The following is a 72,089-nucleotide window of genomic DNA, read 5'->3' as shown; positions in this document are numbered from 1 at the left end:
CGATTACTCACATTGAATGCTTTTGGATGCGTTGGTTGACAGCCTTTGGATGTCCAGTTAGGATTCCAGTTGTTTCCTTCTTGTGGGTTCATTGAGAAGCGTGGCTGGTCCCATGGCTTTTCCATGCGGTTGGTGTGGTAGCTGTCATTGGCCTGGGGGTCACGTTCTCTGTGCACCTTGCGAAGGACTGTGGTGTTGTCCTGCCACTGGGTGTCTTCCAGTGCATAGCTTGTGTCTTGGCTGAAGGAGTTTGACACTGTGGATGTTTTCAAACCTTTCTTTGAGGACATCTTTTGTTTGATGTAGGCTTTGTGCGTCAGGTCACGTAGCTGTTGAATTGTCATTGTGTCTGCGCTGGCCATGACATGAAGATGATGACTCAATCCGGGATGCAGGTTCCTCAGAAAAAGGGTTTTGAAATTCACATCCTCTTCATGTTCAGGTGAGTTATGTGCACCAAAGAAAGCTTGTCGAAAACGGTGGTAGTAGGCTTGGGGAGTCTCATGTCGACCTTGTTTGGTTTCCAAGGCGATTAACACACCGTGTTCCGACTCTGGGCCTGTGAATTCCTTAATCAGTGTCTCACATAGCAGCTGGAAGTTTGACTTGACATGAGCAGGTTGTCGGTCTAGGAAGCTTCGTACCTCTGGACCGGATGTGGATCGGAGGAGGTATAACCTGTCTCTGTCAGTCACATGTGGTCTCACCTCTAGGTGGAAGTTGATATCTCGGATGTAGGCTTCAATGTCTTGGCCCTCCGTGGAGTTCGGGTTGAACTGAGTGATATTCTTAACCAGCTGGTTGAGATCTTTAAAGGTCATCCCCTGTGCAGGTTTGGAGTCTGCCTGGATGAGCTCTCGTTGTTTGTTGGCAGTGAACGGTTCTGTGGTGAAGGCCTGTGACGTTTTGGGTTGTGGCCATTCACTTCTTTCCCTGTATGCCAGTTCTTGGATGGAGGACTCTGTTCTGCTCAGCAGTGGTGATGCTGAGGGAGGTCTCTCCCTTCTTGGCTCTGGTTTCTGTTGGAAAATGTGCTGGAGTTCATCTCTGACCGCGTAGAGCTCGTCGTTGGCGTCATCTCGCTGTTGGGTCAGATGGTCAATGTCAGCACTGCACCTTTCCAGGTGGTCTTTCAGAGCATTAATTTCAGAGTTCTTGTCTTTAATGTCAGCTTTGGCTTTCTCTAGCTGATGTTCAGCAGCCTGGAGTTGGTTTACCAGGTGCATCTGGACAGTCTTTAATTCTTGTTTGTCACGTTCAGTGACTGCAAGGGCTTCTTGGAGCTTGTCAACTTGTTTCTTTGTTTCTTGCTCCTCTTCGTCAGGCACTTGAGCTTTCGCTTTGAGCTGGTCTGTGCAGCGTTGAGTGTGCATCAGCTCTCTCAGGAACTCAGTGGTCTGACGCTTGAAGTCATCCTTGACTTTCACTTCCAGCTTGTCTATGCGGCTCTGGGCACGTGTCAGCTCCTCCTGAAGGTGGGGGAGGTGCTTGTCGCTTAGTGTCAGCTGGGCTGTGAAGGCATTGCTTAGGGAACAGATGATCTTGGTTAGTTCCACGTGGTTGTGGTTCTGATTCTGGCTTGAATCATGTGTCAGGAGTCTTCTCAGAATTATGATTATTATTAAAAATAATAACAGTTCAATTGTCTTTGGTGTGAGGCAGTCTGTAATGCCTCTGAGCATGGCGTCCACGTCAGTGGGGTTTGTTGTCCGCGACATGTTGGCACGCTGGGGTGAAGAGACTGACACAGATCTGTGTGGGGTGTAAGCCTATGTGGTTGAACAGCTAAGTGTCGTTTAAGTGACTGTACAACAAATAGTGAAGTGTTGTAATGTCTAAGTGTTGGTAGAAACTTCGTCACTCAACTGAGTGAGGGAAAAAAAGAGAAAAAGGTTAAAACAAATCTCAATTGAAAGGATTTTTGTTTTTTCAATGGGAGAAATATTTTTATAAATATTTTCTATCAATGAAAAGCTGGTTTAAACTCGTGCTGTGAGGACTATGTCACTCACTGAGTAAGGGAAAAAGAGAGAGAGGTTAAAACCAATTTCAATATAACAAGAAAGAAAATTCTTAAGTAGGAGAAATTTTTTTTTTTTTTTTTTTTTTTAAATGCTTCCTATCGGTGAGAATCCGTTTCCGGAAAGGTAAACAATATTATTGTTTATGTTTACAAGGAAAAATAATACAATAATAATGCTGATACCTTTTTTCTAAGTTTGACAGGATTGACACACCTTCAGTTTGGACCGCTTACAGCTCTGCTGGGATGCTTTGAAGGCGACGGTTGCTCAACACTTGTCTCTGTTAATTGATCTTGGATAAGATGTCAAATTGTAAATTGCGTTTACAGATGCAGGGAGAGTATGGAGAACAGAGAGGGTTTGATTGAAAATCAAATACCTAATGACTGTTTTCTTTGGGAAGATTATCTTTCTTTCTTTAGACTCGATTTATGGTTCTTCCAGGTGTGTTCCCTACAAATGTGAAGAATGGGAAAGCAGGACAGAACAGGAAGGATGTAAGAAGGAAAGGAGGGAAGGAGATTGGATCCACAAATGGCTCTGGAGCCTTTGTCGAACTAAAAGTATAGAATTGATAGTTGCCAACAACTAAACATTCAAAAATAAAACTTTGTAAGAGAGGGTTCTCTCTGATTTATTTGAAACTTGTAGTGAGATGCCAATGTCTCCTATTGAGGCTCAGGTGTTTCACTCCCAAGCTAGGAATCAAAAGAAAGGAAAAGGTAATAAAGATGAAAGAAAGTAATAATGTGATGGACAAAATAAGAAAAAGGGGAATTAAATACAGAGGTAAATAAGTAAAATAGAATGGTTAAGGTTATAACCACAACTGGAAAAGGAGGATATACCGCAATAATAAATGAGCAAGCATGAGTCTAACAATATTTGTAATAGGGAAATGTTGGTTGAATAAGTTTACTTAACTTCCAAAGTTTAAGACTTATTCACCTGAAGTGATTAAATCTAAAAGAGAAATTTAGAAATTATGAGAATTATGAAATTAGATTTATTAAAAATAAATCTAGAAATCGTTAGAAATTACCTGTTTAGAAAAATAAAACTTCAATCTTGATTTAATATTTCCCTTTTTTTAAATCAAATTAGAATTTGGCAATTAATAATCATAAACCAGTATTTCCTTTTCAAGTAAAATGCAGGCAAATGAAATTAATAATTGTGAACCGAAATTTCCTTTTCACAGAAAAATATGGGTAAAGTATGAGACAGGTAAAATAGGAAAGAAGAAAAACCAACAGGTGTAACAGTCGAGGTGTTTAAATGGTTAAATCACTTTAACGTTGTTCAAACAGACACGGTATTTAACCACTGATGTTAATATTAATGATAACCGTAAATAATGCTTAAGGCTTTAGCATAGGTTAGGCCTCAATGGTAAACAACTACTTAGCTTAGCTTTAGCTTAGCTAGCCTAGCCACCAAAGGGTTCGTTGGGGTCAGAGTTCTCCCGGAAGCGTTGGTTAAGACTTCCGTGTCACGATTGTAACTATGGCGACAAAACAAACGCTAGTGGGCGAACTGTGAATTGCAGTTTGTAAACAAATAAGCAGTTACATGAAATGTCGGCACATTTCAGCAATGTTTGGAGAATATGCACGTACAGTCGTATTACGTGAAATGACGGCGCATTTCAAACTGTGCACTAAAGGACACCACTCGTAGCTGTTTTACGACGTGGGGCTTCACTCAGTTTTTCCTTTTTTTTTTTTAGAGTGAGTTTTAACTTTAAAGGAAGCAACAGCAGCTTTGCGCTGTATAATAGATGGAATAACGATCTCAGCGGATCGTCTCTGTGCAATGTTATCTGAGCACACAAAAACAACAGGGTTTTTTTTTTTAACTGTTGGTTGAGTTTCAACGTCAAGCTTTACTTGAACACAACTTTAAATAATTCCTATTCAACTATACTCGGACATACGCAGTGTTTACACGAGAATTAATTGAACAGACACATAAGCTTATAGTTTATCACTGGGATTGCCGTGGGACACGCACAGACAACCTGAGAAACAAAGACTAATCTGTGAGGAGAATATTCGTCCCAGTGGAACACGCACTGAGTCGGACAAATATAAGGTTATACTTATGATGTTTATCACGCATCGCCGTGGAACACGCACGGTGAATCAGATAAATAACGTTAGAACCACGCTCATCGCTCTATGAGGAGGATATTCATTCTAATATGGTTATTTTAATTACTGCAGTTTTAATTTCATTCAGCTCTCTGACTGATACAAACACACATAATAACGTTATAGCTATTTGAAAGACTCTGGAACACGCAGATGTCTTAAGCTATAATTAAAGTATTTCAGAATCGAGGGACACGCTCAATTGTTACCTTATCGTTGCGTGGGATCTTATATCTTGGGTTATTTTACTGCAGTTTGAATAAAATAACAAATAAAAAGAATAAAATGGGGAGGCAGACTAGACTAGAGTAACAGCTCAAGCACAGACATTCATTCAAACAGAGCGCGCGGCGCGCGCTGCATACGTCATACACACAGACTCGGAGGTTCGGATCTCTCCGCATAGGCTACTATGAAAATATAATTACTTTGTATATGCTTACAATTTTAGGTTAAACTTCCCGCATCATTCTCCACCAATATAATGTAGGATATTTGTAATTTGTAGTGATTACAATTTAGCTCAAAGGAATTATTAATTAATTTATAGGGAATTCAAAAGAGTCACTTATTACAACCGAGCAAATGACTCGTTCGCGGTTCATTTGAACTGGCTGTAACTATCAACTCTGCAACGGATATAAATATCCGAACTATAGTGAAACACTATATAGTTAGCAAGGTAACTTAGATCAGAAGTTTAAGACATTAAATTTGTAAGCAAAATAACACAAGTAATATTTCTCTTTAGAATACAAACAAGACTTTATTGATTATTCTAACACATAACTAATATCTAACACAGACACACACATTCATACGCGTTGCAGAAAGAAAGAGAGTAAGGAAAGATTAAGTTTTTAAGAGTGAGTTTAAGAGTGAGATGATGTAATCCCAAGTTTCTATGCACTTATAAAACACAACCTGAATGAACCATCAATCATTAGTTTAACCCTTTTATCGTTTCCTAGGTTATTAAATCAGTATCAAATACACCAGTTCAGTTTAAGAGTCTGGAGGCAGTACTTGCTTGTCTTTGCTTTTGGGGATTCCCTTTTGTTGCGTGTAAAGGGTTTTCCCGGTCCGTTCGTTGGCTGGTCTCCGCGTGCCTGATGTCTGGGTCATGTGGTCAGCCACGTGGCGTGCTGGCGGAATGAAAGTCTTTGTTTGAAGCTGGCTTTGCAGAAGAAACGTGGCTCGAAATCTTGTCGCAAAACTTAACTTAGAACCGAGACTCACAACGGAAAAGAAAGGAAACTAAGAAAAGAAAGGAAATTGAGAAGAGTAGATGATGGCTTGAATGAAGCTGTTTAACCCATGTTCTTCAGATCTTGATTTGGGTTATTTCGTCTGCGCGTTTTACATGGTTACTTGTCGGTCTTAGATCTTCATCTCCCGCTGCATTTTTGGTTCTGCACTAAAAACTCTAAACTTTGTTCTGGTGTTAAGATTTTAAACTCAAATGTCCGCCCAGCCTCCTGGATCAGTTCTAACCAATTAGACACTGTCTTTGTTTAGGAGGTGGCGTTCTCTTCACTTCTTATCATAAATCAAGCTTATCTGTGCTCTCCTTACTCTCTAAGCTCTAGCAAAGAGTACAGAGGCCACAGCTAAGACATTATTACTATTATAAGAATCCGAAACATTTTCCACAGATTTCAATCAAGCCATCCTTTGAATTAAGAACATACGATAATATTGATATGAAACACAACACATTTTCATTCAAACATCTAACAATAATAACAATTACATGAATTGTATGGCATCTAAGCATATCAGATACACCCATCTATTGTCGGAACAATATAGAATCATGTCGTTGCATGATGCTTGATCTATAAGTCCATTGAAAATTGTTCTTGAATGATTTTATGTATGTTATAGGTAAAATCTCAGTTCTGTGGTTTGAAACGATTTTACACCCTGAGGTCTATCAGAGGTCCTTAAGGAGGGGTCTGGAATGTTGTGGGCTCGAGCAGCTTCTGCTGTTATCTTGATCGGGCTGAATTGTGCTATCTCTGAGCCAATCATTCTTTTCCAAGCTATCTTACATTGACCAGTTCTTTTTTTTTTAGTTGGGCTCATCTTCTTTGAAGCTTGCATGGCCATAAAGTTCTTAGCTGGGGGTTTTCGTTGGTCAGCGGAGACTGGCTGGCTGGAGCCTTCTTTTATGGCTCTGGGGTTGGTGATTTGGTGTCTGGAATGTTCAGTTCTGTGAGAAATTATGTTTGAACAATTCACCTGGAAGATTCATTTGTGTTTGTTTCGCACTCAATCCTACAGAGATAAGCGTATAATTTAAGGTAACAGAGATTGTTTCGGCTTTACAGCAGAGTTAAGTTATTTCCATCTAAAGTTAGTTTTAATTGATTTGCTTCCGTCGCAATGATCATTTGTTATTAAATGAGGGGCCGCTAAGACGACACCATTCCCTCTACACAGACTTTAAACGCGAACCTGTGAGAAACACTGATGGCGTTCACATGAGCATTTAGAATGGGTTCTATAGTTATGTGCGTTTGAATATACGCAGGTTTGGAATTCCCTACAAGCCAAGCCTAAACAAAGTACTTGTCTTTCCTTATAAATTTTGATAAGGAATTTTATTTTATTTGTTGCTTTGGGGTAGGACCGCGAGACGAATTTTCCCGACAACGCCTTATCTGTAGAGTGGTAGTGGGATCCTCCATAGGGAGAGACTAGTTGGCACTTCAGCACTGCGTTGTCATTGGTCCAGGCGAAGGTCCTTCGTCAGATCTGGATACGGCCTGGATCCGGCAGGCTGCGGGAAGACCTCGGGATAAACACAGACACTAAAATTAGCGTAGATGCCATTCTTCTCATGATGTAACGAGTACATCAGGATTTTTGGGAAGTGTTCCCGGTTCCGGCTGACCTACTATATGCAGCCTAACATTAAATTATAGAAGTCTATAATGTATTATGTGAAAGCTAGGTCAAAGAGATGTGTCTTTAATCTGGCTTTGAACTGACAGAGTGTGTCTGCTTCCCGGACAATGGTAGGAAGACTGTTCCAGAGTTTTGGTGCTAAATAGGAAAAGGATCTACCGCCAGCAGTCGATTTTGATATTCTAGGTATTATCAACTGGCCGGAATTTTGAGATCGTAATAGACGTGACGGACTATAATGCGTTAAGAGCTCGCTCAAGTACTGCGGAGCTAAACCATTCAGTGCTTTGTAAGTAATCAGCAATATTTTAAAATTGATGCGATGTTTAATAGGGAGCCAATGCAGTTTTGACAGAACTGGGCTAATATGGTCATACTTCCTGGTTCTGGTAAGAACTCGAGCTGCTGCATTTTGAACCAGCTGTAGTTTGTTTATTAAGCGTGCAGGGCAACCACCCAGTAGAGCATTACAATAATCTAGCCTTGAGGTCATGAACGCATGAACCAATTGTTCCGCATTTGTCAATGAGAGCATATGGCGTAATTTAGATATATTTTTAAGATGGAAAAATGCAGTTTTACAGATACTAGACACGTGACTTTCAAATGAAAGATTGGTATCAAAGAGCACACCCAGGTTCCTAACCGACGACGAAGACTTAACAGAGCAGCCATCAAGTGTTAGACAGTATTCTAGATTATTACGTGAGGAAGTTTTTTGTCCAATAATTAGAAACTCTGTTTTTTCAGAATTTAGAAGTAGGAAATTACAAGTCATCCAATTTTTTATATCCGCTATGCATTCCGTTAATTTTGTGAATTGATAAGTTTCGTTAGGTTTTGAAGAAATATAGAGCTGAGTATCATCGGCATAACAGTGAAAGCTAATGCCATGTTTCCTAATGATATCTCCTAAGGGTAGCATGTACAGAGTGAACAGCAGCGGTCCTAGTACTGAGCCTTGTGGTACGCCATACTGAACTTGTGATCGATGAGACATCTCATCATTTACTGCTACAAATTGATAACGGTCAGATAAGTATGATTTAAACCATGCTAGTGCATTTCCCGTAATGCCAACATAATGTTCTAATCTATTTAAAAGAACGTTGTGGTCGATGGTGTCAAATGCAGCACTAAGATCGAGTAACACTAATAGCGAGATACAACCACGATCGGATGATAAGAGCAAATCATTTGTGACTCTAACAAGAGCTGTCTCGGTACTATGGTACGGTCTAAATCCTGACTGGAAATCCTCGCAGATATAATTTCTTTCAAGAAAGGAACACAGTTGTGAGGATACTGCCTTTTCTAATATCTTTGACAGAAAAGGTAGATTCGAGATCGGCCTGTAATTGACTAATTCTGAAGGATCAAGTTTTAGTAAACTCTGTGTACACAAACAATGTTCTCAATGCTAGAGTTCATGTGTAGAGCCCCTGGTGATACTTCCAGCACAGTTTCATGTTGTGTCGAGCCTTCTTAGTGTTTTAAAAATAGTGATTTTTGATGCTATCATAGAAGTGCCCCAGTCACTCCCATTCAAAAGGCAATTAACCTAAAACGAAAATACGGTCAAACTTAAAAGTGGCGTTTCCATTCTAATTATGCTTTTACATGAAAGTTTGCCTCGGGTAGATTAACAAAAAGAGCCTAGGTTGCAGTTTGGCGAGAGTTACCCTTTAAGTATAAGAATAAAAGACCTGAGAGCAAAACCACCTGATCTGAGGATGTTTGTTAAAGGATGTTCTGATGTCAAGGAGCGCATTCAAATTCTCATTTTGATGTTTTTAGCCAGGAAAAAAAAAACTAAACTAAACACTAAAGCATAAATTCATGATACACTTTCCTCTTAAAGGGGTGGTTCAGAATTTTGGACATCGGACCTCATTTACAAGTTAGCCTGTGTGTTATTCATCAGTGGAGACAGTTTTCAAAAATTTACACCCAGTCCTTACAGTTGCATAGTTCGCCGGTGCTAGGCTAGCGCGAGTCAACGGTATCTGCTAGCCTTAAAAACAGTTTTACCCACTCCACAGTACACCAAAAGCAAATAAATTATAACGGCAGACTATCGATGTAAATGTCTGTTGAGAGAATAATGTTAGAAATCAAACTATTAGGACTGGAAATGTAACTGGAAGGACTGGGTGAACATTTTTGAAAACTGTCTCCACTGATAAATAACACACAGGCTAACTTGTAAATGAGGTCCGATGTCCAAAATCCTGAACCACCCCTTTAAAAGCCCAGAGAACATCATGAATGCTCATTTTAAAAGTTTATTTAATGTTATTGTTTTGTGGGTTTATTCTGACAACTAGATCTTTAAGAACTAGAAACATACTATATGCATATTTACCTTCTAAAATAATTAACCTGTATTAGAAATGTGCTTTTATTGTAATAGGTCTATCAGTTGACTAAGTTTGGTTAAGTGATCTGTTGAGCGTAATAATAAGTTGTATGCCACATATGATCTTTCTGTAAATTCTGGGATCGTGGCAACTTTAATTGCTTGCATGCAAGTTAATCGAAAAAAGCGCTGGTTTGTTATAGACTCATTTTAAGTTATTAAGCTAATAATGGAGTGGTAAAAAAAATAACCATGAATTAAAATGCAATATTCGTTTTTTAATGTTTGTAAAGTATCTTCAGGTTTAAGTTAGATGTTTCTTTAGGCCATTATGAACGTTCAGTGAGTATTTGTGAGTGCAGACAAGATCGCATTGTGAGTCCACTCTTCATCTGGATGTTTCTTTTAATCAATATTTTCATGCTGTTTAAGCAAATGGATGTTATTGTCTCTGTATAATTATAATTATTATTATATAATTGTATAATTAAAGGCACACTATGTAATTTTTCGCCACTAGAGGTCGTTTATTCAAAACAAAGGCGTAGTTTGATGACGCCTTGATTTGGCAGAATCATGGGACTCGCTGTCTTCACCTCTGCAACCGGTGGAGAATACGATGGACTCGGGCAGAAATCATATTCATGGATGACCGGTAATGTATTAAAGATTTATTAACGTTATGAAAGCCGCTGGAGCAGAACGAGGCCGCTGGAGCGATTGCTAATGAGACACAAGCGCGACACACGGCTTGAGAACAGTGGAGCTTTTATTATGCCACATCCGCTTCCGCTTCTGCTTCTTCCGGTCATGTGTATGTGGGGTAACAGCTCTGTTTTATCATATTAGATACATTTGAGTGTGATGAAAGTTGTTAAATATATGGTTTTCTGAGCGCGCACACACAGAAAGCTGGATGTCAGACGGCGCGTCCCGTGAGTGTCAAGTCTTATTGTGCTTAAACTGTCAAATACACACCACATAAACACAGTCGGTTATATCTGTGAACGTAAACAGCAGGGAAAGAAATCACATGTTTGATGTTATATTAGATCTGTGTATTAAAGTGATAGCAGCATAATATACATACCTACAGCCAAATATGCTGTTAATATGAATCAAACAACTAAATAAAAACACAAATTCAATAATACATTTCTTACTTGAATGCTGTTGTTAAATGCTCTGGCGATGAGATAAACATGGCGGACTGTGTTCAGCTCACTGTGGGCGGGTCTATGCTAATGAGCTGAGTCCGTCAGCAGTCGTGGGCGGGGCTTAAGCATTTGTGACTCACATATTCTAGAATCTGCAAACGGCTTGTTCTGAGACTCTGCTCATGATTTATGGGGATTAAAGAAAGAGGAGTGGGTGGATTTATACCATTATAGAGTGGCTGTGTACACACACTGCCGACACACATTTATGTTTAAACATCATGTAAATGTGAATTTTGCACAACCCTTTAAAAATGTAAAAGTATTGGTTGAGGACCACTGATTTAGAAACAGCATTTCTTGTTATGATGATGATAACACATAGTTATGTATATACGTATTTATATATGGTTCTTTACGGTTCTTCGTGAAGCCAGTTGTGTGACAGTGACTGCATCATGAAAGCATGATGGAATGAAATCAAACACTGTGGCTCTTGTTTAATGTAAGCTGCTCTCAGAGATGTTGCATTTTTAGCACTGGTTAAACAAGAGCCGTTTTGCATGGACACCAAAGTTTTGACACAGAATATTGAAAAATGCCGTCTAAAACTCCATGTGCCCTTCACTAACATTTGAATGATGTTTGTCTGTAGTTGAAATCATTGAAACTCATTTTTCCCGTTTTGGTTCTTAATTCTCTCAATTTTACAACTGTACAGTTACGTCAATAATATGTAAATAGGTCAACTACAGTACACATTCAGTCATTTGGTACAGTGAGAACATTTACTGCATTGGCAGCAAACTCTGTTCTAGGCTCCAGCACGAAACCTCATGGTCGTGTCATATCTTCATCACACATGCTGAAAATACACTTGAGAAATTCTATTACAAACATTATGTCTGTTCCATAATGTAAGAGGATTTAAATGCAATGTTTCTGTACCATCTTTAATTCAGCAACAAGGCTGATTTGAAACATTTGGCATTGTTAGCAATGACTGAAAAGAACAATGTGGAAAGAAAACATGTACACCTGGAATATATAATTTCATGATCCCGAACAAACAGGAACCAGTTGGACCTGTCAGGTTGGGGAATCCCAGATGAACCATTAAAATAAAGGCTTCAAAGGGGTTTTCACAGCGATGACATCGAAGAACCATTTTCTGTGAACAGTTATTAAAAGAACATTTTTTTCTTTGATTGAAGAATATCTAAAGGACCGTCTATTACTATAAAGAAACATTTGTGCAATGCAAAGTTTTAATGGATGTCAAAGTTTCTTAATGGAACAACGGCAAATAAGAACCTTTGTTTTTAACGAAAAACAAGTATGGCTACTTCAAGTTCATTTTATGAAGTATACTTAAGCAATGTTCAAGTATATTTTAAGTCTACTTTATGTAGTAAGTATATTAATATCAATGTACTGGACTTGTAAGTATACTATTTCAATATTGCTTGGGACTAAATTTGCCCACATTTTAGCAGTTAAAAGTGTTTAATGGCTACTCAATCAAAAGAGTAAACAACTACAAGCCAAGTATAGTACTTAGAATACTTAATTATACTTTTAAGTATGCCAAATATACTTACGCTTTTCTGTCAGTACAAGTCAAGCATACTTAAGTGCAATTTTAATATATTTCTGAGAAGTAGCCTACATAAAGTGGCCAATATTTCTGAGAAGTGCATATAAAGTACACAAAGTATACTTTCTTATTTTTAGTTTAAATTAAGTATACTAATAGCACACTTATTTTTCATAAGGAAGTGTAGGACTTCTAAAGCTTGTCAAAAATAATAATAATAATCATAATACCAAATTGCAAATTGACAACCACAAACATTAGTAAATCACCTTGCATGATTCATTTAAACACTCCTCCCATAAATTTTGCGTCTGAAAGGAAAACTCCTACAAATGCAATAAGGTCAGCCGCAAAAATAGTCATGGCTGTGTCTTTGGTAAATCCAGACAGTATTTGTTTTAATGCTGAAAAGAGGGTTTGCACTGCCACAAGCTGTTAAAATCTGGCCACACTATTATAGCAGTTATAGCACAGAGTTTATAGGTGCTATAGCCTATTACAGATTTCAATAATAAGAAGCTTTTGAGACACGCTTCTTTATACTCTTCTTCATGGAGAGCTCATGACTTTCATCTTGGTAAAATTATTTAATTCTTAATTGATTTCCTGGTTCACCTTTATATAATTTATCTCTTCTAGTACGATAGTTTACAACCATTTACAACCAGAAATAAAGTCAGAATTGCGAGATATAAACTCAAAATTGTGAGACATAAACTTGGAATTGGGAGAATTAAAGTCAGAATCTTGAGATATAAACTCAAAATTCTGAAATATAAACTCAAAATTGTCCGAAAAAAGTCAGAATTGTGAGATATAAACTTGGAATTGTGAGAAATAAAGTTAGAATTGAGAGATATAAACTCAAAATTGTAAGGAAAAAAAGTCAGAATTATGGGATATTTATAGGCTAACTATTGGTTGTGTTTGAAAAGATGAAGACAACCTAGTGATAAATTACAACCATTTGTAATGGATGTTGGTGGCATCTTGTTATACATCATCTTGCACTCAAAACTTTAGCACATTTCAGTAGCTGATGTGTGAGGAGTTCAGATTGATCGAACAGGTTTGTGAAGTTTTCTTTTTTTTTTTAAAAAGTCAGAAATTTTGAGATATTAACTTGGAATTGGCAGAAATAAAATTAGAATTGTGAGATATAAACTCAAAACTGACAAAAAAGTACAAATTGTGAGGTATAAAATTAAAATTGTGAGATAAACTTGGAATTGTGAGAAATAAAGTTAGAATTGTGAGATATAAACTCAAATTTGAGAGATATAAGTGGTATATTTATAACTATACAGTTAGTGTGTTTGAATAGATGAAGACCTAGTGATAAATTATTATTGCCATTTTTTTTATAAAGCATCTTAGTATATAGTATATAAAATATACAATGTATACAAAGATGCAATCTTTTCTGCATACAAAATGATTTTGTTTAATTTATTCCTAATAATCACACATTATATTCTGTACAAGTGACATGTAGAAATGCATGAAGGGAATTGTTATGTTTTATTAAATTATTTCAAAGATTTTTTAAAAAGTCAGAGGTCTTTAATTTCCCCTTTGAAAGTTTACGGACTAGGAAACCTAGGGTCACTTTTTGTAATTGAATGGCAAAGAAGATGAGAATTAATCCCAACAAATCGTGAGTAATGAAGGCCTGTTGAGGAACTATCCATCCAAGTTGATTTGCTTGTTGATTGTATTTGATTAATTTTGTTATTTCAGCAGACATGTAACAAATCAAACTGTACAAATTGTCCCTTGTGCTGCTGCTTTGACAATACAATCAAATCTTTTTACACAATATATTGGATTTTTGTTGTGTTAAAATATATTGCAATATAAACATATCTATTCAAGGAACTCGCAACAATAACAAATTGCTGTGTGTGGTGTATTAAATAACAAAATTAAACTACAATTATACAAAGAAAACAGAACATATTTCCAAGCAACTCAATTGAATACATGAACAAAGAGGTGGGGGTGAAAACATTTGAACAGGATGTAGATGTGTAAATTTTGTTTAAAGATAATATTTTTTCATTTAGTACTGCCCTTCAGAAGCTACAGAACATACTTAATTGTTTTCCAGAAGACAAAACAAGTACAATTTACCCTGATCATCCTGTTCAAAAATTTTCAATAGTTGTGTTTGAGTCCCTCAATTGTCCTCAGTGTGAAAAGTTAGATCTCAAAATCATACAGTCACTGCTGGAAAGGGTTCAAATATGCAAAAGATGCTGGAAAACCAAGTAATTTGTGGGACCTTGAGGATTTATTTTTTATTTTTTGGAAGAACATTGGACAGTTTAACTGTTCAGGACAAACAAGGGACTCAAGAACATCCATCATAAAACAAAAAAAGTCATGGATCATCCAGGTAACGACACACAGTATTAAGAATCAAGCATATGCAAACTTTTGAACAGGGTAATTTTCATCAATTTAAAAATCTTTTATATAAAATATCTTATTCAGGACTGTACTAAATAAAAAAAAGCATTTTTTTTTGCCAAAATAACTTGCGAGATGTTTGATATTCCATCATGTAAGCAAAGTCAACAGTGATTACAAGGTGTTTGATTTAATTTCTTTGACATGTTCATGGTCTAGATGACTAGTCAGTTCTTGGGCTATGGTTAGCCGTCTATTACATTTTCACTATTTTTGCCTTGTTTTAGCCTAGGCTGTGTTTGGATGGCTATTAGACGTCTTTTAAACGCATGTATGTTTGAAATGAAATCATTTAGGCCTTCTTTTAGACATACAGTACATACAATATAATGTGCATGATGCATAATGTAGATGCTTAAATGAATTCAACTCTCTTAGTGTATTCTCAATGTATCTGTAGCTTTAACAGACTTCATGCTGACCAAATGAACTTCAGTATTCAGTATCTTGTGTTTTCATCAAAGAAATTAAAGCATCAGACAAAAATGATAGTTAAAGCTACACTATCTAACTTTTTTTGATAATAAATAACAAAATGTCATTAACACTTTAGCTTTGAACGTTCAGTGAGTTTAAAGGCACACGACGGGGCAGATTAGCTGCATCTCATCCAGCGAACACGCTTGCTGAGTGGATATCCAGAATCAGCAGAGAGTTGTTCATTCACGCGCCAGTACCTGTCGTCCTTGAAGAAATACATCTTCCCGTTGGTCCATGTGAAAGCTGCATCGGGATTTGATGGGATGCCAGTAAACAGACGGGAAATGGGTTTGGGATAAATGCTGAGGTCATTATAAACCATCTCATCCCACTGCCAATAGCCTGAGCCCTGAAAAAAAAAATTTTAATTTGGGAAATCAAATTTTGACATACAGTATAAGAAATCAATGTACTATGAAACATACTGTAAGTTTTAGAAATCAAAATTTTACGAATGAATACATATATAATATAATATAATACTGTATAATATAATATATGCGCATCAAGAGCACGTATCGACCGCAATGGGAAACCTAAAATGACAAATAGGACACCCTACTCAAGGGCGTAGATTTGGTTTGAACATTGGGGGGGGGGTTGAAGTTTGGGTCTGCATATTTTTCATGTGATCATGGTATAAATATTGGGGGGGGTTGTAATGCATAGATTTAAATATTGGGGGGGTTATCTCCCCCCAACCCCCCCACAAATTACGCCCCTGACCCTACTTATAGACAAATAGAAAAATGACCCCATGATTTACTCACCCTCAAGTCATCCTAGGTGTATACTGTATGACTTTCTTCTTTCAGAAGAGTTATATTAAAAAATGTCCTGGCTCTTCCCAGCTTTATAATGGCAGTGATCGGCTGTTTATGTTTTGAAGTCCATCAAAGTGCATCCATCCATGATAAAAGTGCTCCACACGGGTCTGGTGGGTTAATAAAGGCCTTCTGAAGTGAAGCGATGCGTTTGTGTAAGAAAAATATCCATATTTAAAACTTTATCCAACTAAAATAACTAGCTTCCGGCAGACGATTTGTCTTACTCAAACGCATCGCTTCACTTCAGAAGGCCTTTATTAACCCCCATGAGCCTTGTGGATTTACTTTTATCATGGATGGATGCTTTTTTTATGGACTTCAAAACAAAAACAACCATTCACTGCCATAATAAAGCTTGGAAGAGCAAGGACATTTTCTAATATAACTCCGATTGTGTTCGTCTAAAAAGAATAATGTCATTTACACCTAGGATGACTCGAGGGTGAGTAAATCATGGGGTAAATTAAATTTTTGGGTGAACTATCCTTTTAACGGACACGTGCATGCAGCGGCCATTGTAAGTCCACAAGAACGCAAGTGCACATGAAGTGTGCCATTTGGGACAGGGCCCAACTATAAAGTCTTTGATAATACTAGCTATATACGGTATACAGTAGTGCATCTTGGCTGACCACTGGTGATCAGATCACCCAAAACGCATCTTAATACCAGATGGAAACAGGGCTTCTTGTTCAATTTTTGGGATACTGTAAATGATTTGCGGGTGTCAGGGAGCTGCTATTAATATGCGGGACGGGAGACTCCCGGAAGTTCTGGGAATGTCTGCTTAACTGCCATGAGCAATATAGGGAAGGATATAGGCTTTATGTCACATGAACAAATAGAAAAAGAGGTCTCATTGTTTGCGCTTGTCAGAGAACGGCAGTAAGAACAGTATGACGGCGATATCTATGGACTTTTAAGGTTATCAGCTAGCCTAGTTTTATTTTTGCTCTTTTATTCAATATAAAAATATCTAAATATTAGTGAGAAGAAGAAAAATATAAAACTTTTAGATGTCAATCTGCATATGCGATGGACATCGGTTATGCTCATCTTTATAACAGCTCTATATTTAAAGCTGCAGTCCGTAGTTTTTCCTCTTTGTCGCCATCTCTGTTCGCAATCTGCAATTGCAGTTATTCGCGGAATTATCAACTTTCCGTGGGTTGTGCCTTGGCACGGCACAGTGCGGATGAATCCAATGTTTTGAGGAGAATGTGCGGCTGTCAGTCGTCGCCGGTGTGGATACTGTCATTTGGGATCACAGATTCAACTTTTTGGAAGAATGACCAACATAAGAATTTTCACCGGAAGATGTCGTCTGAACAAGTAAGTAACATCCACTTTTGTTCTGCCCAACTAAGGGGAAAAAAGCATTGCAGTAAATCGCGCTAATTAAATCTAACGATCGCTTATCATATCACGTCAAACCGTGCAAATTATACTTTGTTCTCAAATTGTTAATGTTAACAACATCAGCATTGCGTGACTACATTTAATGTCCTTCCGATATTTATCCTTGTTTTCACATGGGCCCGGTTGCAGTCTGTTTTTTTCTGTAGCCACTCCGAAGTCCGAAGTCTTTTGCATTTTACAAAAGAAAATGCAGGGTGAATCTCCAGTTGTCACTGGTGATTGTCGTTTGAACCTTTCTGGATCCGCCATCAAATTGATAAGTTTATATCAAGTGCAGTGAGAAAAGGCTATAAATCTCCACCTCCAACATCCTCACACGCAATATAGCCTAACAGCCTTTTTTAACCCAAAAAAGTTACGGACTGCAGCTTTAATGAAGCACATTTAAAAGACCTGAACCGGAAGCGATGCAAGCAACCTGTTTTACAGAATCCGGAAGTTTGTTGCACATAACCCCCGTTTGCTAAGAAATATTGGTGAAGGAGTAAATGATTTGAGACACAGCATAAGTTCAGTTCATGCAAGGTGGTGATTTCAGGTGTGTAAATAAGACAAGACAAAATGGTGTCCTCATGAATGGAGCTGAGCTAAACAGAAAACATCTATCAACAAAAAGAGTTTGTTTATATAGATAGAGCTTTTTGAGGACTTATGAATTCATCATGATTTGTTTTCTGTTAAGCATAGGTTGTGTATAATAATGTTAAAATCTCACTATACCTTAAAGAAGAAAATTTTCTTGTTCTTCTCATAGTACAATGCAGCGTTGATGTTGGCAGGGATTCTTTTTAGTGGTTTGGGGTATCGATAGTCAAGGCGGTAATTTGTGAACCTCCAGACTTTTTCACCTGAGACAGAGAGGTGGGTAGAAGAAAATACTTCAGTTAAGTACTGACATAAATTATCCAATGAACATGTGTATGAAAGCTGCAGTTGTGCATCAGATCAGGCAAGATGTTTTAAAGGAATATCAGAGCCCGTCTACGGAGAGCCTGCCCACTCCCTATTAAGTCCTATTGTACCGAATTTTGGTTGTAGTACCACCAGAGTTCCACTGGGGGCGATCGCCATGAGTGCAAAATGAATGGGAGTCAATGGGGCTAGACAGCTAAATTTGTCTCTTTCACCCGATCGCCGTTGAGTAATCTCAGGTTTTATTGTAGATTTTGCAAGTTCAACATGGATTTTAGGTTGAAAGTTGAATGAACGAGTACTTATGTCGTTTTGATTTCTTACAGGTTGAGTTGTTGTTGCCCATAACACGCTAGCATTCTGCTAATTGACATTTTGAAAGACTTTTTAAAGCAAATAAGTGACTCTAAAAAATCTAACACCCAGCAATGTGTAATTTCTTTGCATCTCCTTTCGAATACAACATTCAAATTACTAGACAAAAAATTATATCCTGAGAAAAGTGGATTTTGAGGGGTATACCGCCATTGACCTCCATTCATTCTGCACTCGTCCTGTGAGCGCCCTCATATGGAATCAGAGTGGAACTGCAACCAGTTCAGAAGCCGGAAGTGTAGTGAGAGTGAAACTTCTCGCCAAATTAGACATTCTCTGGGAATATTCAGTTTGGTACAATTTAAGCTCAATCAACAGCACTTGTGGCCTAATGTTACTGGGTTTACCACACAAATCATTTGACCAATTACTTGACCCTCCACTTCCCCTCCAAAAAAGTAGTGATGCGTTCATTAACCATTCACAGTCCAGTTTTTTTTTTTCTCCATGAATTTTTGCTCACACCAAACTTTTTTTTATTTTTTATTTATTTTTTAATTTTGTATTTATTTTATTGCACTTGATTTGCCCAAGAGCCATCCGTTACATTACTTAAAGACTTTTTTAACTGTAAGAAGGGAAGGTTGGTAAATGGCAAGACATTTTCATGTTTCAACCTATGACATAAAACACATCAGTAATACCCCACTCGTGATTATTTAAGCTTTTACGTGTTTTGAAAAATGCGTTTGTTAACAAGTGTTTAAACGGGACTACAGAGATTGCTGAACAGATAAACTCATCTACTCACTAGTCGCTTTCAAAGCCTCATAGTGTTTATCATCGTGCTCTTGCCAGTTATTCCAACTCAAACTTTCTGACTTGTAGATGTTAGAATAAAGAGTGAGTGAGTGAGTTGTGGGAAGCTTTGTGATGGTGATGAAGGATTCCAAATTTAAGAATCTATTTCAAATATGCTTCCTTACATAACATCACGGTAAAGAATATTGTATTTAGCGTTTAAGGGTAAGATAATGATTCTGCTCAGCAAAGTTGCCATTCCTGTTTTCTCCTTATTGTCTTTAATGGCTCTTGGAGTCCCAGTTTCACTCAGACTGATGGGATTAGCACACGAATGATTCGTCTATGCAATTTGCAATGCAATAGACTGTTATGCTGATTGAATTAGGATTGGCCAGACCCTCAGTCTAGGGTGTGTTACCTAAACCTGTATACTCATTTACATGCTTTGTTTGAATTTGTCTCCACCTTCAAAAGTCCCTCCTCCTAAAAAGCCTATAAGACACCATGAACAATTATGTACTTCAGACTGTTTGGAAGAACTGCAGCAACGTCCTCAATAAAGAATAACTTCTTGAACGTGATCCCAAACGTCTCCTGGTTTTGCTGAAAAAGTTTACAACAAAGACATTAAAGTCATGCGACCGTGGTGCAGCCTTTTACTTCTGGCAGGTTTTTATTGTTTTTTGGGTTTTTTTTTTTTAGCTTTTACTTCTGGCGATTGTTTTTATGCTTTAAAATTCATTAAACTTGTTCATTTGTGAAGATACACACCATATTACTAATCTGGTAGAACTATTCCTTTGACCACTTTATTAATAATCTTACAGATCTGTCTCAACTCTACAGCATACCAACTTGACACTGCAACAGTAAGCATGGTTTCTGTCCTCTCTAGCGCCCTGGTTTCTGTGTCTCCTCTATGGCTAAAGAGGCATCATGATATAACTAGCACACTCTCAAGAGGGCAACCAAGAACATGGAGCACAGGTGGAGGAATACTAAACTACAGTTCCCTTTCGAGAACGTTCACTTCGTATTGCGTAGCTATACGCAGTGGGAAAACTCCTTTTCTCTAGAATATTGAAGCCTTTAATTTAAAACGCAGTGCTGCTGCACAGCCAGCACAATGCAGAGCTGTCTAGCATGCTGATTGGCTGGGCTGCGGGAGCTGCGGGAACCTATGGCGAAGCGGTGAGGAAGCGCGATCCTATCAGGACGCTTCCTGAGTCGTGCGCACCGAAGCGCGCCACAATGGGCGTGGCTGCTGACTATATACAGTACCAGTCAAAAGTTTGGAAACATTACTATTTTTAATGTTTTTGAAAGAAGTCTCTTATGCTCATCAAGCCTGCAGTTTAAAAAAAAACAAACAAAAAAACAGTAATATTATGAAATATTATTACAATTTTAAATAATGGTTCTCTTTTTTAATATATTTTAAAATGTAATTTATTTTTGTGATGCAAAGCTGAATTTTCATCAGCAAGTACTCCAGTCTTTGGTGTCATATGATCCTTCAGAAATCATTCTAATATGATGTTTCCAAACTTTTGACTGGTACTGTAAACTGCCCATTTCGCCATAGGAATCAGATTTAATCTCCTTCAGCGATCGACACGTCTTCGCTGACTTCTCCTTGAAGCCTTCGCCGTCGACGAGCCCCAGCAGCGGAACGAGCGACTCTGCTTTGCAGTGCAGCGGACGGCGGCCTTCCTGCTTACAGCAACTTGGCGCCGATCTTCTGATTCGCCGTTTTCCTGCGGCTATCCGACGAACGCATATCCTTTTACGAGCTATCTCAAGTGCTTGCTGCGGCAGCACTTTAAAGAGCAAATTTCCTACGTGACGTTGTTTCAAATGTCACGCGCCGACTGCGTGGCATGCAGGGCCTCCTGCGAGAGTTTGCCACTTTCCTCTCTGCACTCACGGCTAGATCTCTTTATGCCGGAGAGCAACACCGTCCCTCGCGGTGAAAATCTCTGCACACTGATCTTGCCCTGCGCGTCACGAAGACCACTGCCCAGGCTATAGGTAGAAGCATGGCCAGCTTAGTTGTGTTAGAGCACCATCTCTGGCTCAACCTGACTGAGATCAAGGATGCAGACAGTGCTGCCATCTTGGACTCCCCGATCTCGAGCGCTGGTCTCTTCGGCCCTGCGGTGAAGGGATTCTCTGAGCGTTTCACAGAGGGTCAGAAGTCGTCGCAGGCCATGCAACACTTCCTGCCAAAGCACTCCAGTTCGACGTCATGTCACCCAAAGAAAGCGTTGACCCCACAGCCAGCTAAAACAACGCCGCCAGCATGTCAGCCCTGCCCAGCGGCTGAGACCAACCGGCGCCCACAGCCTGCTAAGCACTTCCCATTCCCGGATCATCAGGGCCCCGACCCAAGATTGTGTTGGACCCTGAGCCTCGGAAGCCCTCCTAGTCTACAGACAGGAGGGAAAAGGAAGGGGTTAAGTGCCACCGCGGCCGGACTTGCTGAATTTAATTATTGTACCAAAAATCTCCAAACGCAAGACCATAGAATATAATCTGGGTTTTGATGGATACACTGTTGTTTCTCGGCTACAACACTATCAAATACTGAAGAACGCAACATCTAGCAAACTGAGAAAGATGAACTGAAACAGGACTATATATACAAGAGATAACGAGCAACTAAACAAGACGCAGGTGAACATAATCAGAAACAATGTACACTAGTAGAAACAGTGGCTGCATCCGAAATCACGTAAGTTATTACTTCACGACCGCTAAACAAATATGTACTATATAGTATGAATGTGAGTAGTATGAATGTAATCTGGACGTACTATATTCACCATGTTGTCATTATCATGTAATATGGCCTCATGGGATAGTAAAGTGTCCATCTTATGCACACTTCAGAATGCACTCTTTTATTAGTACTGTGAATTCAGACATACTTCATTTGTCACATACTGTTTTTTGCCAAGTATATAGTAGGGAAGTATGTGATTTTGGATGCAGCCAGGAACAAAACACAGGATAAGAAAACGGAAACAATGTAAACAAAATGTAAACTAAGAATCTATGATACATCAAAAATACTAATCCTTAGACACAACAGAAACAGAACACAAAAACACAGAGCACACACAAACTGGTACTGTACATACTTTTAGTATTTAGCTCCTAAACTCTAAAATAGCCTTGCTAGCAGTGTTTGGGGAGCAGACATTTCTGTTAGTTTAACTCTAAAGACCCAACTTTTTAACCAAGCATACACATAACTCATTCCCTTAATCCCTTTACACAAATCCTGGATTATTGTGCAAATTATTGCACTGCTTTAGAGCAGCAGAATAATAAAAGTGGAGTCTATGTTTACACTGCCTGTCTGTTTCACTGTCTCATCCCCAGGTTACCAGATTTAATCTGATCCAGTCTGTACCCAGGACAGATGTTTTCTTTATGACCAGCTCTGACCACAACACAATCCTCTTCAACTTCAGCACAAACCCCAACAAACTGGTCAAACTACATTATCAATAGTATTTATCATTTAAAGCTAAATACCATCCATTTTTAATTATACCATAGCTTGAAATCAACTACCACATTATGATAGTCAACCCCCTGACCTCCATTGAGCTAGGTTTCTCCCAAGGTTGTTATTTTTCTCCACTACTACTCCATAAAAGATGACTTTTTGAAGTTCATAAAGTTTTTTTTTTTGTTCAAAATTAAAAATCAGTCAATACATCATCAATCCTTTTTCCAAAAATGTTTTTCTCTTACCCTGATTCACTATGGTAAGCCTATTATAAATGTTTATATTTTAGACCTAGCAGGATGGTTTTCAAGGAAAATTGTGTACTTGCGTCACTCGTCCGTGTGTGTCTCGTCATATCCATAAATAGAGAAAAGTTGCTCCGGCTACTTTGATGCGTGTCTGGTGTGGAAGTGGCAGAGGTTAGTTGTCACCACGAGCAAAAAGTGTTGGCATGGAGCCGCTAAATCTCCAAACTCAGAGGAATCGCCCATTAAAAAAAAAAAACAAGTAATAAAAACTCAGTGAGTGTTTTAGCGCAATTTTCTCACCTCATGGGATCACAACACTAAGAGATAGTAAATCTTTTCCTGGATTTTTTTTGTGCGTTCCCGAGATTAGACCTTCCTTAACATAATGCCGAAAACCCGAAGTCTCTAGGTGGTCTGGTTGAGGAGTAGATAGAAGTGCAAGATTGGTGCGCACAGACGCACAGAACAGAAATCATGAGTTAACAAGCGCAATTTCGTCCGGTGGAAAATTGCGCTAAAAACGCATAAAGGTGTCACAGTTATGTTCTGTTAGTTTAATTTTCATGGACTTTTAGTTTGGTTCTCTTCAGTCACCTGTTTTCTTTGTTCTAGTTTCCCGCCAACAATCAGTTTCCACGGACAATCATTAATCATCACAGCTGTTTGTCATTATGTTTATCACCATTGTGTATTTAAGTTCCTTACTTCCTTTCCCTCATTGTCTGGTATTGTTTGTGCATAGCACACTGTTTCATATTGTTTGCTCTTTCTATGAATTACCTGCATTTGAGTTCTTTAATAAACTTTGTTTTATTTGATACTTTTTCGTCTTCATCGGACTAGACGTGACAAGAGGAGAGAGTCTGCAGGCAAAAAGAGAACGCGACAGAGCTCGTAATAAAACGAGAATCAACATTGGCTTCGCTTTAGGTGATGGAGAGAACTGAGGGATTTGAAATGTTGTAAAATGGCGTTTTTATTACTCAACAGGTGAGTGATGTATTTTATTGAACAAATAAATTGTCATATGTAGCTCTCTAACAGAGCTGATTGTAAAGCATCTAGATTTTATTATGGTTGTTGTAGCGCTGTGCTGGAATTTATTTTCAAGGAAGAACTGTGTCTATTAATGGGTAAAGTTATATCTCTTAAGCTTACTAGTTAATGTTTTATGAACAGTAGGATAAAAATATTCATCCGCACAGTCACATAGAGCCAAAGCACAAACCAGAAAAACCAAAACAATGTTCTTCTGCAAAATGCATGCAGTTTTGTTTTTAACCTCTAGAGAGCCAAAAGTTACAAAACAAAAAGTACGTTTTACAATAAAATACTATTTTAGTTTTTGCACTTCAAAATTTCATGTGTTTCATGTATCACTTGCCATTTCTTTGTAATTGTTTGCAAAATTTACTAGCAATTTCTGAGGGAAAATTGTTTCTATACCAATTTTTTTTTTTTCAGTGTATCACCTGATAGAGTTTTGGTTCCTTGCCATTGTTGCCTTTAGTTACTATAAAGCACTACTGTATATAAATAAAATCAAGTTGACAAGTTTTAATTGTAAGGTGGGACTACAGCTGCCATATTGGGAATTCCCATTTCTCCCATTGGACTTTTGTGAGTAAAAAGCTCCTTCTGTATTACATTCATTATTATGGCTCCAATACAATTCCAACAATTTTCAATAAAACATTTTAAAAAGCATATAAAACACCACTTTAATGTAGAATGATCTACCTTTAAAGAAGTATGTCTTGTTGGTTCTTGGGGAATATACAGCTGCATTCAGGTTTCCTGGCAGCCCCTTCCATAGCAGACTTATTTTGACTGGAGAGTTATGGCCCATATCTGTTACCGTCCACACATAATCCCCACTAAACGCATACGTCTTGCGCCAGGGACCTAAGACAAATAATTACTGTTTTAAAACATTTTCTATAACATGTTTCATTATATAATTAGTTTTTGAACTACTGCATTTGATAAACTTGAATGAACTGAGGTCATGTGTACTGTTAAACGGCACGGTTTTCTCACCCAGCATTATAGCATCAAGTTTAGCACTGCATGGATCTGGCACATCCCTCCTGGGGAATGGGGCCATGGTAGTGGGATATGTTTTGTCATAGATATCATCAGCAGTAGTTGTACTGGAGATCTTTTTACCTGAATTCATGAGAGTAATTAGCAAAGACAGTTATATCCATCGGCAAACATTCATTTATTTATTAATTCACTTGATTATCTCACCATATATGGCTTGGATTCCTCTGATATCATCAATGTGCAGTCTAAAATTAGCTTGGTAACCAGTGTAGTGCGCTGCCATAAGAGCACCACTGTACTGAGAATGACCCAAGCCAAGAGCATGGCCGATCTCATGAGCCGCAACGATGCGCAGATTAGAACCATAATACTTCCCTTCAGTCCAGAATTCATCTTCATCAAAGTGAACTATTCCTGATGGAGGGGCTTCAGCATGGGCAAGAACATGGCCTAACAAAAGATTATTACGTAACACTTTAGAATAATGGTCCGTAATGCAGGATACTTCAGCCACTATTAACTAATATTGAATACAATTTAATCTAAATAAAAAAAAATAAAAAAAATAATTCATTAAAACTAAATCCATAAAATTACCCCATAATGGGTTTGAAAGCTTCTATATATTATGAAGCGCCTGACAGAAGCCTTTAAGATTCTATATAGAATGTTTTCTTTGTGACCAGATGGTGTCTAACATTAGATCTCATTGAATTGTAAAACGCCATGACAGGAGTAAAATATATAAAACACTATTTAATTGTATCATGTTCCATTATGTTTTGTAATATATCATTTTTAATATTATATTAATAATACGATTCATTTGGTGAGATTTACTTACCAGGACCATCAAAAGGTGAAGGACAGCCATCTCTCTTGTGAAATGAGATTCTGATATCAGCAAGCCCAGAGTTGACCTCTTTAAAGCTGAGTGGGGTGACCTCACTCCAGTAGTTAAAGGCTGAGCGTATGGCTGTCTGTGTTGCGCTTTTCCCCATATCTGGTGTGTGGCTGTAAATCCGATATGTCAAGTCTTTCTTTTGCCAAAATCCTACGAAATAAGAAAGACAAACCAAAAACAGCTGTTTTCTCCATGTAAAGGGCAAAGTTGATTACTTTGGTTATGCCTATACCATTCAATTCTATCCTTTACTGCATCAATTGTAAATGACCATATTAAATTGTTTATTATTGTTTTTCACGTTTGAGCTTCTGCAAGAACCAATGAGGTTTGTTTGGTTGAGCTGGTTCGCTGATCAATGTAATGTGAATAAAAGCCTAAATTAAGTCTTATAATAACTGGCCCACATTGCATCCAGAATTAAATTTAAGGTGTTGACACTGGCTTTCAGGACTGTCACTGGAAATGCACAACTCATTCTTACAACTGTACAATCTGTTGTAACTTAGGTGAGTATAACGTTTAAGTCATGTGTTATGAATCATCGTACTCTTCAAAGTTATAAACACAAATAGGCAAGTATAATAATAATGTGAAATGTTGTTTTGTGTAATCATGATACAAGATGATACAACATATTATAAGGCATTGTGCATGCATCGCAATTAAGATGACCTTTTCTTATGAATAGAAAGGGTTCATAGAAAATGTTGATTTAGTAATAAAGGAGGTTGACTGTATTATTAAACAATCTGGAAGTATAGGCACCCACCACCAAATCGCCTGTATTTGAAAGACTTTTGGTTGAAGGGGTCCTCAACGCCACAGCGCGGCTGCCTCATTTTAAGAAGAGTAGCTCTGTCGAGGCTTCCAGTGACTGACAGCCCTGACACCCTCTGAAAGAGACTTTCACAAAGACGACACGACAGAGATTACAATGTGAGTGTGCTCCACAAGAATTTTATAAAATTAGGATGAAGTCGCTAGTAAACTGTAGTAAAATCAAGTATTTGAGCATGCATATTTAAAAAAAAAAAAAAAAAAAAAATATATATATATATATATATATATATATATATATATATATATATATATGACAACATTGATTTTACCTAACAGCCACTTTCATATCCCTCTCACTGGAATCTTTCTGAGCTTCCGGGTTCAGTGGAGTATCTAGATATCCAAACCGCCTCAGGTATATCTATGAAATGTGAAAATATATGCAGTCTAACAAAAAACTACCCCATTAATCATTAATGAACGTTATGAATGTTAAAATATTAAAGATGTATTGTCAAAACCAGCAAACTGTGGCTAATCATTTTAAGTCAGAAGTTCTGCTTCAAATCTTTTTGTTTAATTATAATTTTTCTCCAAACTAAACTTCTAATATTATCATATTTTTGTGATAGCAGTTAACACAAGTGATGGACACAACGAAATTTCAGACAAAAGAATAGTTTGAGATTTTTTTGTTGTTGTTGTTTCAATCTACAATAAGTAATCTACAATCTAGAATAATATTAATAAAACATCTAGTTTAAAAACCGTGTGCTAAAAACACGAATATGTCTATAAAAAATAAAAATAAAGGCATGCTCATCAAGGCATATATAAATTACATTTTAATAGTATTAATAGATAGAATTCATTTCATTCTGAAACTTTGAAGAGTTTTGCCAAAAATATATCACGACTGTCTCAACAACTTCCCGTAATCTAAGATTCATTCAGGATTCCTGTTTTTTGTTTGTTTGTTTTTTAAGTCTGTATGATTTTAGCGTTGTCTGGCTGTTTGATTCATGTAAAAGTATAACTCTTTACTTATTTAACGATACTTTAAAGTATTTCAAAAGTACATTTATGCATTCATCCAACGCAAATGCTTTCTTTTTTTTAATCTTTATTTAGACCTGTATCAATGTAACGACATATTTGAAATTCTTGTTGTTGTTGTTGTTTGAGTTAAATAAGAGTTAACAATAGGATGGTATTTTCAGATATTTAAATGTGTTGCCTAAGGACCTAAAACCTCAAATAAAACATGCATTTAAATCAGGTATTTGTTACCTGTGCCTCCGTGAACTCTCGTTTTCTGCTCGTCTCAGTAGATGACCATACACGTAGAACAGCAGTCAGAAATATTGTATATTGCAACCAGTGAGCCATAATCCCAGTCTGCAAAGAGCTCCAGTGGTGTCGAGAGATGAAGTAATGTGTGGAGCTGACTGGAGTCAGTTGAGTCAAGCGCGCGCAGTGGTGTCCTCACCGTCCTGTGGTTTACTGTAATCGAGCGCAGAGCGAGTGAAGAAGAGATGATGCACTTTCTCCTGCTCCAACTAACCAACAAACACCAACATTCTCATGCGAAACTTAGTTTTAAAAATTCTTGGAATCGTTGCCACAAATTTGTAAAGAATTCCTTGATTCAGTACTTGTGTTGGTATTCAGTTATAATTTTTGAACATAATTTCAGCTATTGACAACATGTTAGCCTAATGTTTAGCCTTCAATCAACCCTGTTGAAACACAGAACAACTTAATGAAATGTATCATGTCTTATGCAATTATTACAACTTACATCACTGAAAGGTTAGGCTATATAACTTCATAAAAATGTCCTTATATGTATTTGTATACTAATCAGTTGTTAATTTTAACCTTTAATAACAATAATACTGTACTATGTATATTCTATACTGTATATTCTATTCTGTTTTGGTTTGGTTCTGTTCTGTTTGCCTGTGTTCTTCGTCATTGTTAATTGACCCAGTGGCTGTGTCTGAAATCGACCCCCTACACTCATTCACTATTTGGTCCACTAATATTGTTCCCTTGAAGGAGAGAATGAAAGTGAGTGAGTGAAGTAGGGCAATGATAGCACCACAAGAGCTGCCGCTTTTGCATAGTTTGCTTTCTGTTTAATAGTTAAAAACTTCAAACTGGCAGCTCCAGTAGTAAGATGAAAAGATTTGTGTTGAACTCTGTCATGAAATTAAATAAATAATAATCAATTACAAAGAGGATATGGTATGATATGATACGTTTTAACCACATTGGACGTGTGGTTTGAAAAAGGATGGATGGATGATTCAGGTCCGTGCGCCATCTTCTGGTCATACGCGGGAATTTATGCGACTCACAGTGCTTTATGGATGTTCTCTAGCCGTTGAGCGTACATTAGTTGCACACTAGTTATTGCGATGCATTGTGGGATTGAATGAGAGCACTCAATAATGTCCACTATGGTTTTGGACACCACGACAAAGGGCTGTCCCCTCAAATAGTGCCCTATTTAAGGGTATAGTGGGCAATTTCTGACACAACCCTAGTGTGTCAGTTTGTTTCCATGGATACTGATTTGTTTCACCTGCATTTCATTTAGCTCTTTGTTTGCACTGTGTATATATAGCCCTCAGTTTGTTCAGTCATTTGTCTTCTATTGTCTGCCACATGTTTTCTTGTGATCATCTTCGTTGTGATCATGCTTCCTCATTAACTTTGAAGCCCTATACTTGATTTATTTCTGCCACTGTGCAAGATGGGAACTGAGCCCTGCCCCCTACTGTTCAATAGAAGACATTACTCTAGCCGTTGGAGTGAGCTTGCCTCAATGATTTTGAGTCACAAGTCACATGATTTTGAGTTTAATAGTTAAAGTTTTTGAGTTGTGTAATTAAAAAATGCAAAAGACACTAAAAACAAATTGAGTTTCTTTGTGTAAATATGTTTTAAATGTCTTTTAGCTTAAAGGCCCACTGAAGTGCCTTGGAAGCTTTGTATGATGCGTTGACATAATTTCCACTGAAACAGGAAGCTAAGGCGGGATATATTGAATGCCTCCCCCCTTTCAAATAGCCAATAGTGTTTAGTTTACCTCACAGACTGAAAGTTGTACTTGAAAGCACCATGGAATCGAATCCGAGTGTCTATCACAAAGCCGTGAACTAGTACAAATACCTCCCTCCTCGAAGTGAATAAATTAGCCATTTCATTCTTAACCAGCGTCCAGTTGGAAAACGGAATAAAATTTGAGCGTTTGAGCAACCGAACAGACATCTCCAACCCATGACGTGTCAACAGTCGCTTTGGCCAGGTGGTATTTATAGCATAGGGGGCGGAACTTTAGATTCTAGAGAGCATTTGATTGGACAGAAGATGTGATGAGAAGCTGAAGTCCTCGATGATGTCATAAAAATCCGTGATCCATTTTAGCGGAAGTGAGGGATTGTACGTTTTTAATCTCCTAAATGCGAATTTTGTCATTGTATTGGAGCACACCAGCTTATTCATAACCTTAAGGCTAACATATTCATACTAAAAGCTAAAAAATAATCATTTTGATTTCAGGGGGCCTTTAATGCCGTGGGAACAAACTCTAAGCCACATTAACCTAAAATATTCTAGTAGACTGTAATCAAAAGGTCCATGTAGCATATAATCCAAATATTAAAACTCTGAAAACATATGATTCTTAAGATCATCAAAAGCCAGTTACCTTATTTTTATTTATTAATTTAGTTAGTTAGTTAGTTGTGTAAACTTATTGGAGGCTTCAGTGTAACCCATCTATCAGGGATCCTCAAAATCCACATTAGATTGCAATCGGAAAATTATTACAAACACTCGATGGTGCTATTTTATGGATGGTAACTGACTGTAATATTATTACTGAAATCTTGTTAGTAATTAGTTACACTAGTTGTTACTGCAAAAAACACTATTACTGTAATGCATTACTGCCCATCACAGCTGAAATGGCAGGAAATTTCAGCAAATGCTGTTGAACGCCAAAGCAAAGAGGATTTTGTTGAAGTCTGTCCACATGTTAAGACTGTGTTGACCATGGAAAGCTTCGTGCTCTGCCAATGTAAAAGGTTACGTCCACTTATTTATTTAGTTTCATTCAGGCAAAGAGTGACTGACCATTAACCCTCAAGTCATTTGTTTGACTTGAGCTTTAAGGCAGTCATTTCAATGAAAACCATCAGAGACTTTCGGTCCTGGATTGGGAGTTGTCATATTAGGAACCACGTATTCTCAAAACCTGTTGAAATCAAAACAGTAATTAAACAAGCTAAATCTTCTGGATATCATCAGTAAATTACTTCCATATGTAGGATGTGTGGTTTCTTGAGCCACAATTTATGTAATCATGGAAAAAGCATGGTATGGCATAGTCCAGGTTTACAGAATTGGATCAGCCCGACAGGCTCGAGGTTTTATGCTGCGGCACCATAAAAACTCCCCAGGTTTGCATGTAAAGGGAAACACAGTTCATCTGAGAGCGACGTCATCACATACCTATACCTTCACGTTTGCATCATTGGAGAATTGGCACAAAATTAAAATGGATCCTTTACTTTGTTAGTGCACAATACTAGTCATGTGGTGAACATTCATCCATGTAAGTTTATTCACAAATTGTTTCTTTTTTTGTCAAAATCTGAAAATGTACTTCCCTTCTGGAATGGCCTTCCTTCTCTGATGATGTCAGCTGATGATGTCACCTGAATAGAATGCCCACTTTTCTATATCCAATCAATTCTCTGCAGGAAAAAATTGTTTTCTCATTAAATTTTCCGTTTCACTCTGAAAATACGTCACGAGTATAGTCGGTCGCAACTTCTGGTTCACATAACTTTTACATTTTCAATTTGGAAAATGCTGTGTGCTTCTCAATTGGAAGGCTGTGTACATGAGCTGCCATGGCATCAAACACCGTTGAAGGCTGTCTCAATTGGGAAAATCCTTGGAAAGCAGCCTTCATTTTGCGTCCATGTTTTGAAGGATGCATCAAGTGTATCCTTCATCCAATCACCCACAATCCTTTGCACAGGCAAGGAAAAGCATGAGGTAGCTTAGAGGCAGAGTAGACCCCATGAGGGAGATCCAAAATGTGCCCGCACAAAACACAAGAGGCAAGACAGAGGAGCACATGGCAGGGGAACACCAACCCGAGTCATATGCACAAACAAAGACCAACAAGCAAGAAATAACCTCACATAAGTGACAGGACATGTTTTTATTTAGGGGTGAGAAGTCATTAGTGTGGACATTATCCATTATAAATAAAACATCAGACGTCTTGGGTCGATATCAAACAACACATGGTATGTCGAAAATACAAACTATATTAATAAATCATTTACAATGGAATAAGAGTATTATAATAATCTCTACTCTATCTCTAATAAGTTCTACAAAGGTAATTGGGGAAAATACATACTATTTTTAACTTAAATGTTAATATCAATTTACTTCATAAAAATTCTTAATATTGTATAAATGCTGAACATGAGCAAAGGTTTTCTTGAAACATTGAATAGATAATTTGAAGAACAGCTGACAATGTGTACAAGGTCTGTAATAACCTGACTATTCTCTGAAATTATTTTACCTGGGTTACTTATAGGACGATTACATGTATATTCCCTATAATAGTGAAAGACACTCCCGCCCTGTTAGGTAAAGTGTGAGTACACTTTGGTTTTGTTAGAGAGCGTAGATTAGTTTGGGCGTCTGAAGACTTTTCTTTTAATTTTTTTAATATTTTACTTTACTTTTAATTTTTACTCTTCTTGCTTGTCAATTTAGTTGGTTATTATGAGTTAGTTAGTCTTGTATTGTTTTTATTTATTTTTCATTTGGTCGCCGCCCACATCCACCCCACCCCTCCATATGTGAATCCTTACCATTTTTTTTTTACAATCTTCTGTAAATAATGCAAGTAAACTATTGGTTTTGAACCACTTTGCATTGCCTTTTGCTCTGCACTTATAGTATATTTTTAATAGTTAGTGAGTGTTACAAACTCTTGATTGACAGCTGGGGTCGTTACAAACACTGAAGGGAAATGAGTCAGATTATTGCAGCCCAAGAGAAGCTAGCCATTGACAGGAAAAATCTGCAACTGTTTTTTATGACGACATATTATTCTGCGACAAAGGCATGTTACATTTGACATTTCTTGTTATTACAGTACAATGAGGTCCTCACTCTTTATATTTAATTCTCTTGTTGAGAGATTGTATAGACTTTGTAATATGCTTTAAGCTTTCCTTCACACCACTCGTCCCATCAGGAGTGGACGGCTCTCTGCAGCGGGTCTCCGGCTCAGAAGACTCCACAGCATTAAAGACACTGAGTTTCTTCCAGAACTGAAACTGCTGCTGGTATCATCTTCTCTCAGTGGATGGTACTCCTTAAACCGCCTGCATACAAACATACGTGAAGGGTTAATGTCATATAGCATTATTTCATTTTAACTATAGGCAGCATACAATAACATATTTGATTTTGATGAAATGTGTATTGGTGTCTTACCTGTATGTAAAAGCAATGGCCCCCACAGCACAAATAAAAACCAGGACTCCCAGTATTGCTCCTGCTGTATTCCTTGGTGAATTTGTGCCTATGGTTTGAACAAGAGAAGTTGTAAGGTTCTAGGGCAGGTTCAGGAAAAGAAATGTTTATTATTTTAGATACGCTTTGAATTTAAATGACACTTGCCTATATCCACGCTGAGCATTGCACTGGTTACAGCCAAGCTGACGTCATTGGTCAGAGACACATTGATGCAGAAGGTGCCAGAGTTGTTGAAGAACTGTCGCAGCACGATCTGACACTCAGGGGCTGGAGTCACGTCATTACACTGCAGGCTCTGGACAGGACTCATGCAGTCTGCGTCAGACACCACGGTGCACACTTGACTGGGCAGGCTGAAGAGCAAATATAACAAAATTAACTTTGAATCATTCAATTGAATAAGGGGTAGGGAATGTGAATATTTTAAGCTTTGATATTGTGTATGGTTAGATGTATTGGGTGGATGTTGTGTATTGTTAATTGTATTGTGATTGTATGGCGAGACCAAAGACCAATTTTCAGCTAAGGCTAAGTACAACAACAACAATTATATTTAATGTTCGACCACTGTCATCATTATAACCAGTTTAAAGTCACCATGAAATCCAAAATGACAATTCTTATTTTTTTTATGAGTATTACATTATTCTACGAATATAATTTTTATTTATTCATGTGCCCTCGTAATATTTAATCAAAACAACTTCCCCTCCCTCTCTTCTCTGATGATGTTTACACTGGCGTGAGGGCGGTATATAGCATATATTGCCACCAATAGCAAACCACAAACATCCGATCAATTCCCCACAGACAAAATCAAGTTCCGCCCTGCATTTGATCTTGTTCCAGAAGACTTTTCACTCAGAGATACATCACCAAGCAAATGTTTGTGCTTTGTTTCTGTTTGATATAATTGTAAATCTATTCAAATACTGATATTGTGGTCTATAACTCCTCCCCGAACTTCCCGCTGTCCTGTATCTTGCTCTCTCATTGGCTGTCGGTCATCGCTGATGTAGTTTTCAGTCAGAACACATTCACACAGCAGGATTTTGAATCGCGCTGCGATCATCTCAGATTGCGTCTTTGATCATTCACACTGTGTGATTGTCACTCGCGTGAACAAACACCGATTTGCCTATGATTTTGGGCAAAATCGGGGCTAAAATCATGCAGTGTGAACTCGGCATAAGCAGGGTATGAGCCTAGTCAGTACCTGGGATGGGAGACTCCTGGGAAAACTAGGTTTATGCTGGAAGAGGTGTTAGGGTGTGTTCACACTTGGCATGTTTGGTTGGATTAAAACTAACTCTGGTGTGATTGCTCTGTTAAAGCGGTTCATTCGAATAAGTGTGAATGCTGTTATCTGAACCCTGATGCACCAAACAAGTGGATCGAGACGCTGAAAAGATGAGTCTCGCTCCGCTTCCAAATGAACTCTTGAGCGGTTGTCCATGGACTGAAATATGACACTAAAAAGGACAGAATGCTCAAGTATACCTGTCTTTTCTCATCATAGTCGTGATGTTGTCCATCACAGTTCGGTACAGGAATCAGAACCGCGTCTCCTCGAGAGACGGAGGGATTCCAGCCTCTGTTTTGACTCCTTTACACATTTTATAAGCTCTTCACGAGTTCTCAGCTGGTCAAAATGCCATCATATGTAGGCTACACACATACAGCGAACGCATTTATCCCAGCTCACAGCATTGTTTTGGATGTTCGGTCACGAAATATACATAACAAAAGCCGACCAATAAGGTTATGAACATGTCTTTAGGTTTGTGTTGCGCTAAGCCAATGTGAACGCTAAGCAGACCTGGACTAAACGTTTTTCGCTTAGTCTGGACCAAACGAACAGAACTACAAGTATGAACACACCCTTAGTGTGGTCTGTGTGGGTCATAATGCCCCAATAGGGTGAAAACCTCTCGGATTTCATCAAAAATATCTAAATTCGTCTTTCGAAGACTGAAGGTCTTATGGGTTTGTAACGACATGAAGGTGAGAAATTAATGACAGAATTACATTTTTTGGGTGAACTAACCCTTTAAGACTATAATAAAACAGCTTTGAACAGTAAAGATGATATACAGTCAATGAAATAAATGACAGTGAATGAATATTTACCTTCCCTGACATGTGACTGTTAGGTCCACAGCATTTTGCTCCAGCTCTGTGGCCATGACCACCACATTATTCACCTCCACAATCTCAACACTCTCTATTCCCTCTGAAGGGGGAAAACATACATGTAGAGATCATTAAACACACTTGTAGACAGGCTATTTTTGTGCTTTTACACAGTTTGATTTACACTTACACAAGTCTAGACACTACAGTTGAAGTAGAAGTGGGTAACACTTTATTTTAAGGTGATGTATTACAAGTTACTACATGTACTTACTATAGTAATAACAGTAAATTATGGATAATTACAAGTAAATAAACCTCAACCAAATCACAATCCTACCCTAACCCTATCGTAAATACATGTAGTTGCTTAATATTACTCAGTACTTAAATATATAATTACACTGTAACAATGACACCATCAAATAAAGTGTAACCCCAATCCCTAACCGTAACTCTATAGTAATGTAGTTAATTTCTAAATGTCATAATCATTTAACAAACAAGTATTCATTACTTCAATGAGCTCATTATATCTGCATTAAATTATTACATTGTTTAAATTAATAATTTTTTTTAGCTAACTGCAACTTTGTATGTGTACATTTCTGAAGCACTTAACTTAGACAGTAACCTCTGATAACAGAACACTCTAAATTGTAATATATATGCATTGACTTACTATAAGAGATACATTAGTAGTTAACAGTGTGTTAACATGGTCTTGATACTGCTACACAATTTTTGTTGTCATTAGATGAGGTTATGGGTGAAACGTTTGACAGTTAAGCCAGGCCAGTAATGCTGAAGTGAAGCAAAGTTCAAGTTGGCTGGAGTTTAAAGATCAACAGAGTCTATTGCATGTTTCCTCTCTGGGGACAATGATGCCCAAAAGATTCATTTTCAAGTATAATAGTATTGTTTAGTGATAAAAAAAGAAAGTACTCACGAATAATTGTAAGAGTTGTAGAGAAGGAGCCATAACGATAAATCATACAGTTTGTTTCGGCTGGCATTTCTGGTGCTTGCCGCTTGGCAATGACAAGAGCTGCCTGTGCCACCGGTTCAGCTTCACTCACTGCAGCCTCGGGTATGCTAGTTACACCTGCAATTACAGCACCGATGGAAATAGTTTAAAAATACAATGCAATTAATTGGTTATGGACTTCTTTATAAAGTTATGGTCATCATCTAGAGTGAGAAGAAAGTTTCTCACCAGCGATGGCTTCGGTTGCAGGTACAACAGATGCTCCAGCTGTGTCTTCAGCAACCTCCTGAGCAACATTATCTAAGTCAGCTGCTGTATCAGTTGCTGCTACTGCCAAATCATTGGCTGCCACAGTGATGACATCGGCTGCTACTGCCAAATCATTGGTTGCTACAGTGACGACATCAGCTGCTACTGCCAAATCATTGGTTGCCACAGTGACGACATCAGCTGCTACTGGCAAATCATTGGCTGCTACAGTAACGACATCAGCTGCTACTGCCAAATCATTGGTTGCTACAGTGACGACATCAGCTGCTACTGCCAAATCATTGGTTGCCACAGTGACGACATCAGCTGCTACTGGCAAATCATTGGCTGCTACAGTGACATCAGCTGCTACTGCCAAATCATTGGTTGCTACAGTGACGACATCAGCTGCTACTGCCAAATCATTGGCTGCCACAGTGATGACATCAGCTGCTACTGGCAAATCATTGGCTGCTACAGTGATGACATCAGCTGCTACTGCCAAATCATTGGCTGCCGCAGTGATGACATCAGCTGCTACTGGCAAATCATTGGCTGCTACAGTGACATCAGCTGCTACTGCCAAATCATTGGTTGCTACAGTGACGACATCAGCTGCTACTGCCAAATCATTGGCTGCCACAGTGACGACATCAGCTGCTACTGGCATGACATCAGCAGGCTGAGGAGAAACAGTCAGCACAATGCTTTCCACTGCTGTGGCATCATCTGGCAAAAAGGAAAAGGCAACAACTGATGAATACTTTGGGAATGTCATTCTAAAATCTCCTCAAAACACTTTTTGGATTAAGAACTGTTCTTGAAATAACATGAAATATGAAGTTTGAATATGAAATTCTACCTGTGACGGGAACAGTGGCAGCTGGAGTTGGATTGATCTGACAACCGTTTGAGATGGCTGCCATCACAACCACCTGTGGCCTGAAGGAACCAGTTGAGAGGTATGTGTGGCTAATGGTAGTTTCTCGAGAGATTAGAGTTCCACTATTGTCACCGAAATCCCAGTTGAAGCTGATGTCTGATCCACTGAGATACTGACTCGGGTCATGCAAATTAATGCTAAAAGACACAGCTCTGTTCTGGATGAAGCTTTGGTCACCCTGGTTGATGTCACCAACCTGAGATAATGTCACTGCGAAAGGAATCTGGTCTAGAATAGAAGAGGAAATTTCATTAGGGGCTTGCAGGAATGTGCTCAGTGAATGACAACATTGGTTTACTCTCCAGGTGAACAAACTAGGCTTAATGTTTATTTAAGTACAGAGATGATAAGAGGATCCCTACACTCAAAAATCAAAGCTCTTTATTGGCATCTATGGTGCAATGAAGAAACTTCATGGAATCTTTCCATTCCACAAAAGGTTCTTTATAGTGGAAAAAGGTTCTTTAAGAATTATTCACTGAAAAGTTCTTTGGGGAAGTTTGGTTCCCCAAAAGGTAACCAATGGAAAAAATGGTTCTTTTATGGCATCGCTTTAAAAAATCCTTTTGGAATCTTTCTTTTTAATTAAGTGTAGATAAATGTGCAGTTTTCAAACTACTCACCAGTGATGGAGAACTGGGTAGATGCGTAACCAAGGGGAATGAAATTGTCTTTGCCACGGGAGTGATAAATGACCACTTCCATGGAATAAGAGCCAAGAGGCACATTGTCTGTTTCAATGGTCAGTAGAGAGGAGGGACCATCAGCCACCTGCCAATATTTTCCTGAAAGAGAGAAACAATGAAAAGTGTTCGAAAAAAATCAAACAATAATCAAACAACCAAGCTAGCCCTAAAGTCAAAGAGAAATTATTTTAAATTAAATGGCAGATAAGAAAGTTGTACAAGTCCATAATTCTAACCCTTAAAGGGATAGTTCACCAAAAAAATTTTAATTATCAAATTATTTTTGGGTGAACTAACCCTTTAAGTCTTCATAAGGTGTTGATCCAGGACTGTGTCTTACTTGCATACGTTAATCCATCTCTCCACTATATTTGTATATTTAAGACTAGAATAAGACTACAGGTTTAAACGTGCTCTTACCCAACATCTTCCATACATAGATGAAGCGGGGCTTTTTGTTAGAGGTCCTATTGAAGGGTGTCCTGTCAGGAAAGACACCTGTCCATTGTTGAGGCATGTTGGACTCAGGGTATACAGTCTGGCCCATAGTATATGATGTTCCTAAAAGATACATTTAATTCATTTTAGATACATAAATATCTAAATCTGCAACATATTCCTAACAAACAAGAATTAAGAATCACATGCAGCACTTCTTTCTTCTGCTTCGTTTGCAGGCAATAACAAGTGATGTTTACATAAAACATACATATTTTTCTTTACATAAAATATCTAAAAACTTAATATTAGTTTACAAAATTTCTATCTATGGCAGTGCAAAAATAAAATATTACATAGTGTAAATGTATTGTATTAAGGACGCTTGGATAACTACTTACCATTAATGGTACAGTTTCTCGCCCACACCACCTGTCCATCAGGAAGTACTGTCTGGTTCTGAGGAAAACCAACATCAATGTTGAAAGTGGCTTTGGCTCCTGTCAGTGTTGGAGAATCACTTCTGACTTTAAAAGTCACCTCTCCACCTATGACACACAAAAAAGGTTTTGCAGACACATTTTAAAAGTAAGGTAGCATGTATAGCATTTCTTCTTCCAAAAAACCTAAGAGACTAATAGCAATGAATAATTTCCACTTGTACCATATCCTACTCTATTTATAAGTAGGTGTACATGGAAACATGGTGTAATGAAATAATGATTTTCCCCCCATTGACATTTGAAAACACCTTGAGCTCAGTGCCTTATGCTCAGAATTCAGGAAAAACTAAATATGTGTTGACAAATATAAACATAAAACATAAAAACAGACGTCACATAAGGCAAAATGTGTTAATTTAAGAACACTATGCAAAATTACTAGTTTTATGTAATTTGTAACTGCTACGACAGCGGAAAGATGTATGGGTATAATCTGAGTTATTTTAATTTGAACCGATGAACCGATCTGTGTTCCTCTATTGCTAGAATGAACATCAGAAGGTATGTTGAAAGATACAGTAAAGCATACTGAAATGTGTCATGTCTCATGTAGTCGCTCAATGAGTGTTTCAACTGGCGAAAGACAGTGAATAGCTTGTGAAACATCACTAAAATGACATTTATATAGATCAGTGTGAACAATATATAATATATAACATTTAGCATGCTAGTTAAGAAAATCTACTCTAGAGAAGAACATTTTGATGAATATGCACTAACACTATAATGTATATTTATTATATTTTACTATAATATTTATACTGTACCTGATATTTAGCCAAATTAATCGATATTGAATCGAAGATCAGTATCGAATCGCAAGCTTATGAATCGAATCACCAATTCACGAATGAATCGTTCACTGATTCAGGTTCATTAAAAAGATTCAGCTTGTTCACGAACACCACTGTCACGTCTCTGAGCGCGTGACGATTTCATCAGTTCAAAATAACGAGGAACGACATGTTTTTATGAAATGTTGAGTAAAAAGTACGACATTATTAGAATGTAGTGAAGTAAAAGTTTGCCAAAAATGAAAAATACTCCGATCAAGTCCAGATACTTAAAAAATGTACGAGGCTAACAAAGTAAAAATACTTTGTTACTTTCCACCACTGCTTATGCTTTAACACTTTCATAATGCGTGCAAATCACTGAACAATAAACCAGAATGAAGTGTGAATGAAGTTGTGTGTGTGTGTGGTCAAATACCTTTCCAACAATCTCTGTATCTGGGATCTCCATCCCTCCAGACCGGATACATTTTGGAATTCCATGAACGATAATGTGCAAAGCGAGTTCTGGATTCTAGAGGAATGATGGAAAGAAATAGAGAAGATCATCTCATTTTTGAAAGAGCATTAAAATAAGTTTTCAAATGAGTAATTAATAAAAATAATTTATTTGTTCAAATCAAAACCTGTTCATGGGGCAACTCTAGATTTTGTGATTTTTCATTCTCCTAACAGGCCCAATTATTTTAAAAAAATCATTAGATGTGCGAAGTGCACATTTATCTGACCCTTATACTTCAACTTTAAACCAGCCCTACAAACACTAACATGATGCATTAGGTAAATACATACAGACGACAGTCTTGCAATAGATTTTTCAAAATTAAAATTTTCATCATAAGCTAAACTAAGTAAATAAGGTATTTCAGTTGTTTAAGGTTGGCTTAAGTTCAAAAAGACTGAAGAGAAAAGGTCTGAGGTGAAAAAGCACGAGAATGTGAGGGTTGGCAAAGAGAGTCACACGACCTCTACAATCCCATTCAATCCTTTTCATGTGACTTTCAGCTGAGGGTACCAGTGTAATCCCCACTGCTGGAATAAGATCCCGCAGAGCTCTGACGTCTCACTGATCACACTGTGTGTCTGGACGTTTATCTGAACGTGTACGCAATTATATGCACATTTCTTGCCTTTACATTTGATTCATTTGGCAGATATTTTTATCCAAATCATTTTTAGGAAATCGAAGCCTTGGCCTGGTGCTGCTAGCGCCATGCTTTACCATCTGACATCACACCCAACACTATGGGTAATAAAGTCAAAGAATGGTCAATTATCGCTCTAAAAGTGAGCCTCACAACAGGCCTCTTTAAAACATTGACCATATTGGTCATTCAAGTACACTAAAAAAAAAAAAAAAAAAGTTTATAAAAAATTGTTGGTAAATTTCACACAGTTACAAAGAAACAGCAAGAGTTGCAATGATTGATCATTAGTAAAAGTTTACAAGGGAGTGCTGATGTATAAAGTTTATAAGATTGATAATTCGCTTTTCTACATCCATCGTTCAGTGTCAGACAGTGATCAAAGGCCTTGTGGCAATTGATTGAAGTACAAATTGTAATAAATTAAAAATATTTCAAACAATTTCCAGTTGAGGGTCTAACACAAATATTCTAGAAGAAAAAACAGACTGAACTCTTGGAGTGATTGTCCTTAAAGGGAAAGTTCACCCAAAAATGGAAATTCTGTCATATTTTACTCGCCCTCAAGTTGTATCAAACCTGTATGAGTTTCTTTCTTCTGCTGAACACAAAATAATATATTTTAAAGAGTGTTGGTAATCAAACATTTGATGGTAGCCATTGACCTCTATAGTATTTTTTTTAAGTCAATGGCAACCGTGAATGTTACCAACATTCTTTAAAATATATTATTTTGTGTTCAGCAGAAGAAAGAAACTCATACAGGTTTGATACAACTTGAGGGCGAGTAAATGATGAAAAAAAAAATCTATAATTAACTATCCCTTTAATCTATTTCATACTTTCAATGATTTTTTTTTTTACATTTTCCATCTCATGACGTGTATTTAGTATATAAAGAAGAGAAATACTCACTTGAAAGTGCTCCTGAGGAGAACGTCAGAATGAGAAAGATGAGAGTCGTCCACATGATGGCTGTATGCATTGATGACTACAACACCACAGTCACTGATCCAGCTTTATACTCCAGAGACCCATGAGGAGTCCTGCACATTCTTCAACACCAGCACCCAAAACCAAACCCCCAACCTATGTGACATCATGGACGTGTGAATAACAGGCTCCTCCCACACCCTCAAGTAATCCTATGAGGAATGTTTGCAAATAATTCATTACAATTAGTTTTGTAACAAGTCTCTTCAAACAATTGATGAAGAACATTTTGTAATTCAGTAGGAAGATGATTCCCATGAATGCTCTGGTCCTCTGGATATTGCTAATTTATGAAATGGAAAAAATATACAAAATAATAAAGATGCTTAAGCTTGGGTGTCCCACTTAACCTGTATTCACTCTAAATATGAGCATTCAAAATCAATACATGCCTGTTAAAATCGGGCCTTTTTGAGATGTAAAAAATGAATTAAGTAAAATCATGTCAAATCGTTTTCCACTTTTAATGTAATATTCACATAACAAATAAACAGAAGTTTTAAGGAAAGAAAAACCTAATAGTACCTGGTTGCATAAGTGTTCATACCCTTCTATAACGGGGGACGGCACTCTGGAATTAACCGATCACATCCAAACTTCTACTGAAAAGTAATTATTTTATTATTATACTACGTCACTGTTGAATGCTTGAATCTGATTGGTTGACGAACGTTCTAAGGTGTGCATTTATTTTCAGGGAAACGCACGGCTAAAGTAGTTCCAGGTCTTGACTGCATTACAGTTCAATATTTACATTTATTCATTTAGCAGACGCTTTTATCCGAAGCGACTTAGATATCACTTCACCAAATTATTTCAGTGATTTCAAAGGTACTTAAATCCCGACAACAGCAAAAGAACCAAAACCCACAAAGACACTGACTGAGCAAATACATAGTAAACAATAGGATAAAAACGACAAATGAATTCCATGTTTTTTGCCACAAAATTGTTTTATTATGTACGGAAAGCGCATACTCTCTTTCACTCTCTCTCCCACACAAACGCACACACATTCAGTACGGACACTCACTCGCACAGAAACGTGTTGTCAGAGCTTCTCTGATCATTTTAATCAGTAAAATAGTTTAACAACTTTAAAGCTACATGACATTTCTCACTAGCAAGGTAATAACGTTGCTTTTCTTGAAGCAGGTAAACTTACAGTTTTGCTATTAGTAGAGATGCTGCTACCGAACACTGTTGAGAGACACACAGATTCAGGTAATTTACACACGCTTAATCTCTCTCTCTCTCTTATAACTGCATTATATTATCAGTGGCTCAAGCCTCCATTACTAGCTCTAAAATAACATTTTGGAATTAGCAAGGAGGCCTGGGATGAGCTGCTTAAAGGGATACTCCACCGTTTTTTCATATTAAACTATGTTATTCCCTTAACTAAGACGAGTTGATACATACCTCTCTCGTCTCAGTGCGTGCACTAAATCGCTCTGTCTTGCGGCGAAACTTTGTTAGCACTTAGCTTAGCCCAGTTCATTCAATATGGGCCAAGCAGAGAAGCTACCAAACACCTCCACGTTTTCCCTATTTAAATACAGTTACTCGCGTAGTGTAACTCGACCTAGGACGGTGACACAAAACAAAACATTGCGCTTTTCTAAGCGTGTAAAATGGATAACTATATTGTATGGCGGAATACCATAGCAAGTGCTTGGATGCACTTCGACTTGGCACAGTAATATCTTCACTAGAGGGAGCGGGGGCCGGTGAGAGGATTTTTCACGAGTGAAGATATTACTGCGCCAAGTCGAAGTGCATCCAAGCACTTGCTATGGTATTCCGCCATACAATATAGTTATCCATTTTACACGCTTAGAAAAGCGCAATGTTTTGTTTTTGAATGAACTGGGCTAAGCTAAGTGCTAACAAAGTTTCGCCGCAAGACAGAACGATTTAGTGCACACCCTGAGACGAGAGAGGTATGTATCAACTCGTCTTAGTTAAGGGAATAACATAGTTTAATATGAAAAAACGGTGGAGTATACCTTTAAGAAATTAGTCCCACACACAAGAGCATTTTAAGGACAAAAACTTGACAAATGTCTTGAAATACATCATCTGAACAATGTCTTGAGGTGTGGTAACCGTAGTATAAACAGAATAATTGATTGCGGACCGTTGAATTATTAAAAAATAATGCACACCCAAGGTGTATTTCAGTTATTTCAAAGATTCTTACAGCCTACAAGAGCAAAACAACCAAAACCCACAACGGCACTGACCAAGCAAATACATATAGGATACAATAGGATAAAAACGATAAATTAATTCCATGTTTTGTGCCACAAAACTACGTTTTATAATGTACGGAAAGCGGATACTCTCACAAATGTCTTTAAATAGATCGTCTGAACGATGTCTTCAGGTGAGGTTACCGTAGTATAAGTAGAATAATTGACTCCAGGCTGTTGAATTATGAGAAAGGGATGTGCATTATTTTCTAATGCTTCAATGGCCTGTCATAAATTATTCCTTGATGATGCTGATTATCCCCAAGTTCAAAATCAGCTGTTTCTGTAGGATTTTTTAGGCCATCATCAACAAGACAATGGGGGACGGTCAAAAACTGATGGAAAAAACATGTCTTGAGTAACAAGTGGTGACAAATACAAGATCATTCTGCCACTAAACCGGCAAGTCTCCATTAAAAATTGGAAGATTTCATCTTTCAGCATGATAAGTAACCTCAAATCTAAGTCATTAGTTTTGGAAAGAAAGTCAGAGCCCAGAACTAAATCCAATGAAAAAACTTGAAGATGGCTATACTCAAGAGATCCCTCACAATTTGATCATCCTGGAGCTGTTTAGCGAGGAAGAGTGCGGAAAAACACGCAAATCTAGATGTGCTAAGATAATAGACTCTTATGCAAAAAGAATGACTGCTGTATTAAATGCAAAAGCTGTTTCTACCAAGTATTAGTTAAGGGACACACGCTGCAACTAACCCGCATATTTTTCTTTGGTTTTCCTTCAAATATTGTATTTGTTTGTTACTTGAATTTTGTTGGTTTAAATATTACAATAAAGGTGGGAAAAGATCTAACCATGAGTTATTTTTTATGAATAAACAATTTTATGAATACAATAGATATTCCTTAATTTCATTGAGATTCTCTACAGTCTAAATATTATGGATTTGTAAATGTCTTTTTGCAAGTTCTTCATCTTGTGATCATGTATGGATCCTGTGAGAATAGAAGTCCATTCATTTTCTATGAAGAAGATCTTCCTGGAGCATTGTGTCTGAAGATCATGCTTGTTGGGTCATTTGTTAATATAACCCAGAGCTGCAATGATGGAGAGTCACAAGATGAGAGTATACGCACAGTCCTGTCAATGGTGCTCTTTCACTATTGTTCTCTTTTCTCATGTCTTTTACCTTCTTAGCATTCTTCAGTTGGTATTAGTGTTATAGTGAAACAATCTTTGTATTATTATTCTTAGAGGCGTCTTTTCAAAGGAATCTTAATCGAGTTATTCAACATTTTTATTATATTTCTACTACAAAGTTATTAAATTTAACTGCTACTATATCCTCCTGGGACCCAGGAATGGACATTATATTTTAGTGAATTTCTCTGACATCATACAAGTCACATGTCACAATCTGGGTGTCCTGTAAAGGGCACATTCGGGACTTTTCAGAGATATCAAATATTTGGAGGTTTCACCATGAAAACAACTTCTCCTTGGTCTTTAAAAATGTCTGACATTAATTTAGTGATCAAATGTAGGAAATATGATAATATATTGTAATTATAATTTATTTTAATTTATTTTAATTTATGGGGTTTCAAATAAAAAAAAAAGACTTTCTGTTACAGAACAGTGCATTGATTTCATACATGTCCACTGTAGAGGACATCAGGACTTAAATCATGTTTAAATCATTTTGGGAGACAACAAGAGAGTATGGAAATAAATTATACATCAATATTCCTATGAAATATTAGATATTATTATTAAAATGTTGCCAATTATTACTCCAATTATTACACTTCTTTTTTCATTAAATGTTGCTCCAAGAAGCATTAATGTGCAAATTAGATACAGTGTATGGATACATTGCATTGAATGGGAAAATTAATTTATGCATTTTACCCACATATTGCATAAAGTAAAATGCTGTATCAATTCATTCCGTTATATCTTTCATGACATAGTTGAGAATCATCTTTATACAAATTTTGGTTAAAAAAAATCCTGAAACCCCAAAATGTATTGGTGATTGAAAAAAAAAAAAAAACATTGTTTTTGCATATACATATAATTTCATGTCATTTTATTTTTTAAACATTAGTCCTGGTGTCCACTACAGAGGACATAGCATAACGTATGTATAAAATATTATTTTGCAAAAAGTTTTTTTTTTTTTTTACCATTTGTTTCTTATGCTCTAAACAATGTGATGACATGAAAAAACTAAATTCAAAAAAATTTTTTTTTTTCTGGGTCTCAGGAGGATATGTATCCTTAGAGATATCATTGATTATTTCTATTACTTTATTTTTTAAACATTTCTCATTTTTATAAGTTTTAGATGTCTCACTAATTAAAACAATAGACTCAACTCGCCAGCTTAATATGTGTTGAATAGGGAGACATCTTGAGACCGGGGATGGTAGCAACACTTTTTGCATTTCTCTCAGTTACTCAGAGACTATTTGGACTAAACCAACCACATTTGTATGTATTAAACTTGCATCTGTCTGCTAATTACCCATACCATTTATAGAATGATTATATGACATATCGTTCACAGTATTAATTTGAATGGAAGAAGCCAGATGTTGCAACTGACCCCAACCCAGGGGACAGCTGCAACATGTTAAAAATACCTTAAATTTCACTAATTAACTTTAGTTTTTTGTCTCAATGAGCATAGAATTCTGACAATATTAACTGTTTTAGGCCTACTATAATATTATATTATTGTAGCCTATTATTTATTTATTTAGTCATTTATCAAATAACAGTTATTGAGTTTTGTTTGTTTGTAGAACATAGGTCTACATAGATTCAGTGTGCAGGTGTGTAGACTTGGAATTAAGCCTTTTCCCCGTTATTATTTGATTCACAGGACCGGACGCTAGTTATCTCGCCAAGAAAAATCTTTATTCTTATACACTCACCTAAAGGATTATTAGGAATACCTGTTCAATTTCTCATTAATGCAATTATCTAATCAACCAATCACATGGCAGTTGCTTCAATGCATTTAGGGGTGTGGTCCTGGTCAAGACAATCTCCTGAACTCCAAACTGAATGTCAGAATGTGAAAGAAAGGTGATTTAAGCAATTTTGAGCGTGGCATGGTTGTTGGTGCCAGACGGGCCAGTCTGAATATTTCACAATCTGCTCAGTTACTGGGATTTTCACGCACAACCATTTCTAGGGTTTACAAAGAATGGTGTGAAAAGGGAAAAACATCCAGTATGCGGCAGTCCTGTTGGTGAAAATGCCTTGTTGATGCTAGAGGTCAGAGGAGAATGGGTCGACTGATTCAAGCTGATAGAAGAGCAACTTTGACTGAAATAACCACTCGTTACAACCGAGGTATGCAGCAAAGCATTTGTGAAGCCACAACACGCACAACCTTGAGGCGGATGGGCTACAACAGCAGAAGACCCCACCGGGTACCACTCATCTCCACTACAAATAGGAAAAAGAGGCTACAATTTGCACGAGCTCACTAAAATTGGACAGTTGAAGACTGGAAAAATGTTGCCTGGTCTGATGAGTCTCGATTTCTGTTGAGACATTCAGATGGTAGAGTCAGAATTTGGCATAAACAGAATGAGAACATGGATCCATCATGCCTTGTTACCACTGTGCAGGCTGGTGGTGGTGGTGTAATGGTGTGGGGGATGTTTTCTTGGCACACTTTAGGCCCCTTAGTGCCAATTGGGCATCGTTTAAATGCCACGGCCTACCTGAGCATTGTTTCTGACCATGTCCATCCCTTTATGACCACCATGTACCCATACTCTGATGGCTACTTCCAGCAGGATAATGCACCATGTCACAAAGCTCGAATCATTTCAAATTGGTTTCTTGAACATGACAATGAGTTCACTGTACTAAAATGGCCCCCACAGTCACCAGATCTCAACCCAATAGAGCATCTTTGGGATGTGGTGGAACGGGAGCTTCGTGCCCTGGATGTGCATCCCACAAATCTCCATCAACTGCAAGATGCTATCCTATCAATATGGGCCAACATTTCTAAAGAATGCTTTCAGCACCTTGTTGAATCAATGCCACATAGAATTAAGGCAGTTCTGAAGTCGAAAGGGGGTCAAACACAGTATAAGTATGGTGTTCCTAATAATCCTTTAGGTGAGTGTATGTCAGGAGAGAAACTCTGAGAAGATGTTATATTCATGCCAGGTCAATGCGTTTCTGTGTTTCTCTGCTGTAGTACAGTAAGATTGAGCTTAAATACACAACTGAGCGACTTTCGACTTCCTTGTAAGGTAGGAAAAAACATATTGTTTAAAGATGGAACGTATATGCTAATGGTACAATCCACTTTCCACATTAAGAAACTATTTCTCAGTGTATATTAGTGGTATACAAATGGTACATTTGCATCAGTCGAAACATTCATTTTCTTGCATAGAGCATACCAACTGTACACATTTATCATCATTATTGGAACTCGCTTAGTGAATATTGCATTTTACACATACCTTTAAGCAGAATACATAATCCTAAAATATGTTCCTTAAACACGTGTCCATGCAATCTATAGTAAACTCGTGCATTTTAAACTTCATAAGATAATACTAATAAAGAATAATAATACAGATTATATAATACATGATATTAAATCATAAAATTATATTCAAAGATGAAATTCTAAGTCTTCAAGGTGTTACAGATGCTATTCAATCTCTCCATATTTCAGTGTCAGACAGGAAGAATTGAACAATTTGCAATGCAACAAACTTTTATTAAACATGCAATTTATAACTTGCAACCGTCCCCAACCCTATCAGCCATGACAGAACATCAAATGCCTGCTAGACACACTGACTTTGACACATGCTGCTAACCATGTCACTCAGAAGTCAACAAAACAATAATTCAAACTAAGTAAGTTTAATTCATACAAAATGTCAGGACAGTATGACAAAAATAGGCCTACATTTCATGAAAAAAAAAAAAAACTACTTTCATACTTCCAAAAGAAGTTTTGTTCAATAAATGCAGCAGCATGTTGAATATGTCTTCTGTATTCTTGGTGGGGGGAGTGTCATCACAGCTTGTTTCTGATTGGAGAAAAATTATGACATGTTGCAGTCATCCCCTGTTGCATCTGTCCCCGCCCACTGAGCAAGCGACGTCTGTGGACGTACAAAACAGGTTGAAATCAAGTCCGCCCGTCCAGGCCATGATCTGAACGTCCATTGACAGCCAGAATTAGTCGATTAATGACACTGAGAAATTATGTCCAATCCGGCCATAATCTAAATGTCCACTGACAGCCAGAACTAGTTCAGAAAAGACGTTCATACTGACTATAATCTGGACGTCCGTTGACATCCAGAAACAGTCCATAAATGACGTGAATAAAGATGTCCAATCCGGCCATAATCTAAACGTCCACTGACAGCCAGAAATAGTTCAGAGAAGACGTTCATACTGACTATAATCTGGACGTCCGTTGACATCCAGAAACAGTCCATAAATGACGTGAATAAAGATGTCCAATCCGGCCATAATCTAAACGTCCACAGACAGCCAGAACTAGTTCAGAAAAGACGTTCATACTGACTATAATCTGGACGTCCGTTGACATCCAGAAACAGTCCATAAATGACGTGAATAAAGATGTCCAATCCGGCCATAATCTAAACGTCCACAGACAACCAGAACTAGTTCAGAAAAGACGTTCATACTGACTATAATCTGGACGTCCGTTGACATCCAGAAACAGTCCATAAATGACGTGAATAAAGATGTCCAATCCGGCCATAATCTAAACGTCCACTGACAGCCAGAAATAGTTCAGAAAAGACGTTCATACTGGCTATAATCTGGACGTCCGTTGACATCCAGAAACAGTCCATAAATGACGTGAATAAAGATGTCCAATCCGGCCATAATCTAAACGTCCACTGACAGCCAGAAATAGTTCAGAGAAGACGTTCATACTGACTATAATCTGGACGTCCGTTGACATCCAGAAACAGTCCATAAATGACGTGTATAAAGATGTCCAATCCGGCCATAATCTAAACGTCCACTGACAGCCAGAACTAGTCCAGAAAAGACGTTCATACTGACTATAATCTGGACGTCCGTTGACATAGAGAAACAGTCCATAAATGACGTGAATAAAGATGTCCAATCCGGCCATAATCTAAACGTCCACTGACAGCCAGAAATAGTTCAGAGAAGACGTTCATACTGACTATAATCTGGACGTCCGTTGACATCCAGAAACAGTCCATAAATGACGTGTATAAAGATGTCCAATCCGGCCATAATCTAAACGTCCACTGACAGCCAGAACTAGTCCAGAAAAGACGTTCATACTGACTATAATCTGGACGTCCGTTGACATACAGAAACAGTCCATAAATGACGTGAATAAAGATGTCCAATCCGGCCATAATCTAAACGTCCACTGACAGCCAGAAATAGTTCAGAGAAGACGTTCATACTGACTATAATCTGGACGTCCGTTGACATCCAGAAACAGTCCATAAATGACGTGTATAAAGATGTCCAATCCGGCCATAATCTAAACGTCCACTGACAGCCAGAACTAGTCCAGAAAAGACGTTCATACTGACTATAATCTGGACGTCCGTTGACATCCAGAAACAGTCCATAAATGACGTGTATAAAGATGTCCAATCCGGCCATAATCTAAACGTCCACTGACAGCCAGAACTAGTCCAGAAAAGACGTTCATACTGACTATAATCTGGACGTCCGTTGACATCCAGAAACAGTCCATAAATGACGTGAATAAAGATGTCCAATCCGGCCATAATCTAAACGTCCACAGACAACCAGAACTAGTTCAGAAAAGACGTTCATACTGACTATAATCTGGACGTCCGTTGACATCCAGAAACAGTCCATAAATGACGTGAATAAAGATGTCCAATCCGGCCATAATCTAAACGTCCACTGACAGCCAGAACTAGTTCAGAAAAGACGTTCATACTGACTATAATCTGGACGTCCGTTGACATCCAGAAACAGTCAATGACTGACAGCCAGAACTAGTTCAGAACAAAATGACAAACAATATCTGTAAATTAATAAACTGACTGTTAATTTACGGACTATATCATTAACTGTTAAATTGATCTTGCTGGTCAGACACCAACAGGGTTCATGATGCACACATGATGCTTTTAAGTCCTCCTGGGAAGTTTGTATTCATGAGGTTTTACTATTTATTTATTTTTTTTAATGTTTTAAATTAATTTATGAAGCCACTGTAAAATGTATCATTACATGTTATATTGTTATACTATAATACTGTCATATTTTGTGCAGGCATTAGCTTACTTCATTGTAAATAGAAAAGCCTGGCAATGTAACTGCTAAATACCAAAGTATTGTGGTATTACATGTTTCTCACTGACACACTCATAACTCTTCAAGATCGGGCTTAAAGAAAATCCCAAGCTTCCTACTCATATTTTCATCATTGTGGCGGCGTTCATGTATGTTCAATTTGTAAATACGATCTTTATGATACAGGTATGTCTTGAGTGCATCAATAGCTCTAGTTTAGGGACAATCCATACAAACAATCTTTACTAAACAGACTGTCACAGTGAGAAGATTTTTGTCCTTTATCAATGCTAAAGGCCTAACCACTGCAGTTAACACCATGCTGTTAAATAAACGTCTGTAGACAAGTCTTAAGGTTAGGGTTAGGGTTAACCTTAATCCTTAATTTCTAACCCAGACCCGGTTTCACAGACAGAGTTTAGATAAAGCCAGGATTTGTCCTTAGTTCAATTTGGGTATTTCATTATAGCTTCTAAAAATGTGCCTTAGAACAAAAAAAAAAAAAACATTACTGGCGTGCATCTTGAGACAAAACAATGGCACTGCCATAAGATATGTCAGTGCAAGTTGCTTTCAGGTAATACAGCTCAAACATGCATTTTAGTCTGGGACTACAGGCTTAAGTCTTGCCTGTGAAGTGTGAAACCCAGGGTATTATGTTGTAACTTGTATATAATTCTGCCAATGTTACCAAAGTGTTGCGTTGGACAGAGGATTAACTCTAAACCAACAGGTTGTGTACCAGTGCCTCACAGGGTGATAAAGGATGTTGACATTATTAGGCATAAGAGTGTTTCTAAAGGAAAGGTCAAGAATTTGTGAAAGTGTAAAAGGGTCATTATTGGTCACATGAATGTAACTGTCACCACCATGATACCAATTCATTAGATTTTCATATAGATCTACATACAGAATTGTATATGAATATATGCAGTGTTTGCTCTGTTTAATATACTGTTTGCTCTATTAAATTGCGCTTTATCAGAACAGTGGTAAATAAATATTGTATATGGTCAGTTACTGTAAGTTCTTACAGTATTTTTAATCTTTAATTTTTAATGTTTAATTTTTAATCATGCACTGCAATGAAAAAAAAAATTTAACCAATTGATTAAATATAACAGCCAGCATACAAATCCTACAACCAAATAAACAGCACATTATATATATATATATATATATATATATATATATATATATATATATATATTTTTTTTTTTTTTTTTTTTTTCCCAGTAATTGCAATGTTGCCACACTATTGGCTGTCTCTCCTCGCTGTTTTGAGCATGATTGGTTATTCTCTGTTTATTCTGACTGTCATCCAGGAATCTAGCCAATGACAACTATGCGCGCCTTTACGAGTCAAGTTTGAATAAACGTCAGTTGAGCGAGTCGGTGTTTGCTTTGCTGCTGCGCGGGATCTTCAATATTAGCCTATTATGTGGGTTTTACATCGTTTAAAACATGGATTATTTTACATCGGACTGCTAAATGTTTATTTTGAGCGAGTTGCTGGATGTAAATGAAGAACAAACAAGGAATATGGACAAAGAATTTTAACAACGGACATATTGCAATCTACGGAAGGTAAATAACTTTATTTTATACAAATTCTGCTACGTCAAGATATAGTGTATTAAATTGAGAATCTGAACGCGATTAGATCAATATTATTAGTGCATACGGTATTCCAATGAATTAATGTTATGTGCTGCTAGCATGTGTAACTTGTCTAACTTATGATAAAAAAATAAAAAATAAAACTCAGCATGGGAGCTTTACAACGAGTGAACTGAGAATATTGTATCTTTAGACAGAAAGGAACTGTCACAGTCTTACTCTAATCTGCAAACTAGGCTTTTGAATCTATTGTTGATCGCGGGATGGCTAACCGATCAGTTAAATTAACGAGTCGTAATAATATGTTTTGGAGCTGTTGAGTCAATTTTGCAAGCTTTTGCAAATGTCTCCGTTAGTAAGTAAAACAAATAATAATATTGATGTGTATGTGTGTGTTTCCTTCATGATCCAGGCATTTTGGGAATAAATATTATCCAGCCACACGATGTTCAGATGTGGTGAGTATTGTCATAAAATACTCGTGAAATAGAGGCAGAACATGTAAACTCTGCTCAAATGCACTGGTTCAAACCCTCCAGACAAGCTTTATCTTCTTGAGTTTACAGGCCTAGCTGACCCAAAAATAAATGTCTTTCAAAATGAAAGTATTTTCAAACCTGTATAACTTACTTTTGTGAAACACAAGAATTTTGGGAATAAAACAACTGTATTCATTGTATGACAAAAATAAAAGGCATTTTCCAAGATATCTTAATTATGGTTCTACATAAGAAACTCATACAATTTCAACATGAGGGTGAGTAAGCTACATAATGAGATTTTTTTTTTTTTTTTGGATGAGCTGTTCTTTTAAGGACATTTGCTAAATTAACCATGTTTTTTATTAGCCTATAGTGTAGAAACCATGTTTTTATGGTGGACTGATTACAATAATTTATTAAGTGAGTATAGGAGCAGGCTTCACTGCATATATTAATAAACTTTTAGAGTGCTGGCCTGAATAATTGTAATACGTAAAATAGGAAAGAGGCCGCACTATGCATAACCTTTTATTTGCAAAAATGCATTTCGGCGCATGCAAACTGATGAAGGCACGCGCCAAAACGTGTTTTTGCAAATAAAAGTTTATGCATAGTGCGGCCTCTTTCCTATTTTACGTATTACAATAATTTATTACCATTTGGTTAGTGTCGCAAAACATTGTTAATTTTTAGTGTTCTCCAGATTTATATAACACTTATGGAACATTAAAAAATGGTCCTATGTTACCCGATCAATAATCCTATTAACACACTTTTTAACAAAATTTTTATTTTTAGATCAAGCATTGGACTTACGGAGCAGAATAGGCACCAACAGATAAAAACAAGTCCATCACTAGTAAGTATCCACTGCAGTATCTGGTTACACTTTATTTCGATAGTCCACTTTAGACATTCTACTAACTATAAGTAACTTTTCAACTACATGTCAACTAACTCTCATTAGAGTATTAGTAGGCTGTAATAGACAGTCAATAGACTGGTAGGTTAAAGGAGAACTCCGGTCAATTTTAACATTGAGCTCATTTTTTTGTACATTTGGAGTGCTGTCAATACAGAGAACAACGACAAAAATCGGTGTTGCCTACACCGTGTTATCCTCTTTTTAAAATTTGCACCCTGTTGACTTCAATGGGGCAAGTACTAAACCTGCTTTTAGCCTCTTAACATCCTTGATGTGTCATTACAAGTGCACAGGTCATGTGAGTGATTCCTTCAGAGTGAACACAAGTGAATCTGACTGCAGTAGATGTGAAAGATATGTATAAAAATGATGTTATTTAAGCCAGCGCAAATACCTGTATTTACATCCTGTTTTCGGTTGAAGTCCAAAGTAGTCGATTGTCGAGTTCACGCGCATAGGTTTAGTTACCTATGATCACGCGCGTGAACTCGGCAATCGACTACTGTGGACTTCAACCGAAAACAGGATGTAAATACAGGTTAAAGCTAGATATGGTGGAAGAGTTCCATTTAACATTTGTTTGGGTTTGCTATATTACACACATTTTCATCATACCGAAGTTCCATAGGTAAAACTTTTATTAATAGATGCGTTAATGTAACTACCTGCAGGGTTAAAAGAAAAGACGTCAAGAACACACAAACTTAAGGAACTTTTACACAACAACAATGTACTAAAAACGGAAGAGTTTTTTCTTTGTACAGATGACAACGTTATTAAAACGATTACCGTTTGGACAGATCCACTGTGTTAATCTACATGTTCCTTCTTTTGGTGATGCACATTTTTCTATCAGACATAAGTTTTAGATACCAGACAAAACGAATGAAATGTGACCCATGCTAATTAATTCCCCCCTTTTACCTCTCTCTTTTATCTTTCTGTGGCCAGGATCCGTCATTCATCAGAACAGCTACCAAGATAAGTGAGTATTCGTCCTCTACCTCCTTTGTCTCAATGTTATTTCAACACAATTGGTCTCCAAAGTACAATATGTATGTGTTTATATTAGGGGTGTAAGATTAAGAAAATGTCATAATTGCGATTTTCGATGCAAAAATGATTCTCGATAAATAAAAAAACGATTCACAGTATGTAAATGTAGTTACTTTTCCTATGTAGGTATTAGGGATATGCATCTCCATAACTGAGGCCGATACGATACGCATCTCGATGCATAGCCAACGATACAATACATTAATGATACATATAAGCAGCTGCCAGCTACCGATGCAATGCAATACGATTCACTATTATTACGATCCGGTGCGATTCGATTTCGATTCAACGCATTGCAAAAATATGATGCTATGCAATTCAATATGGTATAGATAGTTAACTTTTATTTCTTTTGTTCAGACATAGGGCAAATCATAAAGTAGCTTAAGTGCCATCTGACTTTTAACACATGGCTCTCTCACAATCAAAAGATTTGGTTTCCACAAAAAAAGCAGGTACTGTAGGCTAACTGACCAGAAAGCAGGTGCTGTTATTATGTGCTTCACGGGCCGTTTATCAGTTTGGACCAGGGCCGGGTTTCCCGATAACGATGTATCTTAGCTCTTAAGAGCGCTTTCTACGTGCAAGATTACGAACGCTCGCAGCAATTCCACGAGTGTTTCCCATAAATGAACTTAACATGAACGCGCGAGAACGCGCTCTGCGTGCTACTTAAGAGTCGCTGTCCATTCGTGAAGTTCTGAAACATAACCTTATATGGAATCGTATTCTGAACGTTTAACCTAATAATTGTCATCTGTTGTGGATTAGCAATCAAGACAAGTCTATATAAAGCACCTACAGGCGGAGGCACTGACAAAATGGCAAAAAAAAAAAAAAAGATTTAAAGGATTTGTTTTATTTATTTTTTGTTCATTCATTTCATTTTGATTAAAATTATTAAATTAAATTATTTAATTTTTTTTGTTTTGTTTTCTGACCTTTTTAATTATTTAATTTATACATTAATTTAACCAACAACAAAAAAGAGTAATAAAGTGTACAATAAAGTACAATCAAAACCTTATATTATAATCACATTGCATTTGAAGAAAGCTAAAGGTGTAATCTGCCGGTTGTCCTGCAGGTGTCCTCATAAATCTGTCTTCTTACGATGCACTTGGGGATGTACGATTACTCCAGAGCACTCGTAGATCTACGAAGATTTTCAAGTGCTACTTAAGCTACGATGCTTTTGGGAAACAGACCGTAATATTAAGATCAGTCGTACGATCGTTTTTACGATCAACTTAGGCTTACGATGCTTTTGGGAAACGCAGCCCAGTGCAGCACGAGCCGATCTTGATCAAGCGACACTGTTACTACACGGCGCTAAGAGATCCCCACTGAAGTAATAACATCGCTGCGAGATCTAGTGAGAAGCATTCATATTTCTCTGTTATTAATGGATCAAACAGCGCTGACGTGGAAACATTGTGCCATGAATGAACAATCCAGTGTCCACAGATCAGCAACATTCACCATGGATTTACTGTAGTAACACTAACTGTAACCATGGAAGTTTGGCAGGAATAGTAGGCTATAATGCTTTCAAGTTACATTACGTTGGTTTTATATTGACATAAATAAAATTACTGCCCTCAAATGTTAATCTGAACTAAAATAAACCTTTGTTTATAACTACAATATTACATTTCATTTTTTTCAAGGAGCTGTTTTACATGCTTCTAAGAGTCAATTATAGCTTCATCATTCCTCAAAGTAAAAAAAAAATCATACTTTATGATGTTAGGTTTAATAAAAAAAAAAAAAAAGTTACAAATATTAAATCAAGGAAATTTCTCTGGCATTTCTTTCTTTTTCCTGTATCGAAAACGTACCTTACCGTGACACAAGTGTATCGTATTTAACCGAACCATGAATTTTGTGAACCGTTAACTTACACCCCTAATATGTGTGTGTGTGTGTGTGTATATGGGGCTGTTTAAACCTGGCCACTTGATGCGTTTTCTCAGATCGGATAGCTATCTGTTTTATCACAACAATTCCATTTACACCTTACACCTTTTGCAAAACGGATATAAATCCGATCTTCGATTCCCTCGCTATGCAAATTTAATGGCGTTCACGTCACCGAAAGCAACAGATATGAGCTGCATTTTATTGATCATCCGTTAAAGGAGAACTCCGGTCAATTTTAACATTGAGCTCATTTTTTTGTACATTTGGAGTGCTGTCAATACAGAGAACAACGACAAAAATCGGTGTTGCCTACACCGTGTTATCCTCTTTTTAATATTTGCACCCTGTTGACTTCAATGGGGCAAGTTTTAAAGGTCCAATTCCATGGATTATTTTTATTATTTTATCATGTTTCCTGGGGTGCCCTTATAATGTTAGTATGTTTTTTAGATCAAAAATTGTTATAATTTAGAAATAAAAGGCATATTTCCTAGCCTGATTTCATTCCCTGGTTTGAACACTCTGTTTGAAGGGGCGTGTCTGCTGTGAGACTTCAGTGTAAACGCCCACTGCTGTGATTGGCTGCTGTGAGACTTCAGTGTAAACGCCCTCTGCTGTGATTGGCTGAAATGTTTGCATATGAAATATCTGGCATTACATGTGGAACTATCTGGAAAACTTTTACTATTACAGCTATTATACGTTTTTACTATTACAGCTATCGGGATTAACGAATCGTGAGAAGTTTTTTAAGTATTTAGATCTATTTCAATCACATAAAAGGTTGCAGTGATGAGCATATTGAGCAGATGACAGCCTGTTGATCGTGTGAAAAAAGATCTTATCACTTTCTGCACTCTCACTAATGATTTCACCAATGCAAACATGAGGTATATAAATACAGTAAGCGCTTCGTTGTGCAGTGTAACAGCGTCATTGATTTCATAACGAGTTTTGGCAAGTGTCCAGATAAACTCGCGCTGTGTGATTGACAGCTTGGGCGATTGGAAAGGGATTGTTCTTTGATCGCTTTCTGTATATTAATCACAGTTTAAGTAAGATTATTTTCATCCTACTAAGAGAAACGATGTGAAGTTGATCGCTACTTCCATATTAAATCACTACTTGTTCTTACCGCTTGCTGGAATATAGTTGAAATTGCCCCCTTCGTCAGTATGAAACGCTGAGAGAAGCCTGCTTGATATTATCCCAGGTTAGAAAAACAGTCCGTGGTGAAATGGACAGAGCAAACTAACAACTTCGAATTAAACTTTTGCGGTATCCGATTATAGATAAACATCAACCGTCTGTTGACATTTCGCCATCAATACGCCTGTGTTCCTGTGGGCGGAGGTTAGTCAAAACACGGTTCTGGTGATGTCACTAAAGAAGGAAGTAGTGGGGTGTAGTCCAATCGAGCCGTTCGTTGTAGTCAACTTCTGTTAAATAAAATATCTCGCTTGGCATTGAACTTTGAGCTTTATAATTTTACAGATATTATTTATACTCTAACAACAACATTACACACTAACTAAAGTTTGAAACATGGGATCACAAAGAACGGGACCTTTAAACCTGCTTTTAGCCTCTTAACATCCTTGATGTGTCATTACAAGTGCACAGCTAATGTGAGTGATTCCTTCAGAGTGAACACGGGTTAATCTGACTGCAGTAGATGTGAAAGATATGAATAAAAATGATGTTAATTCAGTCAGCGCTCATACCTGTATTTACGTCCTGTTTTCGGTCGAAGTCCACAGTAATCGATTGTCGAGTTCACGGGCATAGGTTTAGTACCTATGATCACGCGCGTGAACTCGACAATCGACTACTGTGGCCTCAATGTTAAAATTGACCGGAGTTCTCCTTTAAAATTTCTAAATCAAAGACCGCAATAGGAGAGAGCGCAACAGCCCTGGTAATATCATTTCATTTCTTTACTTTTAAAGATGATAACTGTGTTAAGCATCGGGGGCTTACTTTCACTTTGATTTCCGCTAGTTTGCAGGTTGGCTTGATGAATAACGTTAGATGGTCAGCGGCGATGCGGCAGTAGCGTCATCATAACTGGCTATAACATGACATATAGCCTATAACACGCTCTCACACCTTTATTTTAGAGCATTTTTGGGAGGAGTAAAATTTACATATGATATGTGGTTTCAACAACCAGATGCATTTACACTTGTCCAGAATCTTCTGGAATGCGGCCCAGACCTCCTCCTGAAGTGGTTTGAGCAATCAGATTCAAATGCGTCACGAATGCGTTTCAGAGGGCATTTACACCTGGTCTTTTCAAGATCGTATAGCTATCCGATCACCAAAATCGCATGAAGTTGTAAATGGCCCCTATATGTGTGTGTGTGTGTGTGTGTGTGGAATGCCTTATATCAGGCTTGATGTAATTTTACTTGATTTGTGATTTATTTCATTTAATTGATTCGAGTACTCAAATTTTCAACTATGTATCTCTGCTATAAGCTAAACCACAACAGTGGCATTTGTATTTATTTATTTTACATGTTGATTTTTTTGCTTTGATTGTAGCTGCTGTCATGAAATGGGACCCAGCTGCAACAGAGGCCCAAATAAAGTCTGCAGCCGATCATCTGAAACTGCTTGCTGCTATAAATGAAGCTTGTGAACCTTATAGCAGCCATATTTTGTTAATTGTTATATTATAGCCTATATTGTTTTAACAACATTTTATAGATTATTTAAAGGGAAAATGTGTTAATTTACAACTTAACTGTTCTGGTTTTTAAGTTTGATTGTGTTAATGTATACTTTATTCTTCCGGCTGTTAAGTTTTGGTCCAGCAGAACAAAATAGTAATAAAAATATATTTTGAGATTTAAATAGTTGATTTCTTGGAGTGATTAGTTTGGTTTACAGGAAAATGGTAAGCAGTTTATTACAGTTATATTGTTAAGATATACAAATGCAATTATATACACTACACAGTTATTCAATTGAATATTCAGTATTATCAATATTCTTTAAAATCTTGTTTAGGTCTATGGTCTGTGTGTCTGCAGTTTCATGACACGACAACCATTAACAATGAGTAACTGGGTTTTTCTCAGTGAGAACTAGCTCACTCACTGCCACTGTTTTGTAAATATTTTTTTAAAGTTGGATCCTTGCAAAATGCACATATGGGATTTCCATGTCAGTATGGGTCTTTAACAGTCTTTGACATTTCTACTACAGAAAACACGTCTAATACAACTTTTATTCTTGCTGCCTTTAGATGTCTAACAATTACGTCTGTAGCACGTCTTTACTTGACATCTATACAATGTCCAGAAAAGACGTAAAAAAAACTTTCATTCTGGATCCTGTGAGGACGTCTTCTGGATGTCTAAGAATGGCGTCTTTGAGGACGTCTTCTGGATGTCTAAGAATGACGTCTTTAGCACGTCTTTAATTGACGTCTATACAATGTCCAGAAAAGACGTAAAAAAAACTTTCATTCTGGCTCCTGTGAGGACGTCTTCTGGATGTCTAAGAATGACGTCTTTAGCACGTCTTTAATTGACGTCTATACAATGTCCAGAAAAGACGTAAAAAAACTTTCATTCTGGCTCCTGTGAGGACGTCTTCTGGATGTCTAAGAATGACGTCTTTAGCACGTCTGTAATTGACGTCTATACAATGTCCAGAAAAGACGTAAAAAAAACTTTCATTCTGGCTCCTGTGAGGACGTCTTCTGGATGTCTAAGAATGACGTCTGTAGCACGTCTTTAATTGACGTCTATACAATGTCCAGAAAAGACGTAAAAAAAAACTTTCATTCTGGCTCCTGTGAGGACGTCTTCTGGATGTCTAAGAATGAAGTCTGTAGCACGTCTGTAATTGACGTCTATACAATGTCCAGAAAAGACGTAAAAAAAACTTTCATTCTGGCTCCTGTGAGGACGTCTTCTGGATGTCTAAGAATGACGTCTGTAGCACGTCTTTAATTGACGTCTATACAATGTCCAGAAAAGACGTAAAAAAAACTTTCATTCTGGCTCCTGTGAGGACGTCTTCTGGATGTCTAAGAATGATGTCTTTTAGACGTCTTCTGGACGACTTTTTGCTCGCTGGGCGGTCTCCCATATTTTAGGAGGGTTTTGGGTTATGAACCCGTCACTCATGATTGACAGGGAATCCATGTCTCAAGAAATCAGTGTTTCTTACAGGGCCGAACTGACTGGCGTGGTCTTGTTGTGATGCCCTCCCGAGTCCCGAACTGATGTCTGGGGATATTAAAGAAGCTTGTTTTGGACATAGGCTACCGGGTCTACAGCCCCATTATCTGTGGTGACTGGTGATTGGGGTTTATGTGTGTTGATGTTGTGGGGGCATGCTTACATTTAACACTTTTGACCATCCAATGGTGCCTGTATAAATTTGGGTAGTTCACTTCATCAGTTTCTAACCAAGCAGTTCGTGTCCTCTGTGGATTATCCTCGTTCTCAAAGTACTATTTCTCCAAGTTACATTTTGTTACTGGAAACGTGAGTGTGCTTTACAAGAAGATGGATGCCTGTCTTAACAGTAAGTGTTTTATTATTTAGTAATATTATTAAGAACCTTATTTTTATTTATTTATACGAGAGCACTGTTCTATATTGCGATACTTAAACAGGTTCTCTGCGCTTCAGGTGACACGACTTGTGCGAGTCTTTTCGATATTGTTGAGGAGCTTAATTTCCTGAATCAAGCGAATGGTACGTATAATTACGTTTTATGTTTAAATGTTGTGTGTGTGTGTGTGTGTGTGTGTGTGTGTGTGTGTGTGATGCATAATCATGTTTTTTTAATTAAACAGGAGATCCGAATCAGGGGTCAAGCATATAGTATCAGCGCGAACATCCTCGTGCCCTTATTATGGTGCGTTCACACCGGACGCGAAAAGCGCGTCAGGCGCGAGTGATTTCAATGTTAAGTCAATGCAAAGACGCGTTACGCGCGTAAAAAATTCCTGCGGCGCGAATGAGGCGTTTAGCGCGGCGCGGTAGACGCGAATTCGCCTCATTCGCGCGTCAAGTTCGATTTTATTAGTGCTTTTTGTGCATTCACGCGTTTGACGCGAATTCGCGTCTGCCGCCCGAGTTGAAAAATCTGAACTTCTGCGTCAATTCGCGCCGCGTTAACCAATCAGGAGCCTGCTTGCTTCACGTGGCATAAAGTGACATAGCATTACAAACTCCCGCTCGAAGTCATTCATTCCAAATGGAGGAGAAACTGATTCTTGCTGTGAGTGGTCACCCAGAGTTGTATGACTCAAGTTCGTACTTTTATAGAGACAGGAACAAAAAGGACCTCGCTTGGAAGAAAATTAGTGAGGAGATTGTACAACCTGGTAAGTTGTAAGATATACAAATTTCACTTTTGAGTCACGTTATTGACCTACTAACTTAACCAGCTAGCAAGCTGCCGTGATGCTAGTTTACAACTATTTTCTCACTTTTTAGCTATTTTAGCTGTTAATTTTCATGTTTTTCTATGTATAGGTCTGTTATATCCAGACAATTCTGTTGTTTAAATTCATTTTTAAACCTTCACTGTGATGTAACTTAATGTTACAAATTTCACTTTTGAGTCACGTTATTGACCTACTAATCAGTTAGCAAGCTGCTGTGCTGCTAGTTTACAACTATTTTCCCATAAATATACAACTACTTTTCACTAACAAGATAATGTGTTTATTCAGAGGATGTCTGCCGCAAAAAGTGGAAAAGCCTCAGGGACACGTACCTGAAGGAGAAGAGGAAGGAGATGGAGAAGAGGAGTGGGTCGGCAGCAGGGTCTGGGAAGAGGTGGAAGTTTTCTCAGATCTTGGGATTCCTCGACCCCTTCGTCACTCCACGAGAAACGACGAGTAACATGGAGGGGGTCGAGGCCCAGATCGGAGAGGACGACCACCTCGAGGACCAGGGACACCAAGAACAAACAGGGGAGATAGTGACAGGTGTGTTTCCAATAAAGACACATTACAAGGCATATATGTTGTCATGTTTACAGATGAAAAAATTTAATCTCTCTGAGTATTGTTACCAATGTGTCGTATTAACATTTAATATTGTCTTGACAGAGCCATATCAGAGAGAGGGTGGTCAAAGAACCCCCCCTTCTTCTCCTGTCTCCCCAGTCCCTGGTCCCTCAGCCCCTGCTGCTGAACCTAGAGGTGTGTGAAGGCAATAGTACAAACAATATTTCAACATGTTACATGCACAAAACATTAGTCCCCTTACTAATAATCATTGTTTTTTGTAAATGCAGACACAAATCCATTGCAGTCTATGCAACCAATCATCTGCATACATTTTATATGTCACTCACACAGGCACAGTTATTATTATTCTCACAATATCCAGACAATTCTGTTGTTTAAATTTCTATTTTTTTATTTTCACAGGCCAACAGAGGAGGAGAGCTCGTCGGCGGCCCCGTGAGTGGTCACCGGTTGGTCCGTCGGAGGCGGAGCAGCGACTTCTTGCGCTCCTGTCGCAACCTCCGACTGACCCGTTTGTGTTGAGTGTGTCTGTCTCTCTCTCTCTGTGTGTGTGTTTCATTCCTGTTTGTACTGTGATGTGCATGTGTACAAATATATATTTGAACTTCTTTGTTTTTCCTCTCTCTCTTTTTTTTGTTTTGTTTACCTGCCCGACCGAAACGGGAAACTATCACAGAGTTTGTACATGAACCTCCGCGAGACAGCGCGCACGTTGCTCCACTCGGTGTTTGTAATTCGCCATTATCAGCCATTATACTACTATTATATGCTATTATGGTTTGTTGAATTTAGTTTAAAACTTTCTTATGTGTATTTCCAGAAGGCTTATCAAACCTTGTGAACAGGATTGATGCGCCTGAATGCACTAATGATACGGAGAAGGCTAGTTTGAGAGGAATAGTGGCAGAACCGAAAAACAGACTCAAACGTAAAGCTGCTGCGGACACCTGTGCAAAAGTGGACACCTGTGCAAAAGTGGACACCTGTGCAAAAGCGGACACCTGTGCAAAACTGGACACCTGTGCAGATGAAAAGGTTCTGGTTGGTGGGGCTGTGAGAGACATCGATTTCAAACCACAGACATCGGCCTGGAAGAGGCCAAGACGATCAGCTGCTAAAGGTATGTGAACAAAGCTGTTGGATTGATTTCTGTTCATTCTAAATCAGATGCAGATAAAGTAGCAGAGTATGATAATGTATTTATTTGGCTGTAATAGTGAGAGATCGCCTGTGTGTGTGTGAGAAAATGTTAAAATACCAGTCATTAACAAATGCTTTAGCAGTGTGTGGTTATCCATGTGGTTGTGACTATTAGCAGTGTTTGTATTGTCAGGTGAAACATAACAGGCTCATTGTGAATATTTGGATGCTGTGTTGTTTTAATCAGTATTGGTCATTCCAAATAAAATAATCAAATGTGTGTGTGTGTGCATGCGTAGGCCTATACAATGTGACAATGCACTTACATGTGCAACAAGTTGTTTAAAAACATAAAACATAAACTTGCGTATCTCTTAGATTTTGCATTTTATTTATCATTTTAACTAACTGTAATGGAGACATCTCTTTTCAAACCCCCTTTATAAATATGATGAAAAAACATTATTTTATCTTTTAATGCACACATCTGTACTAACTTTTTTGTTTTCTCCCATCTTTTTCTTAACAGAGGTGGCCGTGGTTGACAATACAGTTCCCGATATAAATGCTGTTCAGAGCTGGAGTGATGGTCTGACAGAATCGTGGGATGACTGTGTATTTACACCCGTCCCTACAGAAACACAGCGGTCTGTTCCATCCAGCGAACGTGTGGTAGAATCCGACCGTGAAGTGCTGCCTTCAAATCAGGAGGCTTTCAGACGGCAATCACAAACCAATATAGACAATCAACACATAATCGGACTGATACAGGACTCTGTCAAGACCGCATTGAACGCATTCGAGGTACGTTTAAACGAACGCTTTAATGCTTTTGAGAGACGCTTAGATGCTTATGAGAATAAGCATTATGATCGTGAACGCTCTGCGGCGGCAACACAACAACAGCATGGTGTCTGGATTAAACAAGTCATAGCAGCGCAGCAGTCGCACAGTGGGGATACCCAACAAGTAGCCAGAGATCAAAGCCTGATGACGGATTTGTTAAAGCAGGTCGTGGTCATGCTTAAAAAGAAACACGGGTGACTTGTGAACGTTTTGTATATTTTTGTACACAAATGTTCTTTTTTTTTCAACATTTATCCCCACACTGTGTGTAATATTAGCGTGGCTGTATAGTTGTTGATTAGGTAGTTTTTCTTTCTTTTTCCACAGTATGGATACTGGTTTTATTTTCCATAGTTATTTTAAGTGTACAACCTACCTGTGGTTGTATAAAAACTAAAAACAAACAAATCTGGTTTTAAAAAATGGCTAAACGTTGTCGGGAGTCAGATGATTTTGATCAGGGTCCGGCAGCAAGGTTTAGACGAGACGATGGCAGTGTGGTCCCCCTTGAACAGTGCAGTAACACAGAAACATTGCTCTACTTCATTCAGACAATGGAGGATATGAATAGGTCTGAGTCTACAACTGATACATTGGTAGAATTATTAAACATTGTGAGATCGATGTCAGATGAAGATCCTGAACCAAATATTGTTTTTGAACATGCAGGAGAGGTGTCAGAACCTCCTCCAGAACCAAATTCTGATTTTGATCACCTTGCATCTTCTCACCAGTCAGGAGAGGGATCATGTACCCAGTCACACCGCACATGAAGGGTCTCACACATGCGATATAGAATCACTTGTACGAGAGGGTGGTGATGTGAGTGGGAACACTGCAATGCCACGAGCTCGGTACAATGGTCTGAAAATCCACAGGCTTATAAATCTGCGGGAGATATCTTCTACAGATTTAGCAGCTGTAAGAATTGAGAAATTACAAAATGCCGTACTGTCTGGTTGAAGAGCGACCAGACCCTGAGAGGACAAAGGACCTCTCTGGAAATTAACATTTGAACTAGCCCTCATGCACTAGATGAAAGTCTCACCTCCGAGTCATCCTAATCTACATTTCATTCCCTCTTCCCTCACCCCCTCTCTCTCATGCTCAGATCATCTGAATTCACCCAAGAAAATGTATAGTTTAATGTGAATGATTATCACAGAGTATTTTTCATGTTTGGTAATAATGTCTCAGTGCGACTGCTACAAATGTCTCATTTCCAAATAAGTAAAACAAAAGGTAATAAGGTTTTTAAGAGTTTATGGATAACTGGCACACAAGGAGGGGTTGGCCTCTAGACAAATGGTATCCAACCCCCCCAAAAAGTGTAACTTCTGAACGCAAATTTCCATTGTTAAAAGATGTTTCCAAGTGAAAGAGGTCCTGACTATATAATGAAATGCAGCAAGGGATTCGGGGCCTTTCTGTACCTCATATTGGCCCGTGTGGCTGAGAGTGAGACCTCTCAGCCTCGTGTATTTCTTAATGTTGGGTTTGCATCTTCTCTCTATTCCAGAGCATTTGATGTTTTGTATCATTATCTTTGACATAATAAATTGTTACATTTGATTATTCTAACTGACTTTGGCATTATTTTCATTAAAGAGTTAAAGGAACAAACATTTGCTCACATTTAATGATGCACAGATATCATTAAAACCTTTTCATTTATGGAGTCAGATGAAATATCGAGAGAATACATATTCAAATGTATTGCATTTAATCAAAAAATACTTTGCCTCGAGAAAAGACAGTAACACGCAAAGACCTTCCGCGCTGGTCGGATGTCGGTTTTGGGCAGATCGAGCGCGAGCTTACACAGCCCCATGTTTTTACATGACACACTTTCTGAAACTGTGGCGTTTTCCAGACTGTTAAGCGGAGACGGTAGTTTAATCAGCATCACCTTGAGGGGTCCGAGTTTGACATCAGATGTAAGTACACTTTTGTTGGTTACAGTGTAGATCTTTTTATAAATGAGCTTGAAAAAATAATGCAGAGCAACTCTGATGTGCAGTTTGATGAGAGATTGAATTCAAGAGTGACTATAGCGAGAAGTAAACGCGGCAGTGCTTAAGTTACAGATTACAAAACAAAGATTGTTTGAAATGTTCATGGGATTGAACAGATTAAGTCTGTTTTTGCCAATGACTTCATTGTGGGCAAGATCATGACACCGCTACATCTGCGATGTCTGTAATGCCCCAGAATGTCATGAACAACCCAAAAAGCCAAAACATTGCGGCGACTGTCTGTGGTACTGTAAGTCTGACTATTGTTTTGAGATGCATAAAAACCAGCTCAAGGTATGCAATACGCACAGTGCGATGTCTGAAGTGCCTGTGGCTGAAGGACCCGATTATGTGGATCGTCTCGTTAAAACATTCAGACAGCCTCGTTACCGTAATTACACATGGTGTAACGCCTGAGACAATCAGACTTTATTAACTATTTGTTACAGTTAACAAATAAGTTTCAAAGCCCACTCTTAGGAATGAAACATCCCCCCCAAAAAGAGACAAGAGAGCAGGAAAGGTTTCAGTTGCCGGGGCGACGATCCGATAAGATGTCTTTATTGCTGTGAAAAATGTGGTCAGGGAAAGACCCACAGACATTAGAACAGACTTTCCTGCATTCATTTATCGATTAATCTGATCTGTAAATTAACATGCATCCCAGAAAATTGTGTGAATGATTTACTGTCTTGTGTAGTGTTTTTAATTTTATTATTTTTTTGATACTGTGTATTTTATGATAGAACCAAAGGTCAATGTAACCACACATATACCATGTTTGGTCTCTATAAATTGATACTTTGAAGCTTGAAATGATTGTGTACATGATATGCCGATAGCTGCGCAACATATTAGTATTACAAGAATCTTTCTTAATTTCTTCATCAGAAACCAATCCAGCTGCACATGCAAATGAGCACGCTTAAAACAAAGATTCATAAATCAACCACAGAGGAATTTTCCCGCTTGGAAATTCCACCCTTCTCATTGGTCAAGCAAACCCGGAGAGGTGGGACCTTTCTCAGGCTTTATTAGAGACAAATTCACAGTGACTCTCTCTCTCTCTCTCTCTTCTTCTGGCTCTCTACTGCTGCTGCTTCTTTGGGTTGATGTCTGTGGGGAATGAGGTTTAATGAGGTGCTCTGAAAATGATAAGCTGATGGTTCTTTTCATAGTTAAATGGATCTTTTCCATAGTTCCATTTCCTGCTTCCGGTTCCATATCACTCACCATTTTACCTATGCATATATGTATGTATGTTTGTTTAGTTTAGTTATGTTTGTGATTTAGTTAATAAAACGTGCACAATATGTATTTGATTCTGATTCTCTGCTTGCAACAAAGTCTATTTTACGATCTTGATCTTGTTACTCTAAGCGCTGTACATGCTAGTGTGACCGGTCTCTGTCGGGACTCTGCGTTGTGTTATAATGAAGGAGACCGGACAACAGAAATTTCACAGGCCGGATTTTATTCTGTATGAATAAAAATAAAAAATCACTGCAAGCTCAAGTCTGTGGCCTTCTCTCAATCAGCCTCTCTTCAGTCGCATTTACCGCGAACTGCACGACGTTTTACTCATTTCACATATTTGAGTTTCTCAAATAAACAACTCAATATTGTTTAACATTTCATAAAAAAAATAAAGCATTTTACATAAATTAAAAACAATATAAACAGAAACATGAAAGTGAACATACCTGTATGAATAAAAATAAAAAATCACTGCAAGCTCAAGTCTGTGGCCTTCTCTCAATCAGCCTGTTAGTGAAAGGCATTATTTTAGCCAACAGAGCTTGCACACTCATGCTTACATTAATGAATTCTCTCTAACAATACATGCTTTAACTCATAACATAATTCACCCAAACTTCATACATGTTTGAATACGATTAAAGTGCATTTGAGAACAAATTACATGTTATACTACATTAAACAAAACTCATTTCAAACTTTTCAGACAGAGCGTCAGTAAAACCCACCTCTCTTCAGTCGCATTTACCGCGAACTGAAGGAGAGCAACCAGAGCCGGAACATGACAGAACATTGCAAAGACTCTTAAAGGAGCCACGCACCGTATTAAACAAAACTGAAAAATGACCGTGTAACCATAAAAATATGACATCTCAATTAATAGAAATCAATATTAGAAGAATAAATGAAATTCCAGAATGCAAAATAATGAAAGAAATATAACAAATGATAATAAGAAAGGGAGATTTTGAGTGAAATTAATTAATAAATATGACATCTGTTACATTCACCTCCCCTAATTTCACCAAAATTATGCATGTGCATAAAGAGGATTTACTAAAGAATCACAATGCAAAAATTCCAGTTACAGCAATGAAAGCTATCTGTCTTGACAGATACAGAGATATTTGAGGGTGATCAGGCCTCAAAACCACTTAGTAAAGTATGTTGCCAAATACACCATACCACACTTAACCTTTGCAACAAATCCTCATTCACATTATTCTCATATCACATGGCAACAAAAAAAAAATTATCCCCAAAAGAAACATAAAATAAACTTCCTACCCAATCACGGATATTAGAATAGGCTTAAAAGGGACTGTGACTTTTTCTGGAACCTGTTTGACAAACTTGGCATTTTAAATGGCTTTTGAGCCATGGTCTCAATAAGACGGTTGACTTTTTTTACTACTCTACCAGCCCGTGTTGTAATAGTGCCTTGCGCTTGTTCAGGACCTGGCATGGACACATCATCACATACAGGTAAGTCGGAGTCAACGATACCTGAATTAGTCAAGTCAAATGTTGCCAATACATTGTCACAATCAGAAGTTCCTGTGCTCAATGTTTTTTCAGGGAGCATCTGGTTTTGGCTGTCTTGACCAGAATTAACACAGTAAGTATCATCACTTTTCTCTGTGTCCTGTTCCATTTGTACGTCAAATGTTTCTGAACTCTTTGAAACATCCTCATTCAATACTAATGAACGCGTTTCGTTTTTAGGATCTTCATCCTCCAAGGAATCAGTGGAGTTTGTTGATTGGCTCTCACACTCTGAATCGCTCGAGCAATCGGCAACCGTTGACTCACATGTTTCATCCTCAGGACATGTCACAGGTAAGAAACTGATGTCTAAGAGCATGTTTCGATGTATAACTTTAATGTGTCCTTTGTCATCCTTCACTTTGTATATGTGTGTCTGGGGATCATTATCCACAATGGTGTACACAGTAGGTTCCCATCTATCTGCCAACTTCCTTTTTCCTCTTTCTCCTTTATTGGCAATGAGCACTCTATCTCCATTGTTCAAATGTACTCCCTTGATCTTGCGGTTATACATCTTGGTCTGTTTCCTCTGTTCTAGTACAGCATGTTTTTGAGCAATTTCAGCTGCTTCGTGAAGATGAGACATTAAAGTGGCGACATAGCTGCTGTAATCAACAATCACTGGATCCTTCGATACTTGCTTGAACATTATGTCCACAGGTAATCGTGGGACACGGCCAAACATGAGTTGGAAAGGTGCGTAACCCGTCGTCTCATGTATTGTTGAGTTGTAAGCGAAGGTCAGAGTCTGAATTTGTTGTGGCCACTTATCCTTAGATCTCAGAGGCAAGGAGCGAAGCATACTTCCTAATGTTCGGTTGAACCGCTCTGTGATGCCATTTCCCATAGGATGATAGGCCGTTGTACGAGATTTGGAGACCCCAGAAAGTGCAAGCAGTTCAGCAATGAGCTCACTCTCAAAATTTGTTCCTTGATCCGTATGGATCCGCTCAGGAAACCCATACACACAGAACACATGGTCCCATATCTTCCGAGCAACTTGCTTAGCCGTCTGATTGATGCAAGGAAAGGCGTGTGCAAGTTTCGTAAAATGATCCGTCAGGACCAACACATCTACTGAACGCTGTTTGTTATCTTCTGCACTCCAAAAGTCAAGACAAACCAACTCCATAGGTGCAGAAGTCTGAATACTCTCCAGTGGAGCTCGAGCAGCTGGCTCAGGTGTTTTTGCCAGAATGCACCGCCTGCAACACTTCACATATTCTCTGATCTCACGCTCCATCTTGGGCCAGAAGAAGCGCTGTCTTGCCAAGTGAACTGTTCTAGCCTGTCCTTGGTGACCG

General features: G+C 37.8%; 2 protein-coding genes across 2 annotated transcripts; both read right to left on the bottom strand.

The window, feature by feature from the left end:
* Positions 1-14,802: 14,802 nt before the first annotated feature.
* On the bottom strand, positions 14,803-28,415 carry mmp19 (matrix metallopeptidase 19). Its single transcript, XM_079857915.1, has 9 exons — positions 28,227-28,415; positions 27,266-27,357; positions 26,926-27,059; positions 26,094-26,303; positions 25,454-25,699; positions 25,241-25,369; positions 24,941-25,105; positions 18,122-18,249; positions 14,803-15,504 (listed from the first exon to the last, which is right to left on the bottom strand). The coding sequence occupies exons 1-9, from the start codon at positions 28,323-28,325 to the stop codon at positions 15,271-15,273; spliced, it is 1,437 nt and encodes a 478-aa protein (XP_079714041.1). The 5' UTR covers positions 28,326-28,415; the 3' UTR covers positions 14,803-15,270.
* Positions 28,416-32,153: 3,738 nt separating this feature from the next.
* pmela (premelanosome protein a) lies at positions 32,154-42,482 on the bottom strand. Its single transcript, XM_079858338.1, has 12 exons — positions 42,319-42,482; positions 40,677-40,772; positions 39,363-39,509; positions 38,944-39,084; positions 38,461-38,622; positions 37,757-38,065; positions 36,874-37,623; positions 36,607-36,762; positions 35,655-35,757; positions 33,669-33,877; positions 33,483-33,570; positions 32,154-33,370 (listed from the first exon to the last, which is right to left on the bottom strand). The coding sequence occupies exons 1-12, from the start codon at positions 42,386-42,388 to the stop codon at positions 33,220-33,222; spliced, it is 2,382 nt and encodes a 793-aa protein (XP_079714464.1). The 5' UTR covers positions 42,389-42,482; the 3' UTR covers positions 32,154-33,219.
* Between the last annotated feature and the right edge of the window lie 29,607 nt (positions 42,483-72,089).

The sequence above is a fragment of the Squalius cephalus genome (genome assembly GCF_949319135.1).
Source record: "Squalius cephalus genome assembly, chromosome: 22".
In the NCBI taxonomy this organism is placed as follows: domain Eukaryota; kingdom Metazoa; phylum Chordata; class Actinopteri; order Cypriniformes; family Leuciscidae; genus Squalius; species Squalius cephalus.
This window is presented reverse-complemented; position numbering and strand designations above follow the sequence as displayed.

What these genes read in the sequence shown, in the direction of transcription:
- pmela (XM_079858338.1), bottom strand. Translation starts at nt 42,388, where the DNA reads ATGCATACAGCCATCATGTGGACGACTCTCATCTTTCTCATTCTGACG. An exon ending in GAGAAACTGTACCATTAATG is followed by an intron (nt 39,085 to 39,362) that starts GTAAGTAGTTAT and finishes TGTATCTTTTAG; the next exon opens with GAACATCATATACTATGGGC. An exon ending in ACAGTCACATGTCAGGGAAG is followed by an intron (nt 33,878 to 35,654) that starts GTAAATATTCAT and finishes TTTGCTCTTCAG; the next exon opens with CCTGCCCAGTCAAGTGTGCA.
- mmp19 (XM_079857915.1), bottom strand. Translation starts at nt 28,325, where the DNA reads ATGGCTCACTGGTTGCAATATACAATATTTCTGACTGCTGTTCTACGT. An exon ending in CAAATACAGGCGATTTGGTG is followed by an intron (nt 26,304 to 26,925) that starts GTGGGTGCCTAT and finishes CTTATTTCGTAG; the next exon opens with GATTTTGGCAAAAGAAAGAC. An exon ending in ACTTGATGCTATAATGCTGG is followed by an intron (nt 25,106 to 25,240) that starts GTGAGAAAACCG and finishes TATTTGTCTTAG; the next exon opens with GTCCCTGGCGCAAGACGTAT.